Source organism: Nicotiana tomentosiformis, chromosome 5 (assembly GCF_000390325.3).
Source record: "Nicotiana tomentosiformis chromosome 5, ASM39032v3, whole genome shotgun sequence".
Classification (NCBI taxonomy): domain Eukaryota; kingdom Viridiplantae; phylum Streptophyta; class Magnoliopsida; order Solanales; family Solanaceae; genus Nicotiana; species Nicotiana tomentosiformis.
Window position 1 is genome coordinate 122,640,005 of NC_090816.1, and position 72,089 is coordinate 122,712,093.

General features: G+C 36.9%; 4 protein-coding genes and 1 pseudogene across 5 annotated transcripts; 2 read left to right on the top strand and 3 right to left on the bottom strand.

The window, feature by feature from the left end:
• The first annotated feature begins 6,707 nt into the window (after positions 1-6,707).
• On the top strand, positions 6,708-16,855 carry LOC104097319 (pyruvate kinase 1, cytosolic-like). Its single transcript, XM_009603878.4, has 16 exons — positions 6,708-6,916; positions 7,150-7,246; positions 8,315-8,412; positions 8,529-8,684; positions 9,240-9,317; positions 9,739-9,870; positions 10,166-10,246; positions 10,396-10,467; positions 10,575-10,664; positions 12,165-12,309; positions 12,469-12,557; positions 13,669-13,764; positions 13,885-13,952; positions 14,676-14,775; positions 15,399-15,458; positions 16,521-16,855. The coding sequence occupies exons 1-16, from the start codon at positions 6,848-6,850 to the stop codon at positions 16,671-16,673; spliced, it is 1,584 nt and encodes a 527-aa protein (XP_009602173.1). The 5' UTR covers positions 6,708-6,847; the 3' UTR covers positions 16,674-16,855.
• On the bottom strand, positions 16,843-18,582 carry LOC104097324 (uncharacterized; annotated as a pseudogene).
• Positions 18,583-20,553: 1,971 nt separating this feature from the next.
• LOC104097320 (mRNA cap guanine-N7 methyltransferase 2) lies at positions 20,554-30,715 on the bottom strand. 2 transcript variants are annotated; one of them, XM_009603879.4, is made up of 11 exons: positions 30,484-30,714; positions 29,977-30,055; positions 29,323-29,417; positions 28,642-28,713; positions 28,445-28,554; positions 23,278-23,400; positions 23,092-23,184; positions 22,701-22,769; positions 21,769-21,857; positions 21,573-21,670; positions 20,554-20,959 (listed from the first exon to the last, which is right to left on the bottom strand). In XM_009603879.4, the coding sequence occupies exons 1-11, from the start codon at positions 30,583-30,585 to the stop codon at positions 20,819-20,821; spliced, it is 1,071 nt and encodes a 356-aa protein (XP_009602174.1). In that variant the 5' UTR covers positions 30,586-30,714; the 3' UTR covers positions 20,554-20,818. The 2 variants fall into 2 exon arrangements, with proteins under 2 accessions (XP_009602174.1, XP_009602175.1); XM_009603880.4 differs by lacking the exon at positions 22,701-22,769 and having other exon boundaries at positions 30,484-30,715.
• A 1,045-nt stretch (positions 30,716-31,760) lies between these two features.
• LOC104097322 (uncharacterized) lies at positions 31,761-35,016 on the top strand. The gene is made up of 4 exons (XM_009603882.3): positions 31,761-32,110; positions 32,248-32,367; positions 33,195-33,425; positions 34,321-35,016. The coding sequence occupies exons 1-4, from the start codon at positions 31,931-31,933 to the stop codon at positions 34,684-34,686; spliced, it is 897 nt and encodes a 298-aa protein (XP_009602177.1). The 5' UTR covers positions 31,761-31,930; the 3' UTR covers positions 34,687-35,016.
• Positions 35,017-36,950: 1,934 nt separating this feature from the next.
• On the bottom strand, positions 36,951-59,552 carry LOC104097323 (dihydrolipoyllysine-residue acetyltransferase component 1 of pyruvate dehydrogenase complex, mitochondrial). Its single transcript, XM_009603883.4, has 23 exons — positions 59,294-59,552; positions 57,336-57,386; positions 49,699-49,747; positions 49,589-49,622; positions 47,809-47,858; positions 47,672-47,716; positions 47,455-47,528; positions 47,146-47,215; positions 44,647-44,835; positions 44,503-44,547; positions 44,313-44,386; positions 43,819-43,888; positions 43,210-43,611; positions 41,341-41,401; positions 41,191-41,235; positions 41,022-41,105; positions 38,845-38,921; positions 38,711-38,773; positions 38,348-38,418; positions 38,201-38,261; positions 37,904-37,964; positions 37,684-37,764; positions 36,951-37,333 (listed from the first exon to the last, which is right to left on the bottom strand). Exons 1-23 carry the CDS (start codon positions 59,407-59,409, stop codon positions 37,275-37,277), a joined length of 1,932 nt encoding a protein of 643 aa, XP_009602178.1. The 5' UTR covers positions 59,410-59,552; the 3' UTR covers positions 36,951-37,274.
• Positions 59,553-72,089: the final 12,537 nt, after the last annotated feature.

Below are 72,089 nucleotides of genomic sequence, written 5' to 3' on the forward strand. Positions count from 1 at the left end.
GCAGAGTGTAGTATGAGTACAACCGACCCAATATACTCAATAAGTATCGTAAATAAATATGGCAAGGTAAAATAAGCACAAATTATTAATGATACTAGCTATCAACTGTGTAGTTTCATCTTTTAAACTGGTACACAATAATATTGAAATCAAATCCTCAAGTTTAGTAAGAAGACATCCGTGTGTGTATGCGTACAATTTCTCAAATACTAAGCTCAGACAATGTCTTGGAATATAGAGGTGATATACAATTAAATCAGATAAATAATCAAGGAAATTTGCAAGTAAAGATGAAATGCAAAATCCAACAAAGCACTAGCCAGATTCCCTCACTTTTCCATATCCGTTCCAAACCGGTGATCAGTATTTCCAGTATCCGCATGTACACCATCAAGAGAGAAACATGAGAGGATGACCCTAGGAGGATGGATCTGTATCGACACGCTGCACGAACAACTCACGTGCTGTACGGACAACTCACATGTTAATAATAGAACTCGCACGGACAACTCACGTGCTGCACGGACAACTTACGTATTGCACGGAAAACTCACGTGCCAATAACATCAATATATGGATCCGCACAGACAACTCACGTGCTAATAACATAATCCGCCCGATGTGGTCACAGATCTCTAGTCCAAACATATTATACATGAGCAATTAGACAAGTATACATGTATGAAATGAGTGAATGTCAAATCTCATGCTCTTGGACTGATATAAATGACATGCGAAAGTGTAGGCATGTGCAAGTGTACTATCATAGCTTAAATCGGCAATTTTAGCAAAGAATAACATTTATCAGTTCATTTAGGGATTAAGCCCCTACGTAGCCTCAATCATGGCTCAAATAGTTCAAAACATTGTCACAAATGTGTGAAGCATCATAGCTTAAGGTTTAACCGTCAAATTCTAGGCTTATAAGAGCCCGAGTACAACCTGAACATGAATAAATAATCCTGATGCCCGCACATGGGCTCATCCCCACGCAGGTGCACACCCAATAGCACGTAGCTATCACAACAATTCAGGCAACTAGTGCCTCAACCAAGTTTAAATAAGATACTTACCTCAAACAAATCAAATAACTCTGCTAGCAAGCCCTTCACACGCGTATCGACCTCCGGAAGGCTCGAATCTAGCAAAAAAATAACGTAATATTATCAATAAAAGCTATAGGAATCGACTCCAAATGATAAAGCTAAGATCTTTAACCAAAGTCAAAAAGTCAACCCAAAAGTCAACCCCGGGCCCACGTCTCAGAATCCAACAAAAGTTACAAAATTTGAACACCCATTCAATAAAGAATCCAACCATACTAAAATTATTCAAATTCGACCTCAAATCATCTTTCAAATCCCCAAAATTCAGTCTATGAAGTTTCACAATTTTTCCCAAATTGTCTAAGTCAAATCACTAATTAAATGACAAAAATAACAATGCATTCATATATAATAGCCAAATCCGAGTTAGAATCACTTGCCCTGGTAATTTCCTTGAAAATCTCTCGAAACATCGCCACAAACCGAGCTCTCTAGGTCCAAAAGATGAAAATGAACTCAAGTCCTCGAACACACCTTAACTGCCTAGCCATTTCCACTTCCGCGACCAAGAGGTCTGCTTCTGCGGAACCGCTCCTGAGGAAAATGGAGCGCACATACACATCCCACTCAAGACCAGCCCCTCCGTTTATGCGAAAATACACCTGCATCTATATAAGGGGTGCCTTATTTGTTTTTAGACTTAGACTATCACAGAATATTATTAATAAAAATTGTGAGATTTTTCTTGCACTCTTGTGTGTGACTGCTCTTGGATTTGTTCTTCAACCTTCAAGACTCAACTTAAAGTGGTAAGATTAAACCCTTTTCCAAATCTTAAATCATTTCTAGGTATTCAAGAAAGGTGATAAGTTTAGGCTTATTGTTGTTCTTCTTATTCTAAAGGGTCGGGTTTCACAATGTATCTCTTGTTCTTAATTCTCTACCAAAGACGATTAGTTCTTTGTTAGATAGTTGTTGTTTTTAGGATTCAACTTCAAGAATAAACTTCTTGAATTCAAGAAACTCTTTCTTGAATTCAGTCTATCTTTAATTTTTTTCTTCTTTTTTGTTTCTTTATTTTCTTTTAGCTTTCGCACGTTTCTTGATTTTTTTTATTTTTCTTTAGTAATTCTTGAACCCCTATCGTGTTATTATAACTTTTATTGCTTTCATTATATTATTATGAGTTGATATTAGCTATTGGTGTTGGACACTGACCTTTTTCCGAGCTTGTCATTGCTTTCAACCTAAGGTAAGGTTTGTTACTTATTGCGCACATGGTGTCAGTTGTACTCATACTACACTTCTAAACCTTGCGTGCATATTTCAGAGCTTATGTTGTTGTATATGGCGGGTGGTGGCATTGAAGATGTACCTGCGTTCCAGTTATAGCTGCCTCTTGTTCTTGGTAGATTTAGATTTATAAATTTGCTTATATATATTTCGAACATATGATGTATTTAGTTCGTACTAGCTTTGTAAATCCTAAGTCTTAGAAGCTCATGACTTGCACTACCAATACTTGAGATTTTGTATAGAAATCTCAATTATTTCATTTATTGATTCCTGTTATCCTATTTGAGATGTGTTTTCTACCATTTGGCTTACCTAGCGGGTTCGGTTAGGTGCCATCATGACTAGCTGGATTTTGGGTTATGATACTAGCCTAAATAGCTAAATTGCAAATATATCCTTCTTAATCTTGACTCCTTTAAAGTACTCCTATGCTATGATGTTGACTTGGAAATCATCCTCGTTAAGCATGGTAATCCGGCATGTATCAGCTATTTTCTTATTCAATACATTTAAAAACCTAGCCATTGTAGCCTCTTCTTCCTCCATACAATTGGCTTGGATCATAACCATATCCATAGTCTTAAAGTATTCATCCACATGCATGGACCCTTGATTCAATGTTTGAAGACATTGTTGTAGCTCTCTTTGAAAGTGCGATGGCAAAAATCTCTTCCTCATCGCCCTCTTCATATCAACCCAAGTAGCAATTAGTGCTTGTCCTTCCTGCAACATGTCCCGAAATAAGCTTCTTCCACCAAATAGCAGCATAGTCAGAAAACTCAACAACATCAAGCTTAACCTTCTTACCCGCAGAATAGTTATGGCAATCAAAGATAGCTTCAACCTTTCTCTCCCAATCAAGGTACAAGTCTGGATCCCTTATTCCCTTGAAAGATGTAATCTTCATCTTTATACTACTTATATTATCATCTTCCACTCTACCTCTTTATCCCCTCTTATCTCTTCCCACCCTATCAAAAATAATATTATTAAAATCATCTATAGGGTTATCTTGATTTACAATGGGAGCAAGGGGTACATTTCTCCTAGCTTGGGGCCTGACATTATTTCCCCTCCTAAGTTCAGCTATTGTATCATTTTGCTCAGCAATGGTGTCCCTCATCTGTTGGAATTACAAATTCCACCTTTCGAATTGTTGATGCATAGTTTGCAAGGTGAAATAATTTCTTGCTTTGATTTCGGCTTCTTGGATAGCCCTTCGTTCATAATCACTACCTGTACGAAACATCTTAAATAAAATAATTAAACTATTGGCTTTTCCTTCAATTGTTCTCACACACACTTGCCTTTTTTCCTCTCAAAATAACCTTTGAACAAATTTTTTATAGATTTATAGTTAAACCTAAATCGTATGAAGTTCTTAGTAGTAAAATATAGATTTTAGAGAAGGAATGAAAAGAGAACCAAATCTTAGAACTAGTAGACTCGGTTTAAACAAGACACAAACAAAAAGGAAAGGACTATATATTTAGATAAAAAAAGAGTAAGAAAAATTGAATTTTTTTCTTATCTTTGAAACCTAGGATCCCCTCTTCATGTTTCCTTTGTTAATTTTTGGAAACAAATTAAATACGAAAGAAATTTCTTGGAGAGAAAACAGTTTTTTTAAAGTGATTTTCTTTTCTTATCTTTTTGCATTTTGTAACCTTTTTTTTCAAGTTACTATTCACGATGCTACATTACATTTTTTCTTCTTCTTAGTATTCAAGAAATCCCAAGAATTATCAAGAACGAAATCTTGATAGAACCAGTCTGATACCACTTGATAACAACAAGGTCGGGAATCCAAACTAGAGTAAGAATTTGAAAAGTAAATGCGAAAGCAATAATAATAAGTTATTGAACGACCAGAATTAAAGTGCAAAAAATAAAGGATATAGGAAAATTCAAGGAAATAATTTTAAAAACTTCCAAGAACGCAAGTTCAATAGCCTTGACAAGATCCAAGCAACAACGTTTTTTGATTTATTGAAGAAATCAAATGCCTTTAATTAAAAATGAATCAAAATAATAGATTCGGATCTTGACCGCTTCACGAGTAACTTGAGACAATAATTAATAACTAGTATTAATCGCCTTCTAAGAATACCCCAAAAGAATCACTGATATCACAATAAAGAGGTTATCTTACTACCTTGAACTATGAACTAGTAAAGATTGAAAGATAAATCTCAAAGCATAAGTAACAAAGGTTCAAAAGAACTCTCAAAGTATAATATTATTAATCAATAATGAAGTTCCACAATGAATGAAAAGAATCATATTTATAGGATTAAAAAATCATTAAAACTAGGTAGGGTGGTTGCCAAGGCATAAAACAAACCCGAAAAGATTATTCTAGAATCATAAAATAAAACCCTAACTTGGAGGCTAAGCTAAAGACTAGAAAACCTTATAAAAACTAATATAAATAAGAGGGCGGGAAGCCAACTCCCTTTGTGGCAGATTTGGGTCTTAAAACTACTAATTTGGGTTATTGGTTTGGACTCCAATCAGGCTCCTTTTGAAACACCCCCTTTTGGACCTCTTTTATGCTCATTTTGAACTCTTCTGGGTGCCCTTTTGGCGGACTTCAAGGGCTGATTTTGGGATCCAATATTCCTCATCTTGGACTTCAATTTGGGCCATAAAATAATTGTAAAACTTGGACAATTCATCTCATTTGAGCCTGAGCTCTTCCTCTATAATTAAAAGCTTCTTCATTTGACATTGAAGTCCATCAACCTTAGTCTGCAATTCTTTAGCTTAAGATCTTATAAGTGTCCTTCTTGAAACTTCCAAAACTCTATTCTTATCCTTGATGCTATCACTTCTGAGAGTTGTAGAGTACATGGTCGAGCAAATTAGCACAGAATTAGTCATATAGGCATGATTTATAAATTGAATATCTAGGCAAATCGTATAGGTAGTGTCCGATTCCCATTGTTTGAAATCCTAAGCTCGTGATTCCTAGGTAAAGTAGGTAAGATGAAGGTTCTACAGGCATGATGGCTAATAGCAAGTTACATGCAGGAAATAGAGCATGGTTGACAAGTAACAGGCAAGGACCTATAGACATGCTATCTACTCAGTTATGCAAGAATTAAACTATCCCATGCCCCTTTTAACTGCTACCCCATTATCGTTATTAAAAACCAAGAAAATAATTGTAGGCCTAATAGGAAAGCCGAAAATACACTAGCCACCGGACCAAGGACATAACAACAAGATACAGTGTGAATCCAAGGACATCTGTGCCTTCATAGTTTCTCAGAACACAATGATGCCCATAAATTGCATCATAACTCAATGATAGTGAAAAGAGGCCCAATTGAAGGTATTACTCAATTGGGCGTGATCAACACCCTTATTAAATTTTCTGGCCTTGTCACTGTCACATAAGCGACAAATTTTTAGTCGTTCTCAAATCTTAACCTCCTACAATGCTCGTATCCAACTTTCCTTATTCAAAACCATTCGGTTCACACAGCAACAAAACCATGTTTTTATTTATTTATGATGTTTTGCATAACTTTGTACTAAAAATGGAAAGCAGCTTCTTCACCTTTCAAGATCACGTTATTTGAATTACCACTTTTATTACAATTTATACATCACACAAAAGATTCTGTATTTGCTATCTTAAGGAAAAAAATAAAAGCATTTATGGAGTAACGTGAGCCCACAATCTGTCCTGAATAGTGACAGGTGCTAACTACAATAAAATTCCACCTACATCAGTGAACTCACTAGCCACATAGCTCAAAGGATGATAATTGGAGATATTTTGGTCGAAAAATTATACTATTTGAATAGGTAAAATAATATATATATATATATATATATATATATATATATATATATATATATATATATATATATCAAATATATCAGATCACTCAGAAATTAATTAAGTAAATTCTTATAATAAATTCAATTAAAAACCTAGTAAAAATAATAATTAATTTAATAGTATAATGAATATTGTTAAGAATCTTAAAAGTTAAATCTATTATAATTTAAATCTTTAATTCGTCTATGTAATTAACTAATAAAAAATAATACTATACTAGTTTGTTATTATATGTTTAAAATACACAAATAGTCTAAAAATATATATTACACTTCATTGTAAATAAAAAATAAACTAGGGTTTTGGCATATATTTGATTGATTTTTTTTTTTTTTTAAAGTTGTGTTGAAAAATAATTTTTAAAAGTTAGAAGTTGTATTTGAACATGTATTTTATTCAAAGAAAAGTTAGTTTTGTGAGTTTAAGAAATTTTGAATTTTTTTGATTTTTGTTTAAAGAAGAAGCTAAAATCTATGGCCGGGAGCTAAAAAAAAAAGCATCTAAAACGGCCTTTGAGAAATCGAAAAGTTATTTAAATATCCATTTCCCGGCCTCTCTTTCCAAAAGCATTTTTGCTATTATTACTATTTTCTGTACCTCCATTATTGTACTCTACTCTAAGCTCAGTTACAGTGACCGGCTACCGGAAAAAATGCATTCCACGAACTTGCTTCTAGAAGAACCTATTCGGATGGCTTCAATTCTCGAGCCATCGAAGGCTGTGAGTGAATTCTACTACTAGAATTTTGACTTGTTTGATTACTTGATTCTCTGTAACTTCATAATATTGGTTACTTTAGGTTTTATGAAGCTCTTTAGTGGTAGAATTTGTGTTTATCGGAGAATTTGTTTTTCATAATGTGCTGTGGATGATATGAGATTGAAGTGATTATTGTTGTTTGACTTGTAGTTTATGAGTTTCTTATTTTTTTTAAAATAAAATGTTTTTTGCAGACCTTTTTTCCGGCAATGACGAAAATTGTCGGCACGCTTGGTCCGAAATCACGTTCGGTGGAGATTATCTCTAGTTGCCTCAAAGCGGGAATGTCTGGTACTACTCCCTCTGTTGTGTTTATGTGACCATATTTTCTTTTTAATCTGTCAAAAAGAATGATCCGTTTTTAATTTTAAAAAATAGCTTAACTTAAACTCCTCATTTTACCTTAACTAAATAGGCTTTTATAGTCGCACAAATATTATAGTATATTTAAAACCACAAATTTCAAAAGTCTTTATTTTGTGCTCAGTCAAATATGTTCACATTAAATGAAACGAAGGGATCTCATTTTTTATCACTAGCTATGGGGGCAAAGTTGATGCGTATGTAGTGTTAAATTGGCAATTTGAGTAATTAAAATGATTATTTTAGACAAAAAAATTGAAATTAAAGAGAACTCCGAATATTGTCAATAAGAAAAAAGGAACTTCAAAAAACTAATAAAATAGCAACTCATAGACATCGAACCTGGGCAGTTACCCATAGACATTGGCATCTTTTTTGCGACGGTTCGGGCCTACTTGCGTGCATCTCAATTATTTCACCGAGTACCTGCTACTTTCTACCAACGACTTTGCACACCAAGGCTTAGACAGATGTGAAGAAATCACCTAGGCTTGGGCCAATAGGAAGAAATCACCTAGAATATTTTGTCTTCATTGGGATTTGAAACTGAGACTGCATGGTTCATCTCCCGCTTTATTGACCACTACGCTGCACCCTTCGTTGCTTAGGGATTGGCATTTTGTATACTGTATAAATAGTAACATTGTTGGTGACATTGTTATAGTGTTTTTATCTAATAAATAAAAGGATTTCTCTGTAATTTAAGTAAAACTATGGATAATATTCTCACAAGTTACCTGTTTTACATTTGTAAACGTACTTGCTCCTTGCATCCTACCAAGTATGGTTAGATATATTCAGGGAAGGGAAATATAACTAGTCATACAGGTCAGGCTTAACTGAGTGGTAGAATATATAGGAAATTGGTGTTTTCCAAAAGCTTGTTAGTAGCCTTTCATGTGCTCCTTCAGCTTGAAAGAAACTGAATGGCTGGCACTAAGCTGATCAAGAACATTGACACCAATGAGCAAATACTTTTCTTGTTGTGTATATTAGTGGCACGATTCGACTTTTCATGGGGTGATGCCGAATTTCACCAAGAGACACTGGAAAATCTAAAGGCAGCTATCAAAAGCTCAAAGAAGCTCTGTGCAGTAAGCTCGTTGCTCCTGCTACTCATACCAAGTTGAACTTCTCTGTTTTATAGAAATCCATAAATAGTATAACTTCTAAAATTGGTTATGGCCAACTATTCTCCTTATCTTTTCAGGTTATGCTAGACACTGGTGGTCCTGAACTACAAGTTGTCAATAAGAGCGAAAACCCAATTTCACTCCAGGCAGATTCCTTAGTTGTCCTGACACCCGATCAAGATAAAGAGGCTACCTCAAATCTACTGCCTATAAATTTTAGTGGCCTATCAAAGGTGAATTTCACAGAGGCGAAAGAGACTAAATATGTCCTTTTTTGGAAGTTTATTGGAACTGCACCTCCCAGGTTTCCTTTGGCATTACATGCATTACAGTACATTTGAGATTGGATTGATTCTTATAGGAAACAATAGCAGGAGGAGAATATTTTAGACTGGTTCTATTCACATCATGTTAATTCTAGCATTGGGACTTTTTACTTTTTATCCATGGAAATTTAGGTTAGGTGATCCCTTTTGTGAACATCAGCGGACTGGGTCTGTTAATTTGGATGGCGGTTAGCATTGTGGACCTAAACCAAGGTTGTAGTATTATGCATAGGGGTTAGTGATCAAGAGACATTGGATTAAGGAGGCCGCTTTTGCAGAATTGGAGAATCAACTGATGGCGTTTGAATCAAACATAAAATCCAACCTCAAAAGTTAGAGTGATAGCTGGAAAATACATCTGAGACCGTAAACGTAGAAGCATCTTGATTTTAGTTCACGTCTTTGCATTTGCTTTGCATGAACCATGGCATGTTCTGATACTAAATTTTCATATCTTTGCAGTCAGTGAAGAATGGAGATACTATTTTCATTGGTCAGTACTTGTTTACAGGAAGTGAGACTACTTCAGTATGGTTAGAGGTGAGGCGGCCTTGAAGAATAATTTTTTAAATGTTTGAACCCACGAGATGATATTTTCTATTTCATTTCAGAAAATTGAGAAAACTGTCACTGATCACTGTGCAATCCCTTCTACCCCTTTCCGCAACACACAACAACACCAAAATAATGTGTGTGTGTGTGGAAACAGCATGCCTTGTATCAATTCAACAAAATGAAAATATATTGTGTGTGTACATGTGAGTGCGCACGTCTGTGTGTGTGTGTGTGTGTGAGAGAGAGAGAGAGAGAGAGAGAGAGCATAGTGTTGGTGTTCTTAGAGTTGCATGGGCCTTCCCTTTAGACTTTCTGCGGATGCAGGAATTCTTGTGAAAGAGATGTGCAGCATGTGGCCAATGTTAAACTAGGTAATTTCTGATCTCAAGAGTTCCCCATGATGCAGGTTACAGAGGTGAAAGGAGAGGATGTCGTTTGCTTGATTAAAAATTCTGCAACCTTGGCCGGACCATTGTACACGTTACATGTCTCCCAGATCCGTATTGATTTGCCAACTCTCACTGACAAAGATAAGAAGGTTTGTTGTTACCTAATATCAAAGACTATCATTCTGCAATCAGCCTTTCACACTCTTTAAGTTTATGCCACATCAAATTGGTCTGAGAGACTCCAAGTATTTTGTGTAGGCAGTAATAAAAAGCAAATGGTTATGGTTATTTGGGAATGACAATTTGTTTTCTCGTTTAGGTTCACATTGTCCAGTTTAAAAAACAACTCCGCAGAACTTATTGGACGAATTTCTTTTAGAACTATGATATTCTCTAGTCTATCTAACAGTAAATTTTTCGCTGGATGTCCTGCAATAATTTTAGGTTATAAGCACCTGGGCGTTTCGAAACAAAATAGATATCCTTTCACTATCATACACACGACATGCTGAAGATGTTCGACATGTAAGGCCATTTATAAAGTTCTACTTTTCGCTTTATTACTTTCAGCATTTCCCTTGCCTATGTAAGATCTGAACTTATCTGATGCCATTGCTTCAGAAGTGAACAAATATATCTATAACAATCTAGTGGTTCTTCATGTTCTTGTTCAGGCTCGTGAATTTCTATCTAAGTTGGGTGATCTAAATCAAACGCAGATTTTTGCTAAGATAGAAAATGTGGAGGTCAGTTACCCGTTGAATACTTTGGGTTTTATTCAACGAAAAAACTGCATGGTAGTATTGATTTAATATTGTAGTTCGTGTAAACTTTCCCTTGAATTTGCTTGTAGGGAATGGCCAACTTTGACGAGATTCTTGGAGAAGCTGATGGCATCATTCTATCTCGTGGAAATTTAGGGATAGATCTACCACCTGAGAAGGTCCACTTAACTCTCCTCAGTCTTTTCAATGACATACGATATTATTAACGAAAATAAACAGGCCCCTCATTAAAGTGGCATATCATTAATGGACATTCAAACGATCTACCAATTCAAACATCATTAATGGACATTCAAACGATCTACCAATTCAAACATCATTAATGGACATTCAAACGATCTACCAATTCAAACACCAACGGTACAGAGAATTTTTTGGGTGGATGTGAGTGAATTGTCCATTAGGGATGAAAAGTAATATTATGGATTATGAGAAAAATAAATGGGATCCCTTTTGACGGTACATACATGAATCACTATTCTCTAAGGTAGAATACTAAAAAATATTGTGCCTTCAGATAGTTTAATGAGTTGATCTGTGCTTAGATGTCACACTGTTTTATCTGCACCAATCTCTTTCCTAGAGAGGGCGATTATCCATGACTCCTTTTTTTTTTTTTTTTTTATCGATACAAGAAAAATGTTATAATCTACCATAAAAATGTTTTGCACTCAAACTTCAAATCAAAGGTTGAAAATCCCCCCAAAGAAAAAAAAGCCAAACGTTGTTCAACAAGCTGGGTAAATGACCAAAGGCCCCCATGTATGCCATAATATCCGAACACATTCTGAAATGTTGAGGCAACATATAATGAGAGGTTATATAACTTTTAATTGTGTTTTCTGTGTGAAAAACGGAGCAAAACGACACCTGAATAGTATCTTAATAACATGTAATGATCGATACTTTGGTGTCAGTACCTTCCATTCCTGTCCCTTAATTCCCAGATACCTTTCATCTTTCCACTTGCAGAATTCTCGAGGAGGTCACTCTTGCTTCTTGATAGTTGTTATAGTTGATATTTTCAGTGACATTCACTATATATGGAGTGGGGGAGAGGTTCAACTTGTAGTTACATCAGAGAATGACATCTAACAAAGCCAAGCCAAAACATCATTGTCAATTTGTGCTTTCTTCTCCTTTATTACAATAAGGAACAGTTGTTGCACCTAATAACAAGCTGGAATTCAAATTCTCAGCTGATGGAGCTGGACTTTAATTCATGGAAATTAGCTCATTATCACAAATTTTCTGTAACCAAATACTAGCTTGAATGAATGATATGGAGTTCTTATCGGGAATAGAATTTGGAAAAGTTAATATCAAGAAGAGTAAAGGTGAGTCTCATAAAACATTTTATGTATATAAAGGTCGAGCACTGATTTGCTACTATTTTTTAAGATACAGTAGAGATTGGGCAATGCACATAAGAAGCAAAGGCAATGGCACATAAAAAGAAAGTCCTTTGCAGAACAATACGTGGGCTCACGATATGTTTGAATAATTACGTGCAATTGAATAGTGCCTGATGGGTCTAGTGTTGCATTTTTTTTTGTTTCATTAGATTGTCTGATCCTGCCCTTTCCACTGAGTGTGACACTTTTGCAGTTATCATAGTATGGAGTCCTTTCTTCTAACCAGATTCTATTAATTACCAGGTGTTCCTATTTCAAAAAGCAGCTGTGCACAAGTGCAATATGGCTGGGAAGCCTGCTGTGGTCACTCGTGTTGTGGACAGTATGACTGATAACTTGCGACCCACTCGTGCTGAGGCAACAGATGTTGCCAACGCGGTATTGGATGGTAGCTTCTGTCTTTGACAAGTCTATTATCACATTAATTTGATATGCTAGATTCCTATGTGAACAACATTGGATATATACTAAATACTTGTGATAGGTATAAACATGCCTTTTTGACCTCGTATGTGAGATGCTTCTTACATAATGTTTTTCATCCCAGGTAGTGATGCAATTCTTCTAGGTGCAGAGACCCTGAGAGGCCTATACCCTGTTGAGACTATCTCCATTGTTGGTAAAATTTGTGCAGAGGTAAGTTTTACCTCGTTGGTGTTCTACTCATGGCTTATGCTACCATTGTGAATATTTTAATTGTCAATGGACATCGACCTTCGGAGTACAATTTCTACTGAAATCTTCTGACTTGATCTCACATTTTTGGTAAGACTTAACAAGTAATATTTATGGAGTACAAAGTACATCTAATATCAGAAATAGCAGTTAATAGACTACTGTATCTTTTCGGCTGTATTGATGCCTTAAAAAGTAAAAGCTATGTTGACTTGATCTTGGTCTTACCTCACAGCAAACACGATTATGTTGAATTCAATGTTTATTCTTTATTCATGGTGGAATGGTTAAAGTTATATTCCTTCTGAGGGTTGGATTAATATTCTAAAGCATATCCCCGTAAAGTGATATTGAGTGCGCCAAAATCACTTTGATCACGTACAGCGAAAGTTCCAGATGTTTGATAGGATTTCAGTTCATTAGCGGGAAAGACTTTAACATCAAAGTTACATGGATAGGTTCACATGCACATCTATTTTTCCAGCATAAACATGGGCCATATAACCAGTAAGTAATCTTAAATAGCCCTTACTCAGTGGCCAGTGCAAGTGTTCGGATCAGTTGCTGTCATGATGTGAATTAGGCGTGCAGCTATGGAAGAAATTATGAATTAGGAAATGTATTTAACAGGACATATATTCACCATCTAATTGTCTTTTAAGGACCTCTTCAGTGGTGAATTTCACTTTCCAAAGAAGAGAAATACTGAAAGAAGCTCAATTTCCAAACTCGGAACCATGGTTCGAGTGTATTTCTACCACATTTTGTAGGGGAGGGGATAAATGAACTAACTATAGGTTGTGAGTCTGGTTAATGGTTTGCTGGTTAAGCCAGTACGTTTTTCTAGTCGAGTTTGTATTTAGCCAAAATGGCACAGGAGAGGAACAAATCCACATAACCAATCGGTGTTAGGGCTGACATTGCGGCATAATCTTATCTTTTCATTTCATGTTTGCCTTAAAATGCACTCTGTGCCCTCCAAAGGCGGTGTCTTGTTGATTCCAATGTAGTCAGATGATAATTCTGAGATTTTCTTGTAAATTTTGCTGCTCATGTTAGTTCCTTTTTCCAGGCAGAAAAGGTTTATAATCAAGATGTCTATTTTAAGAGGGCTGTTAAGTATGTCGGAGAACCAATGTCTCACTTGGAATCTATTGCTTCCTCTGCGGTATGTTGTTTCTGCTGCTCATGTTAAGTTTTTTCGTTAGGGTGGAGGTAAAGAGTGCCATAGATTTTAAGACACTGGTATTGACATGAATACTGTCTGCACTGCTTTTGTTTGATTCAGGTACGTGCTGCCATCAAGGTCAAGGCGTCTGTTATTATCTGCTTCACTTCTTCAGGGAGAGCTGCGAGGTCTCTCCTCTCCTCTCTCTCTCTCTCTCTCTCCGATCATCATATTTGCTATGCTTTGATGCAAATTGTGTTTTTCCTGTCAAAGACATCTCTACCAGGCCTTCTCACCAGAGAATGCCATCGCAGTTTTTTTTGAAAAGGTAACGGATTTTATATAAATTTTCAAAGGAGTAAACCTTAGCACAAAGACTGTGCTAAGAGGAACAAAATACAGGAAACCCGAAAAGCAAAAACCTAGTACTGTACGTAAATGATCTACATCTTCTACTAGGGCTTCTTTACACCAATATTGAAAAAAAAGTATACAATTTCATCTTGATCTTATGTTCAGAGATAGCTACATCTTCAAAACACCTTGAATTTCTTTCCCTCCATACTGTCCACCAGATGCATGCTGGGATAATTCTCCACCATCTTTTCTGTCTCACAAAGTTGTCTGGATCAACATGCTAACAACTCGGCAGTTTTCCTAGGCATTGTCCATCTGAGTCCTTTCATACTCATAAGAGTTGCCACAGAGTACTGGTAACTCTGCAATAGATAAACAGATGACTATTTGTTTCCATCTCACTCCCACACAAAAGACATTTAGAACACAATTGTACTCCTCTCTTCATCAGACTGTCATGTGTTAGAGCAGCCTCTTTAACCACAAGCCAGCAAAAGCATGCCACTTTGTATGGTGCAAGAAATTTAATTTATAACCTTTTACTGATGATGCAGATTGATAGCTAAGTATAGGCCACCGATGCCAGTATTGTCTGTTGTCATCCCTCGTCTCAAGACGAACCAGCTTCGGTGGACATTCAGTGGTGCATTTCAGGTAATCAATGTTTCGTAAAGGACTTTCTTTTTTAGGTATTTTTCAACTTATATGTATGCTAATAGTTTCTCATCATGTTACCCAACCAAATTGAAGTTAATTAAGGTGCATCTTATACCTATGTATATAACAAGTCAAGCTCCCGCTATATGGATTTGTAACTAACAAAATATTGTGCATCTGCTTTCACTCATCGATGATATGTTATTCTTCTCCTAGATGGTTCAATGATAACATCCATATTAGGATGGATCTGATTCATTCCACCTCCTATGAATGTGTCATATGCTAAGGTGGTGTTTGCTTGAAAAAATTGAAACTCAGTGTTTGCAAAACCTTTTTGTTCTTTTGCAAAAACTCAGTTTCAAACAGATACCTACTAATTCTGATGTGAAGCAAGTATCAGAATCCTGCTAGACCGCAAACTTTTCTCTTCTATTTCTTAATCACACAGACTGACACTTAGTGTAAGAAAAGGTTTCTAGCAATGCCAATACTTCTTCTGTTGCTTTATTTTTCTTTTTTCATTCTTTAGTTCATATTATTATTGATGATGTTATCAGTGGCAAATAGAAAATGAAACTGATTTTGTTTGGCTATTTCATTGATGACTTAAATGACAGGCTAGGCAGTCTCTTATTGTCAGAGGGCTTTTCCCCATCCTTGCAGATCCAAGACATCCAGTATGATTTTTTTCTTTTGTTCCTCCCTAAAGAAGTGATTTGTTTCTACATCTACTGCAGGTCTGTATTCTGATTAAAAGATGACGTTAACCAACATGAAATTGTGAAGTGTGTGATTAACAATGTCACTTGGCCTCATCATGTTTTAGTTTTTCTGTATTATTATGTGAGCTTGTGAGCAAAATATTAAAGGTAAGAGAATACAACGACAACTACACATCATTCAAGCTAGTTGGGATCTGCTATGAATCCTTACTATATATTTCGCTCCATGTTGATCCGTTTCATTCCAATATAGAATAATTTAGGTTCTTTAACACTTGAAATTCTCTACATTTTTTATTGATATACAAATCTTTAACAAGATTAAAAAGACTCGTAACAAACATTACACCTAATGTATATGCAACAACATTGGTAAGACTTAATCTCAGCTAGGTAGTATATATTGCCCACATGGATCTTTCTCTTCCATTGTGTTTTGTATTTTGCTAAGTCTGCATGGATTTCATTTGAGAACTGTGGAATACGTGAGACAGTTGTAGTTATCAGAGATGATGTACAGTGTGTAATTGGAATTATCATTTCACGCTCTAACAAACACTTGACTGACGGAACAATGACTTGAATATTGATTGAAAAAGGCTAGAAAAAAGTGGTGCCATCCGAACGGTTCGTAGGGAAAAGCATAGTATGAATAGATCAGTCACCGGATATAAGGGTGAAGCTACCAGAGCGGTCAATTAAAAGGCTAAAAATAGTAAAAGAATAAAAGAAAGGAAAAAAGGTGAATGAAAGTTTACTCATGCTGAGAAGAAGTATAACAGGAGGAAAGATAATGTATAAAGAAGTTGATAAGCATACAAGATAAAAAGTGTAATATATAGTCAACTTATAATTAATCAAGAAAGGGAAAAGTTCACAAGAGTGAAAGAACTTTGAGAAGTGCATAATCTTCCTTCTGACCTTCTTAACTTCATAGTTATTGTAACCCCCTTTCTTCTTGTTGGAATATTCGGTATGCTGTGGCCAGAATATTGACTTTGTCCTTTCCTTCTTCAGGCCGAGTCCACAAATGCAACCGATGAGTCAGTATTGAAGGTTGCACTGGACCATGGGAAAACAGCAGGTGTTATAAAGCCGCATGACCGAGTTGTTGTTTTCCAGAAAGTTGGTGACTCATCTGTGGTGAAGATTATTGAGCTTGAGAATTAGGTTTGTACATCTTTGTATGTTTCAATTGGCTGACATTCTTAGCTTAACAGAATGCATGAAAATTGTCTACTCGAGCTATAAAACCAGGTTCAGCTGTGGCTATAATAATTGCTCCTGTAACAGAACTAATCAACTGTAAGTAATGTTAACCAATTTGCAATGTAAGAATATTATTGGTTTAAGGCGATTTACTCTTTAAAAAAGCTCATTTTTTTCTAATCTGTATGTTGTGTCAGCAGTAAGGGGTTTAAACACTTTCTGAAAATCTGTATTATCACCCCAGTCCATTCTCCTAATTAAACCAGTCTACTCTGACAAATTTTTCCCTTTCACCTTCTGTAATTCTGGATTTCTACTAAATGTAATTACTTTTCCTTTCCAAGGTTCTTCACTAAGTTCAGAAATAAGTAGCCCCAAAGCCACACAAACCTCCATTGGGGTTCCATTCATGCTTCCTGAGACATCACAAATTGCCATACAATTTGTTAATTTGCCCTTCTTTGCCAAGTCATCAACCATTCTTTTCCATTGAAGCTCTGCAACTTCCAGCCCCGTGGAATCTTTCAACGAGGAAATTATCTCATGTGGAAGCAGAGCACCAGCAGCTATTGTTGTTTTCCCACTCTTCACATCTTCAAGATACTGCTGAAATCGTTCTTGATAGAACAAATTCTTGTACAATTTCATGGCCACAGAGGGTACGCGTTTATAAGGAAGCTCTTCCCACTTATTCGCGCAAATATAAACCTCTGGAATCTCCAACGCCTTGTGGAGTGGCACGAGTACTTCTTTCCTCAATCTATCCCTCACTCGATAAGCATTAATGCGCGTCTTCCAGATCTTGGTATTCAATGTAGTCATCGCGAGGGAATAATTTTCTTCCAACACTTTCACACGAGCAATGACTTATCATATGATGAATCAAGAGATGGACACCACTTAGCCGCAAGGCTATGCTCATAAAGCTTCTCCTCATTATACAACTCCATGTCTTCCCTCAAAGCATCAGCAAAGACACCACAGACTTTATCATACAAGAATTCAAAATCAGAATCTTGTGTGTATCTGTCCAATAATTTCTTTGCCTTAGCCATAGTCTTTTTAAGTCGGATTTTTTGGGTCTTTCCCTTAGGAACCCTATCTTTTTTCTCCTTTAAACCCTCCAAAAAACCATTTCTTTTCTTTTCCATCCACTCTGCTTTTTCATTCTTTCTAACTTAATGACCCTCAAGAATTCTATACAAAATCTCCAACACATCCTTAAAATACCCGAAATCGGCAATGGCTTTAATATTGCATGCTAGGGTTTTAGGATGGTAATTGTGAAGCCATAAAGAAGCAGTATAAAATCCTTCTTTGTCTGATTTTCCAGTGCCTCTAACACCCCTTAACTTGCAAATAAGCTTAAGGGTTGTCAAAGCATCACGTTTCCAAGATAGTTCCAATCTTTCCAATAATTCTTGAGGTGGGGTGTTAGGGACAATGTGGAAGAAGAAATCTAAACATGGGTTTCCAGTAGATAGAAAAGTTGCTGAACAATTCTCTGTGAAACCTATTGGAGGAAATAATATTGTTTTTGGCTGTGGTGAGGATTCACATGCGCTTGTTTGGCATTCGCGTGCGCATTCCCATGCACACGAGCATTTCCAACCTGTTTGGCAGAGGCGGAGCCAGGATTTGAAGCTTATGGGTTCGGAATTCTAGTTTTTTTAAGTTACCGGGTTTTATAATAATAATTTATACATATTTCATGAATTTTTCAAGACAAATACAGAGTCTGCACAAAAGTTACTGGGTTTGGCCGAACCCGTAAGTAGAAGGCTAGCTCCGCCCCTGCTGTTTGGTATGCGCAGGCGCAATCCCAATTTGTTTGGTACTGAGGCGTCGTTTTTGTTATTGGAGGAGCCATTATTGATACTAAGGTTGAGGTGATTGATACTAAGGTTGAAGGAGGAATTATTAAGGTGATTATGATGAAGTGATATTTAAGGCCATGCACGATGAAGTGAACTATTTTCGTTTGAAATTTGTTTTGGAGTATTATGTATATAGTGATGGTTTACTTGGTGGCTACACAATATATAACCGACTTAGGGTTTTGTTTTTGGATAATAAGAGTTAAATTAGGGGGAAGTTAAGATATGAAAGTTTAGTTTAGGAAATTTAGTGGGTGTTTGGACACAAGAATTGTAAAATTTCATTAAAAAGTGAATTTTTTTTCTAAGTGAAAATGGTATTTGAAAATTAGAGTTGTGTTTGGACATGAATATAATTTTGGGTTGTTTTTGAATTTTTGCGAGTGATCTAAGTGAAAATTTTGAAAAATAGCTTTTTGGAGTTTTTCAAAATTTCGAAAAATTTCAAAATTCATCTTCGAGTGAAAATTCAAAATTTTATGGCCCTTTCGGAGAAAAAGGTGAAAAATTTCAAAAAAAAGTGAAAAACTTGTTATGTCCAAACGGGCTTTTAGTTTCTTACCCTTTGTGTGTGTGTGTTTATTTACTTGTTTTGCACGGTGAATAAGTATGATTGAGGAGAAGGGTCGGTTGGCTAAATTCAAATTAATGTTATGGAGTTTTAAAAAGATACTACTACAATACTTTTACCCCACAAAAAAAAAAAAGGCTTGAAGGAAATCGTACATTACAAATAGGAAGAGTGCTCTAATTTTTTACAGTATTTTCTTTTAAAAGGAAGAGCTATTTAAAATAGAACAAGATTTGATTTGACAAAAAATGATGAAATAGGCAGTACAACATCTTATTCTAGACTAGATGAACCTTATAAATAACCTTAAAGTTCTGGTTATATTTACTTTATGAATTGTTATTTTGCATGTTATATGTCATATGCTAAACCCCTGTTTAAGAAAAATGCCACATGCTTAATCTTGTAATTAAATAAATTCCTTGAGAAACTTTTAAATGATTAAGAAATAATGACTGTAAAGATGGAAACATGCATAGTGTAATAGGAAAACAAAATTATCTCTATTATCCAATATAGTATCACATATCATAGCGCTGTTTCCGTGTAAACTTTTATACGATACTAAGGTATAGATATAGACATCATTTTTGTTTCCGAAAATGATATAGACAAACTAGTTCTACAATAAGTTGAGAGGTGTCAGAACTCTCTAAAAACTAAATTTGCTCTTTTTGTATGTGACACATTTTCTTTCTTACGTGTTCCAAAAAAGACCGACGCACTTCTAAAATTGGAACTAGCTAACTATAATTACCTTTATTGGGAATTTGTATAATCACACAAATATTATTGTATATCTAAAGCCATTAATTTTAAAATCTTATACTCACACAAATGTTATTGCATATTTTAGACCATAAATTTTTACAAACATTCATTTTTTCTTGAATTCCGTACGGACTCAATACATAAATTCGAACAGAAATTTAAGTCCAGCTCTGGGAAAGCGCTCGCGACCTAATGGATAAGGCACCTGACTTCTAATTTTGTCAATATTTTTCTCTTTTTACGTCAATCGCAGTGCTATTTGTTAAACTTGTTATAGTTATCTTTTACACATTTGTCACAAAATAAATGAGAAGAGACTCCATTCATGAGAATCAATGTTTTTGAGAAATGAAAAACTCAATTAACTTGTAAACCGAATAAAGGGGTGAAAAATCTGCATTCCGACATACAGAATTTAAACAAAATTGTGTGTGTGTGTGTCTGTTTACTCATCCAGAATTAAGTCCCAATTCAAAATTTCAAATGCTCAAATTATCAACAAATTTGAGAAATATTTCATCAGTCAAAAACTGCAACCTCGAAATCACTTGTAATCTGTGAATACATGATTGCATAACATCTATGTATTTAAGGCCTGTAGCATATTTGTCCACATAGGAAGTAGGGAGCGGTTCAATTTTTGTCAAGCCAGTGAAGATGAATCTTCAATTGTTAATTACATCGAAACTATCTAGTTCCCGAAAGGGGTCTATATACATCAGGCCAATCACTAACCAAAATGTCTTATCCATGGTACAACAAAATGATATAATGATACACATCTTGCCGATCAACAAACCAAAATATCTATCCCTGGTCGAACGAGATGAAATGACTGAAACCGACACGGTCCTTCCAACTGCTATCCAATGTCTACACCAATCACATCAAATAGCTTCAGGGAATCGTAATTCGGGCGGACCAGGACCTAAAATCCCTTTTTGTTCAGTTATCTTGCCCAACCCTATAGATGGATCAGTCAGTCCACTCTTCTCCTCTTCATTCCACCCAATGACTTGCCAATCCATCTGAAACATGAGGAGATTTTAGTTAACCACTAGATCACTAGGAATACCATTGCAACAATGGCAATATTAAACAGCAAAAGACAGAGATGTTCTCTGCCAATAAACCACTAGGAATAACATTGCAACAATGGCAATATTTAACCGAGATGCTGCTAATCTAAAGAGTCAAACAATAACTCAATGGGATCGTTCACTTCCAAAAACAATTATGCCTTTTAAACACAGTTTGAAGACCTTATGAAGTTGAACAAAGGCTTTAAAGGTGGACAGAAATTTTAGTCCTATCCTAAGGTAGACTCTAAAAAAACTTACAAATCCTTGGAATCAATGCAGACTTAGCAAAAGATAGGATACAATGGAAGACATAGATCCATATAGCTGATATCTACTAATTGGGAATAGGCTTTAGACTTGTTAGAGAACTAATATTATTATTGTTATTACTAGTATCTATATATTTATAGTTAAAACTTGTTTTTCACTTTTATTTTATTTGATATGATGATTACATGAGTTGAGCTTAAATGGAGGAATGAGTATTCATATAGCTCACCCCAACTTGTTTGGGACCGGGAATTAGCTGTTGTTTATCCTGAAGTTAAAGGTAACTTACCTCATCAGGATTGTGGCTTCCGACAGGCAAAAAGGGAGTCGTAAGTGGAGGTGCAATATCTGGATCAGGCTTTTGAAATATGAATGTGGTGAACAGACCTGCATAAGAAAATACCACAAGGATGGTATATGAGTGAAAAATGTAGGAATATGACTAGTTTTTAGTAAATGGTCAATGCAGTGAATAGACTGATTACCTAAAACATCATATGATCTGGGAAGAAGTCTTCCCCTGGGATCAATAAAGCTATGGCCTGCATCTTGTAGTATCCCAAGAACTTGTGCTCTATGAACGGGAGTAAAATGAAGGAAGAATCAGCCGCTCTGATAGAAGTAATTTATCAGATCGTATTTACAAGAGAAGAACTTTATGGATGGAGCCTAAAGACGCTTGAAAACAATGGTCTATATAAACAGACACTTCTCATAATCGAAGAAAACGGGATTGAAAAGGCTAAATAGAAGCATCTTTATCACATTATCAGTTATTCCCTTTGAAACAAATAAAAACTTTGTCATGCTAAAACAAATTCAAGCACCAAGGGTGATGCCAAACACTGTAAAGGAAATGCTATATAGAAAATACAACAATAGGACTAGTTTTCCTGACAAGCCTAGGAGAGACTCGCGACTAATCTGTCAACCTTCAATCCTAATACTCGTCCTCCACGACAAAACGATGGAAAAAGGTTGAAGTGATGGGTAACCATTTTCTTTCGCACTTACTAGGAAATACTATGGTATACTTGGTGAGACAAGTACAAAACATTTCATAACACGAAGAGAGTTGCTCTGATGTACACAAGTTGGCCAGACAGTATTAAATCCACCTGAGTGCTCTGTGAGTACTCGAGGCATGTATAAACTACTTTTTGACATAAAGAGTGTTGCTATGAAGTACATACTTTCCCTACCCAATAAACTATAAGATTTAAAAGTTTAGCTTTAAAAGACATAGAATACAGAAGTGCTCGTTAACTGTTAACTTCATCATTTTACTATAAATTAACGGATTATGTGCTTCGTCAATTACGTGCTAAATATTTCGGTAAATTTCATAATAGATTAAGATGGTAAACAAGTAAATGAAAGAGGCATGATGGTGAAGTTGTAGGTTACAATCTATTACCTGTTATCATCATAAAAATCTGTCAAGTTCTGAATCTCTGTGTTCTCAAGACCGGCCTCTCTGGCCAACCTGAGGAATATGTTAATTACAGGATTTATCACTATTGGAAGGATAAGAAAATAAGAAAAACTAACATATTTCTTCCCATCTTGGAAGCACAAGATAAAATTGTTGACATCTGAAGCTCAAAAAAATGAACCAAACAAACCAAAGAAACAGACATATAGCCTATAATGTTTGTAGAACTTTGGAATAGAATAACCAGATTCATATCAAGAGAAGAAAAAGAGAGAAAACACGTTTGGTTATTCCCATGACCGAAAAAGAATGATTTCAAATGGATGAACATTTGATCAAAGAAATTTGATAGAGGATGTTGAAAGGCATGAACCTGAGCAGGCTTGGGAAATGAACCAAGCAATGGGTTTCAGCAGAGATGTCACTTGCAAACTTCAATTGGTACTTCTTACCAAAGAAGGAAAACCTGAAATCCAATTCACAAGGGGACATAATCAATTGCCTCAAAAGCGGTACACAGTAAGATTAAACATCACTGAATGCTAAGCGGCTTACATACTTCTCTTCCTCAACCTCAAAGGTAATCATGTAATTTTCTGATCGAATGCAATTAGGTACAATGTTTGGTTTCATCGCCCCGCTCCTATTATGGTATGCTTCAACATTCTTCTGGTATTTTGCCCTACAACAACTAGATGGTCAAATGAAGTGCAAACAACCAAACAAGAGTAAACAAAAAATAGCACGAGGGAACCAGCATCAATAAGTCCCAACAAGGCCTTGAACCCAAGAAAGGTCCCTAGCCTACTAGACTATCTCACATAAGTATCTTAATGTTATATAATTATATTACTGAAAATAAATGGATATCAATGTCTTATAAAAGGGGCAAAAAAGGCACCCTGATCAAGAAATCAGCATATACATGGGCCATAAACATTCTTTAAAAAATAAAAGACAAGAAAATGGACAAAAGAAAGAACAAGAAATAAACAACTATAGATTCTTGTGTACGCCTATAACTTATATGAAATGCTTTATCCAGTAGATCCTGTGAGAAAGCACGGGAGAAAATATGTTATTGATATTGGATGATAAATAAAATACAAGAGGTCCCTATTTATAGTTATACACTACAAGGAGATATTACTCCTCTTCCAATGTGGGACAAGACTACATTATACATATCTGTAAACTAACACTCCCCCTCAAGCCGGTGCATACACATCATATGTACCGAGCTTGTTACACATGTAGCTAATACGAGAACCAGTAAAAGACTTAGTGAAAATATCTGCTAGTTGATCATTCGACTTAACAAACTTTGTAGCAATATCTCCTGAAAGTGACAAAGTGACAGTCGATCTCAATGTGTTTAGTCCTCTAACGAAACACCGGATTTGACGCAATATGAAGAGCAGCTTGATTATCACACACTAGTTCCATCTTGTTGATTTCTCCGAACTTTAACTCCTTGAGCAACTGCTTGACCCAAACTAACTCACACGTCGCCATAGCCATGGCCCGATATTCGGCTTCGACGCTAGATCGAGCAACTATATTCTGTTTCTTGCTCTTCCACGAGACGAAGTTACCTCCTACTAGAACACAATATCCAGACGTAGAACGTCTATCAAAAGGTGATCCTGCCCAATCAACATCTGTGTACCCAACAATCTGCTTGTGGCCTCGATCTTCGAATAGTAATCCTTTGCCTGGAGCTGACTTTATATACCGAAAAATGCGAACAACTGCATCCCAGTGACTATCACAGGGAGAATCCATAAACTGACTTACAACACTCACCGGAAAAGAAATGTCAGGTCTAGTCACTGTGAAGTAATTCAATTTGCCAACCAACCTCTTATATCTCGTAGGGTCTCTAAGAGGCTCCCGTTGTCCAGGCAGAAGCTTAGCATTCGGATCCATAAGAGAGTCAATAGGTCTGCAACCCATCATTCCAGTATCCTCAAGAATGTCTAAGGCATACTTCCGCTGTGAAATAACAATACATGAGCTAGACTGAGCGACCTCAATACCTAGAAAATACTTCAATCTGCCCAGATCTTTAGTCTGGAAGTGCTGAAAGAGATGTTGCTTCAGATTAGTAATACCATCCTGATCATTGTTAGTAATAACAATATCATCAACATAAACCACTAGATAAATATACAGATTAGGAGCAGAATGCCGATAAAACACAGAGTGATCAGCCTCACTACGAGTCATGCCGAACTCCTGAATAATTGTGCTGAGCTTACCAAACCAAGCTCGAGGGGACTGTTTCAAACCATATAGTGACCTGCGCAATATGCACACACAACCATTAAACTCCCCCTGAGCAACAAAACCAGGTGGTTGCTCTATATAAACTTCTTCCTCAAGATCACCGTGGAGAAAAACATTCTTAATGTCTAACTGATAAAGAGGCCAATGACGTACAACAACCATGGACAAAAAGAGACGAACAAATGCTACTTTAGCCACGGGAAAGAAAGGATCACTATAATCAAGCCTAAAAATCTGAGTATATCCTTTTGCAACAAGACGAACCTTAAGCCGATCAACCTGGCCATCCGGGCCGACTTTGACTGCATAAACCCAACGACAACCAACAGTAGACTTACCTGCAGGAAGAGGAACAAGCTCCAAGTGCCACTCGCATATAAAGCAGACATCTCGTCAATCATAGCATGTCGCCATCCTGGATGAGATAGTGTCTCACCTGTAGACGTAGGGATAGAAACAGTGGACAAAGAAGATATAAAAGCATAATGAGGTGACGACAGGCGATGATAACTTAAACCGACATAGTGGGGATTAGGATTAAGTGTGGATTGTACACCTTTGCGAAGTGCAATTGGTTGACTAAGAGGAGACAAGTTCGCAGTAGGTGCAGAATCTGATGCGGGGCGTGAATCACCTGGGCCTGATGCTGAATGTGGATGACGATGATAAGTCAAGAGTGGTGGAGCTGCAGAAGGTTGAACTGGATTATGTGGAGGAACTGGAGCTATAGGTGGTGGAGCTACAACTGGAGTTGTAGGTGGTGGAGTTGGAGTGACTGAATCTCCAAAAAGATGAAACTGGTAGTACCTCAGAAATATCTAAGTGATGACCTGAACCTGTGAAATATGATAGGGTTTCAAAGAAGGTAACATCAGCGGACATAAGGTACCGCCGGAGGTCAGGAGAGTAGCATCGATACCCCTTTTGTGTTCTCGAAAAGCCCAAAAATACGCACTTAAGAGCACAAGGAGCTAACTTATCTGTTCCTGGAGTAAGGTTATGGACAAAACAAGTGCTTCCAAAGATACAGGGTGGAAAAGAGAACAAAGGTAAGTGGGGAAACATGACAGAGAATGGAACTTGGTTTGGGATAGCTGAAGATGGCATACGATCAATAAGATAGCAAGATGTAAGAACTACATCACCCCAAAAAGGCAACGGAGCATGAGATTGTATGAGTAGGGTACGAGCAGTTTCAATAAGATGTCTATTTTTTCTTTCAGCTACCCCATTTTGTTGAGATGTCTACGGACACGATGTTTGATGAATAATCCCATGAGATTTCATAAACTGCTGAAATGGGGAAGACAAATACTCTCAGGCATTATCACTACGAAACGTGCGAATAGAAACCCCAAATTGATTTTGAATTTCAGCGTGAAAGGTCTGAAAAATAGAAAACAACTCAGATCGATTTTTTATCAAAAATATCCAAGTGCACCTGGAATAATCATCAATGAAACTGACAAAGTAGCGGAAACCCAAGGTGGAACTGACCCAACTAGGACCCCAAACATTTGAATGGACTAAAGTAAATGGTGACTCTACTCGATTATCAAGACACCGAGGGAAATGGGAGCGAGTATGCTTACCGAGCTGACATGACTCACACTCTAGAGCTGACAAGTGAGATAAACCAGATACCATTTTCTGAAGTTTTGACAAAATGGGATGTCCCAACCGTTTATGTAATAAATATGGTGAATCAGTAACAGGACAAGTTGTAGAAGGAAGACAAGATGTGAGTCCATGTGATTTAGCAAGGATAAGGTAATAAAGTCCGTTTGATTCACGCCCGGTACCAATGATCCGCCCTGTACTGCGTTCCTGTATAAAAATATGGTCATCAAGAAATAAAACAGCGCATTTAAGTGATTTGGCTAAGCGACTAACGACTATGAGATTAAAAGGACTATTGGGAATATAAATGACTGAATCTAAAGGTAAGGAAGGAAGTGGGCTTGCTTGACCTATTGCAGTTGCCATGGTTTGAGACCCATTGGCCATTGTGACTTTTGGAAGAGATTGAGAATACGAAATAGTAGTGAAAAGAGATTTGTTACCATAAATATGATACGATGCACCTGAATCAATGACCCAAAACTCAGAGGATGAAGATTGGGAGAAACAAGTCACACTATTACCTGTTTGAACAACAGAAGCTATCTCAGAAGATGTCTACCTACATGCTTTGTACTGAAGGAACTCAATATAATATGCTAAAGAAACCATCCGACTATTCAAAGTATTGGTTCCCATGTCGCTACAATTTGTAGTAGTAGGGTTAATTTGAAATAGTGAAAATAAGTAACTCATGTGAGAAAACTGAAGAAATAGCTTGAAAAACACTGTTTACAGCAGGAAAACAAAACATTGTTCTGCACTGGAAACACTATTCACGATGGAAACATTGTAGCTCGTCGGAATCTACTGTAGCTGACGGAAAAACTCAAAGTGGTCGGAATGAAACAAAACCACTGAGGGTAGGATCGGAATTACCAGGCGATCCTACTGTTCAGATCTCGCCGAAAAAATTTCTTTTCCAGGCGCGTGAGGGCGCGTGGACGTGTTTTTTTCCGGTGGGGTTGACTGGGGTTTGATCGCCGGAGCCTGAGGAGTCTTGTGGTGGTGTTAGTTTTTGCACAACACCAACAGAAAGTGATTTGCTTACGGACAACCTTCTAAGTCGCCGGAAAATTGGACGGCGAAGAGGTCTTTCTTCCCGGAAGTTGCTGGAATGATGCACAACGACGGGTTTCTCACTAATGCTCTGATACCATGTGAGAAAGCACGGGAAAAAATATGTTATTCATATTGGATGATAAATACAATACAAAAGGTCCCTATTTATAGCTATACACTACAAGGAGATATTACTGCTCTTCCAATGTGGGACAAAACTGCACTATACATATCCGTAAACGAACACCAAATAATGTGAATCTACAGAATCAAGGAGTCATTACAGAAGAAAGAGGAATTTATAATCCAACATACTGAATGAAGTCGACATATTGATTATACCCCATAAACAAGGATCTAACTTTTTTCCTTTCTCAATTTGTTGAATAATGTGAATTATCACAATAAGAATCATGACCTACTATAATGTGCGGACAATTAGAAATTCTGTTATTCTCCATTCATCTCTTCAAGAAATATGAGAGTACAGCAATGCTAATTTTACATCTGAAACGGTTAAATTTGGAAGTCCTATGGGTTCCTACTATAGTATGCTTCAACATTCTTCTGGTATTGTCCTCTACAGCAACCACAAGGTCACATGGAGTGCAAAGAACCAAATAAGACTAGGCGGAAACTTGAGACAAAATAACATAAGCTAGTTTAAAGCATTAAGAAGACTCCCCACTTCAGCAAGATGAAAAGAAAAAAGATTACAACAACGTAAGTCAACCATGCAGTTTTTAGTTTCATACCATATAGTAGATGAGTCAGGAGTAATACCAAGAAAGTAACCCCCAGGTTTAAGCAAAGATGATACATTATGCAATAGCCTCCTTGCTTTCTCTTCACTATTAAAGCACAACTGCAAGTAAATATCAGATTAAATTTAATGCTACTGACAGGTGCTAGAAGTGTACATAAACAAGACACTAGTACAAGAGCAGCTAACCTGTAAATTGTGCATGCAGAAAACAATATCGGCCTGCTTTTCCTTGTCCTTCCAATAGGAGTCTATATCTTCCTGCACAGAAAATGTACTGTCATGCAATTAAATGTCAAATAGACCAGTCATGCACTTTAACATACAGAAACATACAATAAAATTCATAGGCCGAGAACTCAGTAACCATCTCGAACAAATGAAGGGGAAATGACACCCCACAATAAAAGCAATATTAATTGGATAAAACCATAAACTCAACAACAATCTGCTTTGTGTTGCTGAATAGCAACCAATCACACAACTACACAAGTAGGGAAAAGAAAAAAAAAATTAAGGCACAAAAACAAAATGTCCAGCGAAACAGAAGGAAGGGCAAGAGACTAAAAAGGTACTTGCACACGGACTACTTGAAATACAAACTATATAAGTAAAGCACGAGGGAATGAAGATTCAATCTTTTCAGATAAAATTCAATTCACCCTTGGAGCTAGATATCACTTCAACAGTCTTGGCCATTCAAACAGACAACAGAAATTGATCAAGAAAGTAAAATACAAAACAGTAACCCACCTTCCAAACAGAATCTCATAAGGAAAACCAACACAATCCTTGATTCATAAATTAAATAAGCATAGACCAAGTAAATTATGCCCAAAAAAGAAAAAAAGAAACAATTGTTGGACTCACAATACAAGGGTCAAGCTCAATGAACTCAGATGTGTAAGCCTTCCGCTGACTCTCCCATGCTTCCTTCACTTCTTTCACTCCCGACATTGCCACATCTATTCAACACAAAGCTCATTTTTTTATATATGAACAGTGTGTGTTAATGTATTACTCTTTCTGTTTCAGTTTTCAATGAAGGCGTTTGACTGGGGACTTTTGACACATAAGCTAAATATATACCAACGTAGGCTCAGAATCTTGTTCTTAAACATCTTATGCTACTAGTGTAGTAGCCTTTTACTAAGGATAAAGTGGAAATGTTAAAATTAAAGTCTCTAAATATTTAAGTATGTCAATCTTTTAGGAACAAAGAAAAAGGAAGAGTGTCTAATAAAATATTTTATGTATGCGTATATATGTGATGTGCAAACAAAGTCCAACATTGGTAGCTGAAAAGAAAGTGAAGCTACATATAAGGTGTCGGGATACTCTTAATGGTGTGAGGCCTTTTGCCAAAAGCGTCGGGCTTGATGGAAGGCAAATAGTTTCACACCATGTTAATAGTATCTTTAGGCTGGTTTGTGTGTTTGTTTGTTTGTGTGTATATATACTATGCAAGTGTGTGTATTATGTATCTTAGAAAAGAATTCAAGAGAAGAGTAATACTGATCATACCAATGCCGATGTAGTGACCAATTTGAGCTTCATCCCACTTCTCCACATCAGCTACTTTCCCACAATACATATCACATACCTACATATCATATTATATGTTTGAAAAAAGAACACTTAGTGGGCGTTTGGACATTAGAATTGTAAAATTCCAAAGTAGGTAGAAAAAAATTTTCAAGTGAAAATGGTATTTGAAATTTAGAGTTTGTTTGGACATGAATATAATTTTGGGTTAATTTTTGAAGTTTTGTGAGTGATTTGAGTAAAAATTTTGAAAAATAGCTTTTCGTAGTTTTTAAAATTTTCGAAAATTTACAAAATAATTGGAAATTTTATGAACAAAAGCTGATTAAAAAAAATGTGAAATTTTTTTGGAAAAAAAGGAAAAATTTCTTATGTCCAAACGGGCTCTTAATCAGAAATTTCAAAATTTATATACATACATGTGTAACAATTCAAGAATTGAGCAGAAGCATAAATTATAATAGTGTGAGAGAGTAGATTACATACAGTGGCATAAGGGGAGACGAAGATTTTGATAAGCGCTGTTTTAACGAAATCGAGGAGTCGATGATGAGTTAACTCGCCGGGTCTGTGACTCGCCATCGCCATCTCCAAAACCTCTGCACAAAACCCTACTCACTACTCTCTGATTCAGTAGCTAGCTCGGAAATAGGCAGTGAAATTGTAAACTCTACTACTGCTTATGTTTCACGAATGACACTATTAACATGAAAGAATCAAATAAAATGTCTTATGTCGAGATTTTAAAAAAAGGTTGTGTTATTAATTAGATTTTTTTGAATTACCTTTTTTTTTTTGTATATTTCTAACTATAAAAATAGTGACATCAAACAGTTTTGTTTCAATTATATAATTTTTGTTTAAAATTTTCAAAAATCAAAGTTCATATGTATATTACAAATTAAATATACTGATTGTCACTCGTGCTCTGGATTTATTCTCTTAGTATTTTATATTAAAAAAATAATGAAAATAATAAAAATATCTAAATTTACTCTTCAATTATCGAGTGTTATTTAATTTTATCCTTCATTAAAAATTAAAAATTAAAATATAATTACTATTACCGTCGTATTATATTTATTCTTCTATAATAAAAGGCCTCCACTTAGTCATTTAGCCACTTTAATTTTTTCTTTCAAAGTGATTGAGGTTTGTTGATCTTTTCTAATTCTTTCTTCAAGCTTCTTTTTTGATGTAGCCATAATGTATACAAAATTGTAGATGTTAACATGAATATCCAGTCATACAAATATTCAATAAAATAAAAATAATTACATGTCTGAGAAAGTATAAATAGCTCACATAAGGATAGAAAGAGATAAGATATCTAAGATAGTTTCATCATGTCATGTGTAGACGTTCAAATATCCATTTTCAATAAATTTAAAATCATGTTGAATGAAAGTTATAAAAGAGACGAAATATGCCTAAAATTGTATACAAAAAAAGGTTATCTTGGAAAATATATAATTTTAAACAATATATAAAGTGTAATGGAAGAAAAGATTGTATATGCAATAGCAATGGCCGAGAATATGTCTTTAGTATGTTATAGTATACAACAATAACAACAACAACTCAGTATAATTTCCCTCCAAAAATTCTCCACCTTGTTCTTGGGGTGACTCAAACTCACAACCTCTTGATTGGAAGTGGAGAGTGATTACTATCAGAACAAAACATTATAATGTCTACTTTAAATCATATTCTTTCTATTTTTTTATTGTTATTTTGTATTATAATATTAACCTGAAATAAAACTAAATATAGAGACCTGGTCAATGGTATTCAATGATTTTTGTACTTTTTCTTGCTTTTCCATTTCCAACCGGTTCCTAACTTCCAATCAAAAGGTCAGAAAATTCTTCTATTTGCAACATTTTTTCCCTTCATATTACAATCACAAACCAAACAAGAAGAATAACGAGTAATGAGCACAGAAGAGACTCTCGTTGAAGCTGCACTACGAGTTCTGAACACAGCTGACCCAGTCGAGAAGGCTCATATCGGCGATGAAGTAGCCAATAGATGGCTAAAAGGCCTCATTTCTCAGCCTTATAATCATTCTGTTGAACTCCCTGTTCCTGATCGCCCAGCCCGTCTCACAAATGTAATGGTTTTTGTGTTGCTCGAATTATTGTTTCCTATGTCTACCACCTGTTCGATGAAATGTCTAATAGATCCAAATGCTTGTTTTGCTATATTTGTACGTGAAATTTACTGGGAAATGCTTATAATGCTGAATAGGTGAAGTTGGTGTCGCCAAGTCTCATGCCAAAACTTGGGAAAGCGGGAAGCTTGCAGAGTAGACAGGCCATTGTACACAGTCTTGTTCACACTGAAAGCTGGGCTATTGACTTGTCTTGGGTAATAAAAAGCACCCTCATTTCTTGATTTCCTCTATTTTTCGCTTATGTTATGTATTCCCAAGTATATTTGAGTTTTTTTGGGAAAACAAGTATTTAGTCTTTATTAGCTTGTGAAGACATTCGTAGGGTCTTTGCTGATAAGATAAATTAGTAATAGAGCAAATTAATGAATGCTGAGATTTCTAGATATTGTTGGGTAACGCCAACATCCTGCCTATGGCAAGGCCCAAATGATTGGACGGGAATGGCTCGGTCGTACTCTTGATTGTACATGGATTGCTTGAAGGCCTTGGTTAAGAAATGAGTTGCGCTCTTGCTATCAGATGTAGCTTTTGGTATGATGGTAAAATGCTTGATTGTAACGGATATAGTACTTGGTTCAGAAAATGGTAGACTAGATATAATTTCTCAAGTGGAATGGGTTGTTTTGCACTAGAAACGGGAACAAGAGTGGGGTTATTCTTGTAAAGGTAGGCAAAGATAGGCGGGTCCAACTGGTGAGCTGTTTACCACTGCACTCACAAGTTTCTTTGTGACAATCAGATTGAAACTTAGTGTGTGTGTGTGTGTGTGTGTGTTTCTATAAATATATGTATGTAGCTTAAGTTGAAGGAAATGGGCCTGCTTCACCGTACGATTGCTCATGGATAGTGAAACATCAAACAAGGTTGTTAGCGCTGTTGTGACCTAGCATGGTGGATGGTACACCTCTGTTTGATGATTCATTGTTGGATATATGCATTTTTAAATACCAGTTACTTCTCAAAATCAATTATTGTATTAGCTTTCCCGGTATGATTATATATGCCATTGGTCGTCCTACAGGATATAATTGCTCGATTCGGCAAGCAAGAGTCAATGCCAAGAGAATTTTTCACTGATTTTGTGAAAGTTGCACAAGATGAAGGGCGGCATTTTACTCTACTTGCTGCACGGCTTAAGGAACTCAGATCTTTCTATGGAGCTTTACCCGCTCATGATGGCTTGTGGGATTCAGCCATTGCTACTTCCAAAGATCTATTGGCTCGTTTGGCTATTGAACACTGCGTTCATGAGGTTTTATCTCCATCTCTTACACATGATAAAAGGAATCAGGATATTCATGAATGAATTAACAAAAAGACATTTTCTTTGTGAAGTCTCGATGATTGAGTTCATTGGAAGTCACTGGGTTCTGAACCAAGTTTTTATGTCTTACTTTTGTCAATAATTTTGATAAAAAAAATTCATAAGCCCTCTGATAAGAGTTCATTCCAGAAAATTCCTTGCTTTATGCAGTTCATCCATTTAAATGTGAAACATTCATAATGTAAGAGCTCACTGTAACTTTGTAGTTATATTATATATGATAGTTACATATGAAACAACCAAAATTTGAATAAAAGGAAGAATCAAGTTTCCTTCGTTCATGATCTTTTTTAACTATTTATTGTCACTTCAATTTTACGATGCATAACATATAAATTATTACGTGATAATAATTGAGTGGTCAGCAAGCTATGTCAATCTGGCACTAATAGATCAGATTCATGATCATTACAAGCTGAAATATTAACAGACTGCTGCAATTTTGCATTGCGATATCACTATTAACCTCAGTTATTCGTTTCTTCAGTATATAACGTTCATTGCTGACACTAGTGATCCTTAACTAGTTTCCAGGTTAACATGAAAACAAGGGTATAATAAAGTGATTTCATGCGGTTAGACATATTTTAGGCATCTGTGATGGATATGCCCAAGTCTTAGACAAAATTGAAGTATTAGCATAACTTAAAAGTCAAGGAAAATTAATAGTGTGGACTTCCAATATATCTTATATATCAACAAGTTTCTCAACAGTGGTATTGATCAAAGGCTTGTTTTATGCAGTTCATCATCATTCTATTTTGTAGCATCGTTTTCACTTTTCCATACCAGATCGCTGACTTCGCATTTTTTGAGAATGTAGGCAAGAGGACTTGATGTGATACCAACCACAATATCCCGTTTCCGCAATGGCGGTGATAATCAGACAGCTGAATTATTGGAGAATGTGGTTTATCCCGAAGAAATAACTCACTGTGCTGCTGGAGTAAAATGGTTCAAGTATCTTTGCTTGAGATCAAGAAATCCAAATCCAGGAGACCTCTCGTCACAAGAAAACAGTGACACCGTGGATGTAGACAATGAAGTCATTCAAAGGTTCCACTCCACTGTGAGGACACATTTCAGAGGGCCATTGAAGCCTCCTTTTAATGAGCAAGCACGAAAAGCTGCTGGATTCGGTCCACAATGGTATGAACCTCTTGCCGTTAAAGATTGCACAATGGAATAAAGGTATTTCTTCTCTGGTCTCTATAATATATGATGCTTAAGGCTACAGGAGGGAAATTGGACTCTGGTTAGGGAAGTTTGTCTTTGCTTCCAATTCTCATGATATTAAGCGCACCTGTTACAGTGGATTATTATAACTTCAGTGTTAGGAGGACTCTTCTAACTGGACCCTCAACTGCAAGGCGCAATATCATAGCAACAATTCTTTGGATCCTTCTCATTATCAGGTGTTGTATCTAATTTAAAATTTTATATCGAACTGACAGTTAAAATTGGAAGCTTTGGAAGGTCATTATGACCGAACTTGACAACCAATATTCTTTTCTTTGAACTGCTGTTTGGTGATAGCAAAAGATTTTGTTTGCTGTTGTACGTTGCTCGTCTTGCGACACATGATTTCTCAGCTCTAATATAATAATCGTATCAGTGGCATTGGACTAAAATAATTCCCAACAATTTCTCTCAGACAGCCATCTCGGGGGCTGTTTAGAGGGGCGAAGTAGTAAATTTTCAGTCGCTGCCATCAGTTAGGCAGTGACAAATGGCACGCAAAATCACCTTAACTTGTGACAATACACGAGAGGCGTGGACAGTTTGGTTGAGTTATGACCTAGTTCTGGTTCGATTTTTAACCTTTCTTATCCTCGTAGTTCGCTTGTTAGCTCCCATATTCTTACGCATGTTTAGGATGTTCGATTTGATTGCACCGCTGTGGTTTTATGGTTCCATTTTAAATGTATATCAAGTACTCCGGGGTGAAATTCAAAAATAGCTAGATTTACTAGTGATAATTAAAAAAAATCACCGTTTCAAAAGTAATCGAAATTTAGCTACTTTTCATGTAAAGATAAATTTGAACAAAAAATACTGTTCAAAATCCGGAAAATGTTGGAGTTTGAATTTTTTACATGTGAACTTCCAACATAATATACTAGAGTTTCAGTATATTATGATTGAGTTCCAACTCAATCATAATATACTGGAGTTCCAATATAATATACTGGTCCAACATAATATGCTGGAATTTCATACACAGGTGCTCCAATCTCCAGTATATTATGCTGAAACTTTTTGTGTGCTGGAGTTCTAGCATAATATGCTGGAAGTGCATATACAGGTGCACTAATCTCTAGTATAGTATGTTGGAATTTTTCGTGTTGCAGCTAAATAGTGACTATTTTTAATGACTTTGCAAACGTTGACTATTTTATAATTATCATTTCGAAAACTGGCTAACCCGTACTATTTTTACAATACTCCATGATTAAGTATAGAGTTCTCTCTAAAATTGGAAAACAACTATATTTAGTATACAGTTCAAATTACTCTTCTTTTTTCCCCTTTTCTCGGGAAACCAAGCTTCTTTTTAGCCAAAAGTAAATTTTTTTTTATGTGGCCAAAAGTGCCTTTTTTTCATAAGTTACGGTGTTTGGCTCAGCTTTTATAAGGGAAAAAAGTAGGTGAAATTTAAAAATAGTCAAATTTACAAGCGGTAATTGAAAAATAGCCATAATTTCAAAAGTAATCGAAATCTAGTCACTTTTCACGTAAAGATAAATCTGAATGAAAACACTATTCAAAATTCGAAAATATTCTAGCATAATATACTGGAATTCCAGCATAATATACCGGAACAACATAATATGCTGGAAGTTCATACGTAGGTGCTCCAATCTTCAGTATATTATGCTAGAACTTTTCATGTATTAGAAGTTCATATACAGATGCACCAATCTCCAGTATATCATGCTTGAAAGTTTCGTGTTGCAGTTAAATAGTGATTATTTTTCAATTACCAGTCCGAAAACTGGCTAGCCCGTGCTATTTTCCCGAAAAAAAAATACTTTTAAATAGAAGCAGAAACAATTTTTGAGAAACAGAAAAAAAAAAAAAATCTCCGCAAAAACACTTCTTTGAAAAGCACTTTTGAGAAAAATATACTTAAAAACACTTTTTAAAAGTTTGGTCAAATACTAATTGCTACTCAAAAGTGCTTTTCAAATTAAATAGCCAAACACAATGTCTCACCAAAAATATTTTTTTGAAAAACACTTTTCTAAATAAACTGGTTTTAGAGGCTTAGGCCAAACAGACTATTAAAACTTAAACCTTCTGGAAAAAGATCGGCTGAGGCTCAAATATAATCAATCTAATTTGTCAATTAGCTTCTGTTCTAAAAGCGCCAATGTCAAAGCTAGTACACCATATACTCGTAGAAACAAAAGAAAAAAAAGGAACAACTTGAAAACTCTACCAAGCCAGAAGGGGGGAAAAGAATCAGCAGCTCTTTATTTGGTAAAGAATACTGAGGCACTTTATTGTACAACTTTACAGGAAAAGCAGATAGGAGTATGACGTTGTCATAAACTTTGTCGAGTATATCACCGAAGAAATGGTGGTGGCACTCGTATTGAAACTAGTCCAATTTTATGGACCTCAATCATTCTCATCTTCAAGAACAAAAATGGCACCATTAAATACAAGAAAGCTTAGGATCTGAAAAAGGCAAATCTGAAAGATCTATGCCGTCTGCACAGGTTGTCCTGTAGGATATTTTGTTCCCAGACTTGAAAGTAAACTTCAATTGTATTACACTAGAAGCCTCTTGATGTCACTGAAGTTAGAAGACAATGCCGAAATGAAAGCACCTGCAAGATTGATTTCATATTTGCTTTCAACCATAAGCACCCAACAGCAAAGCAGAAAGAAACAAACAAAAAAGAAGATAAATTCCACTTGGATGGCAACTGACTTCACTCCTTACTTATCAAAAGACACAAAAAGAAAAAGAAACACAATAACTATATCTATTAAATGGACAACTACGAAACTTTGGACAGTCAAGACTGATGGTACAATAACTTACGACTTGAAACTATTTGGCGATGATTTGCAAGATTAAGTGCAAAACAAGCAACAAGTAGCATGAAAAGTAATGTCAACCTCTATCAACTATCAGTTACAAGGTTTAAGAGATCAATCAAATGTTTGCACTTACCTCCAACCTTTCCATCAAACACGCGATGATCGGCAGATAAAGTCAAACTCATTTTGTTAACTACAGCTGGCTTCTCAATTCCTGGAAAGAAGGAACCAAAGATCAACTAACAACAACTGCTACTAGTATGTTTCAATTCCAAACTAGTTGGGTTGGCAATATTCAACAAATTGCAGTAGAGAAACAATTGTGCCAGAAGAATTTTCAGTCAGAACTTTACCGTCAACGCCAACCACTGCTTCAACAACTTTATTGCCCCTACCAACAGCAAGTATACCAGCCTGAGGAAAGACATTACAATGTTATGGATTCTAAGCTAATGACAAAGGCAGAAATAACCTGTTCTGACGGACTTATTAGGCTTAAGTTATAAAATCCAATGCATCAACTTTAGGAGTTCAACAGTTCAGGGGAGAACAATATAGGAAATCTAATCTATTGAGTCAAAGGAAAGCAGATAACATTTATCTTTCGTGCAGGGGTGCTCCCGCATGTGAAGGCAGAAAAGTATAAGAACCTGAGGGGGGTTGATAATTGCACAAAACCGATCCACTGGAAACATGCCCAAATTTGAGATGCTGCATAAAGAACAGAGAAGATATAACCCCTGACCAAAGGAATTCTCTCTATACTATACAAATAGTACCCAAAGTCGATTATTCACCTGAAAGTGCCACCTTGGTATTCATTAGGTTTAAGCTTTCCAGCCCGTGCCTTTTCAGCAAGCTCCTTGATCTTTCATGCACAAGCGTATGATAATTAGAAGGTAAGATACCAGAATAAGCTGAGATATTAGACTTCTAAATAAAAATGGGTGAAAAACAGTTTATACATACAGAAGAAATTACATTATTTCTAGTGCTAACTTCTGAGAGCAAAAATGCAGTTTCTTTCAAAGCATCATAATTCTATAGTTTAGACATACCGCAGAACTTCAATATCCCCCACTTAGAAGTAAATACTGTGACTAGCCTTATTTCCACAGCTATTCAAAAAATAAACAGTTCAACACTATATCCATTTTTACCTCCGCAGAAATTGAGGATATGGATTTCTGATCAGCATTCCTGACAATTGGGGTCATCAAGCCCTGTAACTCGAGAGAATGGGATGAGAACAAGATTTGTATGAGGTCCAAAGAAATTGTAGTATGTTGCATACCTTTTCAGTGGCAACCGCAACTGATATGTCAACAGAATCACAAAACACCACCTCTCCTTTTCCAACATCCCAGTAAGCTGTCATGGATTTACAGATTAACCTTTTCAGGGAACTAACATTTCAGGGGAGAAAGCCTCCCTAGTGAGCTAGTCATCAGGAAGTAATTGTTCTAGCTACCTATTGGAGACCATAGAATGAAAATACCCAGTGACATGAAATAATAGAATTTACTAGGTACAAGGGAACTCATTTAGTGTGCTGATAATTTAAAGTTTATTAGTAAAATTCAACGAAGAACAAGCATACATTGGGAATTAATCAATCTGGGATAGCGGGAGACCATATTTGAAGAAAATAGCCATCAATTAAATATAATGACCTCTCCAACCTTTTCAGCTTTTCGTGCTTGTAAGGGGGTCAAAGGGTATTGTGAGAAGAAAAGTTCAGCAAAACTATAATACTCTCAATTGCTGGTATAGATGGTATCATGATGTACGGAGACAAATGGGAGAAGATGTCAAGTTACCATTTTACAGTATCCTAGACAAACACCAACAGATGGACATCGACATCAAAAGTTATTATGTATGCTGGGGAGAAGACCCAAAACTACAAAAGTTTTAATGGAAGTAGTGGTCTCGTTTTTTTTTTTTTTTGATAACCATGGTGTCCAGGCAGCTTGCGCACACCTCGACTAATTCCATTGGGTATCTGCTATCTCCCACCAGCACAAGTACTGGGTAACTCTATCCAGCAAGGCTTGGACAGACATGAAGAAATCACCTAGTGCTTTTACCTCCGCTGGGATTTGAACCTGAGACCTCATGGTTCTCAACCCACCTTATTGACCACAAACAGTTTAACTCTGAAGGAACAGGTAGACTGTAAATATATTCAACCCTTTACGCAATAAGTTGCAAAATATACCAAAGCGAAGAGGATATCGCTGCAGAATTCTTGAGCCAGTATGACTAGCAGTTTGACTTTCCACAATATAAAGTCAAAGGATAGATAACTTTTTGAGTTATGGGAAGAGGAACAAAGAGAGAAGAAGTGTACATAGAGGGCTGTTAGTTTGTAACAATAGCATCTGTTAATATCAATATAACATACTGTAATTTGTAACAAGACACGTCTCCTACTTTGTGAGGAAAAAAGTTTGGAACAATGAGAAAGAGTTTCTATTTTACAAAGTGAGTATTCTTTCCTGCAAAGAAAAGTTGAACAGTCAAGAGGCTTCACTCTGGACAGCAGAGGTAGTACATGATTTTGTTGAGGAAGGTAATAGTTTGTCATGATTAGGATGAAGCCTAATGGGTTAAGCTTCTCATCTAAGTGCTTCTCTGTAAAGATGTTATAGGAGATCGACCTTTGAAAATAAGAGAGCTAGCATGCTTCATTTATATTAATAGAAATACATACATTTATAGCTTCACTTCAAAAGGTCAATATTCATTTCTGGACTCATCGAATAAGAAAAAATTGGATACTCCTTGAGCATTTGTGACAAAAGGGAAAAAGGACAAGTAAATTATTGTTAATGCAACATTATCAATCTTCATTACTGTACTGAAATATAACTCTTAATTTTCTGAAGTACCTAAAACAGAACATGATAAATATAAGTTTGTAAAGGACTTTTAGGATATCTAAGTGCATGTTACATTCTTGTCTCTTTTGCTTCGGTTTATCTAGTATCGTGTTGTTGGTACTGCTTGTTGCTATTGCTTATTTCTCATCTTTAGGGTCTATCGAAAACAGTCTCTCTACCCTCACAAAGGTAGGGATAAGGTCTGCGTACACTCTACCCTCCTCAGACCCCACTTGTGGGATTTTCACTGGGTTTATTGTTGTTGTTTGTTGTTGAAGTGCATGTTACAACAGACACCAACTGCATTTACCAGAAAACCTATCTTTTCTCCCACCTACACCTCCTTTCAGGGATCACATGGTCTTTTCCTGACATGGAGAAACTAAATGGAACTGATGGGGAAATATCAAAATTGAGAAAAAAGATATGGTCATTCCTCTAACAAAGCTAGAAAGCTTGGCTTCCACTTACTAAATGAATTCGCAATTAGGCTTCATATATAATTATGCTTCACATCATCCTACATTTTAGTTGTTAATATGAAATAAGTTAAGAACTTAAATTAGCAATGAAATATTAATCTCACCGTTTGCTTCTGGTACATTTCTCAATGCTGTTGCAACCACTTTGATGACAATGTCATTCACCGAGACTTTAACATCATACTTTTCTACACAAGTTAAAGATGCGCCAAACAAATTATGAAGGAATATCAGCAAAAGCAACAAGGCAAATTAAACACTTTAATTCTATACCTTTAAGCTCCTTTCTGAAGGAGAGAAGGGAGTCCAATATAACATCTGCTAGAAACGACAATTAATTTGATAAAAGTTCCACATGTTAGACATTAGTAGATTACTAAGAGTACTATTTTAAAGCACTACGAACTTGACAATTGACAGAACCTGTGGACAAATATAAATGAGGGGTAGATTGCTTAGATTCCAATAACCTTGCTGCTATCACCTGCAAAAGATAAGGATTGAGCGATGACAAATTAAGTACGAGATGTCATCAATGCAAGTCACCTTTATTCATGAAAAGAGATTGGGAACTCCACTTGAAGAATACATTGATGGAACCTCTGCTTAGTGAAAATAAGAACTATGTAGAAGCAAAAGCCCAAGTAGAAAGTGGAGCCCAAGAATAGAGCAAAACCACAATGAGTATACTACATAACTAGCAATTCAGCAGAAAAGAGGGAAAAAAGAAAAGCTAATACCCTATCTGGCGTCCTTGTTTAAGCAGCTAATTTATTAGCATATTTTTTATTTTAAGTTGTAATATGTTGAATCTTCTATTTCTTCATATTTCAACTTCTCCTTGGATGATTTGCAAACTGAACCTTCTAAGTTCAGATCTCACAGATCAATTTGTTATTCATTATTGAATACTCATTCAAGAAAGGACAACTCAGTAGGTCTAGAGATGCAGTGATATTTAAGAACACTGAAATTCGTTATTACTGCCATCTTAAATTTTTTAGGCCACTAAAAGTTTTTTTAAAAAAGGTTTATCACATTTATTTGGTTAACAGTACACAACTGCTTTCTCCAAATAAAACAAAACTTTTCCCAAAATTACTTCCATAATAACCTACAAACTTCCAAATGTTATCACTTCGACTTCCAATTTCTTGTACAAGTTTTTATCTTTTAATATCTCCCCTCCATATTTGTATGTTCAACATTTATTTTCGAAGTGTGAGATTTGTTAAGTGTCCCACATTGGTGGAGGAAAATGGGTTGTCGTCCTCTGATAATGTCTTGGATATCCTCACCTATTGAGCTAGCTTTTGGGGTTGAGTTTGGCAAAATATCCATTTCTTAGTATGGCATCAGAGCTAGACCCATTTCTATTCTTGCTTTAATGTTGGACCCCTGTATTATATTGTTTATGGGCCAGATGTCCAGCCCTAGCCATGAGCAGGGAGGAATTTGTTAAGTTGAAGAGGTGTTTTAGAATCATAAGTGTTAAAGCAACAAGTTAAGAGTTGGAATGTTGGAAGAGTTAAGTTTTTTAGTTAGATATTGTCTTTCCCTCCTTTTACATTGTCAGATTGCATCTCGCTTGTGGTGGGAAATACAGTGTTGGTTTGGCCTACAATGGGTGATACCAGACACGATTAAAGAGGTATCATTTAGCTGGACTTTCAGAAGATGGAGAAGAAGACGCAAGGCTTCGGATATCACTTCACTTGCACTTACACGGACCATTTAGAGAGAGAGAAAACTAGGAGAGCTTTTGCTGGAGTAGAGAAGGACGTCGTACATCTGATGATTAGCCTCTTTTCTTGGTGCACCCGTGAGATTCCTTAAACAATAGAAGATCGGGTGCCATTCATAGAGAGCCATATTTTCTTGTGAGGCTTCTCTACTTTTTGGTATATTTCTTGTATACGGGTATGTATGCCCTTCATTAATAAAATTTTATTACTTTATTAAATTACAAAAAGATAGCCTTATGATGGGCAAATATAATGTGTATTGTGTTTAAACCTTTAAGTTGGTGTATCTTGTATTCATCAAATTATCAGTCATTAATTTATCCCTTTTCATCTCTTATTTTCTGACCCACATTTAAAATCGAAGAGGCTATTTTATAGATAGATGAAACTGAGTCTTGTCCACGAGTTAAGATCTTCCTTACATTTCTTTTCAATGTGTTAGCAAATATGATATAACATAACTCATGCAACACAATTCAAGCTCTATCATCTAATAAGTCCTATAAGATAAAAGGATTAGATAACTGCTAATCGTAGTTCGTAGTACCTTGCGAATTTGACTATTGGGTAAATCTTCATAAGCATCTTTTTGTTGTCCATCAGATTTCAACCCAAGTGACTCTGTTGGAGTAGCTTGTTGGTCGACCATAGGGGGAGATGGAGTTTCCTTCTTAATTGACGAAATTTTGGTTGATCCCTTTCCAGACTTCAATGCAGCGAGAACATCTCCCTTTAACAGGGTACCACGAGGACCAGATGCTGGAATTGATGATGCATCTAAACCATGTTCCATGATTAACATTTTTGCAGCTGGACTGATTCTGTTGAAACCTGTCGTCTGAGTTCTAAGTTCAGCTGTGGCATCCTGGCGGACCGTCTTTTCTTCCTTGACGACATTGTTGCCGCTGATTGATGTCCTCACTACTTCAATATCATTTTCATCCTCAACCTTGCAAAACAGAAGAATTAATTCCATATGATGCCAAGGATTATAATGCACAGAAAGTAAATTTACGCTGTCAAATTAACAAAGAGAACTAAGACAAGTCCCTATCCAAATCTCTACCGACTGATCTGCATCTTCTAATTGTTAAGACAACAAAAAGTCCTGTAACTTTTCTCAGTTGGTGAAAAGAGAGGAGCATTAGCAACTTACTGTGATTGCAATAGGCTGCCCAACAGCCACATCTTTTGAACCTTCAGGTGCCACTATTTTAGCTAAGAATCTGCAATTGTAACAAATAAAAATAATTTTTTGAGGGCATCAAAATGAACATATGCAATTGCAAAACCAATATTAAATCCGAGGAAAAAAACTTCACAATCTGCAAGAGCAAACAGGATACAGATGGAATGTAATGTCCCCTACTTTGAAGATTCGGAAATACGAGAACCATAATGAACAACCTCACGTATTCCTCCCAAAAATTAATAGTATATAACTAGGATGGCCTTGTCTATTATGTAATGTTAATATGAACAGTGCATGAAGGACTCTTCCTTCACTATTTTAAGGCTGCTTTTTCGGATAACTAAAATTTCTTGGAAATAGTTATCTCAAAGAGTACAGTGAAAGATAACAGAAATCTTTAAAGGCATGTTATTCTCATGCAATTAAATGTCTTATCTAAAATGTGATAGGAATTCTACCCTTCTTCAAGACTTTCAAACTCGAGGGTTGCTTTGTCAGTTTCTATCTCACAGAGAACATCACCAACTGCTATCTGTATCAAAAAAAATATATATATATTCGCATATGCAATTTAATCATCACTGCCCCATGTCTGGGTAATTGTATTTAAGTGATAAATTCATTAGCCTCATATCATGCAGCACCAACCTTGTCACCTTCCTTTTTCCTCCATTTAGCAATGTTACCTTGGCTCTATAAGTAAAAGTTCAAAGAAAGATTTTATCAGCACTGAAAGGAAAAACAAACAAGTATAGCGTGGGAATTCAAGAGTCCATTATGAATTGTCCATACCATGGTTGGGGACAAAGCTGGCATATCAAGGACCAAATGAGGAGGAAGTTCAGATGTGCTGATATTCATAGGACTGGCTTCTGGCCTGTCTCCCGTTGCTGCATCTGTCTGAGAAGATACCTGATTTTTAACCTCTGATGCACCACCAACAGTAGCAGGGACTTTTTGTATGTCATCTGCTTCTTCCACCTACTCAATTAGCAGAATATATTTACAATAACCAGATATAAATGGCAGTTCACACAAGTCGTTTAGAAGCATGTAGGAAATGAGACAACCAATCTAGTTAGGCAGAAGAACATTGCTAGAATAAAGCAATAAAGGCGACAGTCATCCTCAATTTTCACAGGGAATGGATTTTAGGTCACACTAAGGTAGAGACCGATTGTAATTCAACCGTCAGAATAACAAAATAAACTGCCAATTGAGGAACGTCAAAAAGACAAGAACTTGCTAATAGACTCCTAAAACATTTAATACGACATCTTCATGTCTAAGAGCCCGTTTGGACATAAGAAAAATTTCACTTTTTTCCGAAATCAGCGTTTGGCCATAAATTTTTAAATTTTCACTTGAAGATGAATTTTGGAATTTTTCGAAAATTTAAAAAACTCCAAAAAGCTGTTTTTCAAAATTTTCACTCAGATCACTTTTACTTGAAAATTTTCAAAAACAACCCAAAATCTAAGTTGCTCGGACACGTGTGTGGGTGTCCGACACGGGTACGGATCTAGAGGTCGGATCCTTCGAGATGTAAATTCTAAGACTCGGGGATACGGATCCTAGTACGGATACAGGTGCGGAGATCCGGCTAAAAATAATACAAAAAAATAAAAATATCTCTAAATTACGAGAAATTTTGTGGAATACTTACGTATAGCTTGTAAAGTGTGGATTTCTTTTTTATTCTCAAGTTGTAGATAAGTAAATGATTGATTTCTTAGATAAGGCATGGTATTTTCTTCAAATTTACCCTAGTTTTGGTTCTGATTTCGGGAATCAAATTGTATCTCGTCTCGAATTTTTCCGTCCGTCGCGGTCAAAGTACTCAAAATTGTTTGACCAGATCCGGTACGGATCCCATACCCACACCCATACTAGTGTCGTGTCGACACGGGTGCGGCACCTAAACTGTCGTGTCGGAGCAACTTAGCCCAAAATTATATTCATGTCCAAACACAACTCTAGTTTTCAAATACCATTTTCACTTGAAAAACAATTTCACTTTTTTCCGGAATTTTACAATTCTTATGTCCAAACGCCCACTAAGTAGTTATAAGATGGTTATTGCTTTTATAGCTACACTTTCTGCAAAAGGAAATTAAAACATAAAAAGGGATGTGATTTGAATAGATAAAGGACTAGGCAGACAATAAAAAATCCTTCCAAATGCGGACTGCCTCTTTCTGTTAAAAGGTTGTATTGCTTCCACCTGAGTTTACCACCTAGAGTACTCAGTGAAGACTCTCCCCTATTGATCTTCTTTTGAGATTACAATACTTACCGACATTCTGATCTTTGCTAATTTTTTTTCTCTCAACCATTTAGCGGAAATCCTTCTCAAGTTCACCCAGTAAGGTTCACTTGACAAACAAAGAAGCTCTAAGTTGGTCAACTCTTTCAGAATTTAGAAACATCGAAAGAAAAAACGCTAAAATGCTCCTTAATACAGTTGGTATGCTACTACGAAAATGGAGTTAAATTTTAGTCAAGAATAACTTAGAAACAATTCTGGCTTTTTAATTTCTTTTTGATAAGGAACTTTGAAACAGTTCTGTTCTCCAAAAAAAGATAGAGACGACCAAGAACCAAATTTATTGCTCGTCTCTCTAGGTAGAAAGCTATCAATTTATTTCATACATTACTTTCTCCTCCAAGTTCGACAGTTGAATATGAGATCCTTATACCATTCACTTTCTAGTACAGGGGAAAGAGGTCTCCTACTCCATCAAAATTCTCCGTCACTTATCTTTCTCATACTTATCTTTTGAAAAAAAAAAAAAACTTTTTTATAAATCAAGAACTTTTAATGGAATTTCTAACCAATGGTTTCAATTTTATAGAGTATGATACTAAGCTTTAAAATATATATCCAGCTATAGGTACGAATAGGAAAATTTTATTTAAATTAAAAGTACAAGTGAAAGAAAAAGATATTGAGTTTGAACCAAGACAATAAAGTTGTTCTAGGAAAGAGGCCCATGCTTCTTTTCTTCTGAAAGGGGAAGAAATGAACAAACTTTTCAGAGAGAATACACACTTCCCAAATGAGATTTTTAAGTTCCCTTGCGGTTCAAATAAAATGGACAATGGAAATTCTTGACTTAACAGACTTCTTTTTTCATTTTGCACCAAAGAACTTCAGAGGAAAAGAGAAAAGAAAACTGCAGCATTGTCACTTCAATTATATTTCCGTGGTGCTTGACTGACAGGAGATAATCACAGAAGAGAAAATGAAGAGGAAAAGTGGCAGGAGAAATATCTGAGAACTCTCATTACCGTAATTGCTATAGCCTGTCCGACTGGTACATCTTTTGTTCCTTCAGGGACCAATATCTTTGCTAGAAAACTGCAAATAATATCCCAAAACAACAAAAGCAAAAACATTAAAGAAGTGCACTGTTAATCTGATGATTAGAGTGAGTAATTATGGCATTTAGGAACAGCAAAAGAATCAGTGAAGATCATTAATCACATACAAAATATCTAAAGAAAATGATGAAATCAGAAAAGAGCACTAATTACCTTACAAAAAAGAGCATCAGATAAGTTATAAATAAATACATCACAACTGGAATATAGGCTTACCCTTCTTCAAGACTTTCAAACTCAAGTGTTGCTTTATCAGTCTCTATCTCACATAGTATGTCCCCCACTTCAATCTGTTAGGAAATCAGAATTCAACTGAGTGTAATAACAAAGAACTTTCAATTATTGAACCTTAAACTTTAGATGGCATTATCTCTGTTTCAACGTGAACTTGAGCTATGACTTTAACTTCAGGTAACCATGAAAAACAACTGACCTTGTCCCCCTCTTTCTTTCTCCACTTTGCTATATTACCTTGAGTCTGCGATGAGACGAACAGGCAGGTTACGGATTTCCACAATAATAAGGAAATAGCAAGCAGAACACTTCATCATTTAGAAATAACGCCGTTACCATTGTAGGGGACAAAGCTGGCATTGCCACCTCTGTATGCAAAGGAGCCTCTGCAATAATAGGAAATAAGATTATAACATTTAACAAAGCCCTCATTTCTGCCTCATAATCTCATATTTTCAGTAAATTCTCACATGGTTCAAATATAAGTTGTATAAAAGTGAAATGTTTTTCATTTTTTAACGTGTCCAAAGGGCACTAAATATCGTTCCACTTTCTTTCTCAAATAGAAAACAGATTCACTTATGGGGGAAAGTAACATTGCAGCTTCATCAGACAAGACGGTCTCTCCAAGAGACTCCACACCTAAAGCCTACATCTTCGAGAGGATATTGTGCCTAACACCTTATAAACTAAGGGGTTGTTTGGTAGGAGGTATTAGAAAAAATAATACAAGCATTAGCTCTATGCATTACTAATACCTTGTTTGGTACATTTTTTCAACTTGTGTATAACTAATACTTGCATTAGTTATACATCATACTTGGTATTAGCCTATGTATAAGTAATTCATAGAAAACCATGGCATTAGTAATACCGAGGCTATTAATGCATGCATTAGTATGGTTAAAGACAAAATTATCCTTAAAACCCCTTAAAGCTAGAGAATATGGAGGGCATTTTTGTAAACAACTATTTTTCTAAAAAATTATGCAATACATTATAATTTTTAATACACCACACCAAACAGTTTATAAGAAATAATATCTGCATAACTAATGCTTGCATTACTAAACCATGCATTACTAATCCCTGCATTACTAATACACCATATTCCGCACTATTCTTATACACCCTACCAAACGACCCCTAAGAAGACTACCTATCCCATATATAAGTTAAAGACTTTAACTGCTCTTCAAAATTCATGCATTACGTTACAAGCTAATGCACCACACAATAACCAGATTTGCTATCTTTGGGCTCTTAACCATATGATAAGGAATGAGTTAATATCGTGTGGGCCAATGGCCCCATAGCATATATTAAACCGATAAGAGGATGGTAAAATCATATATTCGGAGAACACAAGATACACACATAGTAACCAAACACTTGCTGGAAAGGAAACACCTTAGATTTAAGTTGCACCACCTAGGACCAAAATTGCTTTGTTAGGCTTCTCTATCTGTCCCAGGTGAGAAGGTCAAGTGTTTAGCAACATAAGACATACATTTATATATCTAGAAGGGGACAGACGTCTTTCCAAATGATTAAGTGTGATGGAGCAGCCACTATATTCTAAGTACAAGATTCGAAGGTACTTAGAAGTAAACACAGCTAAACCTACAGCCTCCAAACCACCAGATTTACACATCAGGTCAGAGAAAATGAACTACTAATCCATCTCTTTATCATTCAATTTATCCAAAAACATGGAAGTTACAAGAAGCAAATTCATATTTATGTAATAAAATGATGATATGGGGGCGTTATTTTTCATAGAAAAATAGTATAAATGAGATACAAGAGATAAACACATCACTAAAGCAACGATCTCCTACAAACAAATGTTACTAAAAGCACCGACTTTAAAGGACCTATCTCCGAGTTTTCTTCAATTTCTCTTAGATGTCAGAAGTTAAAGAATTTCTAATTCTAAAGCTGTACTCTACTTCTCTTTTTATATGCTCTTTTCCAATGCACACCTTATTGATTTCATCCGGTGTTGGCACTTGTGAGTCAAGATACGACAGCGGAAGCTACTAAACGCAATCTATGCATGTTGGAAAGATAATGACATAAAGTAGGAGCAACATCATTTGTAAAATATACTTACCAGCTGACGATAGATACCGAACACCACTTTGTAACTGCAACATTTTCAACATTAAATTAGAGAAACATAAAATAATGAAATTTAATTGGCAGACAAGTATTGCAACTAACCTTAGATGGTATGTCATGGATTCCACTGAGCAGACGGAAATGTAAAGGCCTGGCGGAACTTCATAGTTAGCGAACAGCATAAAGTTTGAGAAGAAGCTATTACAAAGCAGATTAATCTACCTCCAGCTGATTAATAATTAATATTGATGCAACTTAATCCGTCAAGGAACCATATCATCTCCATGCAAAGAATCTTGTCTATCCTTATTAGTCCATTAAGTTGGTTTTTCTGCTAAACCAGCATGACAAGTCCCAATATTGTAATATGCAAGACAGAGGATTAACTAAGAAACTATGCTACTATTGGCACCGTAAACTAAAAACTACAGCAGAAAGTCAAATTTAGCTGGTCATTATATAATTTAAATCTCAATCTCTCGAGAATTTTATTAACTTTGCATATGATATGAGAAACCTTATTAGCGCCCATAGTAAGAATAGAAGAATTCATTGAGAAGTCTTTAGAACTTTATTACTTTCATGGCTGCCAATTTATGCAGATGTGCATCATCTAATTCACAACATATGTCCCAGTCACACAACAATACTCAACAATACTGTTAGTTTACAGATATGTACATAATGTAGTCTTGTCCCACATTGGAATAAGAGTAATATGTCCTTGTAGAGTATAGCTATAAATAAGGACCTCTTGTATTGTATTTTTTATCTAATATCAATAATATATTTTCTCCCGTGCTTTCTCACATGGTATCAGAGCAATCGTGAGATTTATCGCTGTGCATAAATTTCAGCGACTCCGGGAAGAGAAATCAGTCACCGGAAGTCTTTTTCCGGCGACTTTTTTTTCAAGGTTGTTTGCGTCTTCTTTGTCTCCGTCAGTGTTGTGCAAAATCCAACACTACCACAAAAGTCATCATTGTCCGGTGACCAAACCCCAGTGAAAATCTCCGGCAGCAGCCTCCTCACGCGCCACCAGAAGCTCACGCGCGTGAGATCACGCGCCAGCACGTACGACCACTACCGGCCATTTCTTCAAAAAATTCCTTCAGAACAGTTGGGTCGCCTGGTAATTCCGATCCTACCCTTACTGTTTTCGTTTCATTCCAACCACTTTGAGTTTTTTCCGACGGCTACAGTAAGATTCCGACGACTACAATATTCCCTTATTCTGTTTCAGTGTTTCCTTACTCTGTTTCAGTGGATTACAGTTGATTCTTTTTCTTATTTGGTAATAATTTGCAACGATGTCTTTGGGTTTTGATGTTTTTGGGTCTAGAAACATGAGTTCTGGAAACTCTAGTGTTATGATTACCTCTGAACCTTTAATGGGAAGTTCAAACTATTTAGCTTGGGCTTCATCTGTCGAGTTGTGGTGTAAAGGTCAAGGTGTTCAAGATTATCTAATCAAACAGTCTAGCGAACGAGATGAAAAGGCGATAATAACACTTTGGGCAAAGATCGATACTCAGTTATGTAGCATCTTGTGGCGATCTATTGATTCCAAGTTGATGCCCTTGTTTCGTCCATTCCAGACATGTTATTTGGTTTGGGCAAAGGCTCGTACCTTATACACTAATGACATATCTCACTTCTATGATGTGATATCGCGGATGACAAACTTAAAGAAGCAGGAATTAGATATGTCTACTTACTTGGGTCAAGTACAGGCAATCATGGAGGAATTTGAGAAGTTGATGCCAGTTTTTACTAGTGTTGAAAAACAACAAGAGCAGCGACAGAAGATGTTTCTAGTTCTTACCCTCGCTGGACTTCCTAATGATCTTGATTCAGTACGCGACCAGATTTTGGCTAGTCCGACTGTCCCCACAGTTGATGAATTATTCTCTCGATTAGTTCGCCTTGCTGCAGCACCATGTCACCCAGTGATCTCATCACAGATACTTCATTCCTCTGTTCTCGCATCCCAGACAGTGGATGTTCGGGCGTCTCAAACTATGGAGAATAGACGAGGAGGAGGTCGTTTTGGAAGATCTAGACCCAAGTGTTCTTATTGTCACAAACTTGAACACAGTCGTGAAATGTGTTATTCCTTACATGGTCGTCAACCCAAAAATGCTTACATTGCTCAAACCGAGACTACAGGTAACCAGGGATTTTCTTTATTTAAAGAAGAATATAATGAGCTCCTTCAGTATCGAGCAAGTAAGCAAACATCTCCACAAGTAGCCTCGGTTGCTCAGACTGATACTTCTGTTGCTGGTAATTCTTTTGCTTGTGTTTTCCAGTCTAGTACTCTTGGACCTGGGTCATGGACTCAGACGCTTCTGATCACATCTCTGGTAATATATCACTTTTGTCGAATATTGTATATTCACAGTCTCTTCCCACTGTTACTTTAGCCAATGGATGTCAAACTAAGGCAAAAGGAGTTAGACAAGCTAATCCCTTATCTTCGATCATCCTATATTCCGTTCTTTATGTCCCTGGCTATCTTTTTAGTCTTGCATCTGTTAGTCGTTTGACTCGTGCCCTCCATTGTGGTATATATTTTATTGACGATTCTTTTATTATGCAGGACCGCAGTACGGGACAGACAATTGGTACAGGACGTGAATTAGAAGGCCTTTACTACCTTAACTCACTCAGTCCTTCCACAATATGTCTAGTTACAGATCCTCCAGACCTAATCCACAGACGTTTAGGACATCCGAGTTTATCCAAACTTCAGAAGATGGTGCCTAGTTTATCTAGTTTGTCTACATTAGATTGTGAGTCGTGTCATCTTGTGAAACATACCCGAGCCTCATTTTCGCGTAGTGTTGAGAGTCATGCAGAGTCTCTTTTCTCCTTAGTTCATTATGATATATGGGGTCCTAGTAGAGTCAGTTCAACCTTGGGATTTCGTTAGTTTGTTAGTTTTATTGATGATTATTCAAGATGTACTTGCCTTTTCTTAATGAAAGATCGTTCTGAGTTATTTTCTATATTCCAGAGTTTTTGTGCTGAAATCAAAAACCAATTTGGTGTTTCTATTCGCATTTTTCGCAGTGATAATGCCTTAGAATATTTATCTTCTCAGTTTCAGCAGTTTATGACTTTTCAAGGAATTATTTATCAGACATCTTGTCCTTATACCCCTCAGAAAAATGGGGTTGCAGAGAGAAAGAATAGGCACCTTATTGAGACTGCTCGCACACTTCTAATTGAATCTCGTGTTCCGTTGCGTTTTTGGGGCGATGCAATTCTCACCAAGGGCGGATTTAGGGGGCGGAAGGATGTTCATCCGAACACCCTTCGTCGGAAAATTACACTATTTATATAGGGGTAATTTTTTTATTTACGTATAGATATAATATGTTGAACCCCATTGACACAAGCCAAAAGCTTGGTTTAGTGGTCAAGGGTGTTCAGATTTTGTAGAAGGTAGCAGGTTCAATTCTCGTCAGCTACAATCTAATCTTTTTACCTCAGACTTTTTTTTAAAATTTTAAACGAAACGAAACGACGTCGTTTCGTTTCGTCTCTTTTAATATGTTTTTCCCCCAAAAACGTGACTGACTTTGGGTTAAAATCCCTAAATCTATCTCTCTCTGTTGCCTCACTGGCTCACTCCACTCCCTCTCTCTCTTCAATCCCTCTACCTTGCTGATGTTGCTTGCTATTCTTGTGTCATGGCATTGGCATCCCAGGTAAATTCCTTGTTCTTTCTAACATTTTCAGAATTTTATTAGTGTTTTATTGGTTATTCTTAATTTAGGTTAATGACTCTTGTTTGTTGTTTTTTGATTCTTGAATCTGCAGACTTTAATAATGTAAATTATTGAGTTTTCTACTGCATTTGCTTTGATAAACTTATGGAAAATAATTGCTGATTTTTTTTTAAATTGAGATACTTTTGACTCGATCTTTGGTGATAATTGCTGATATTTTATTCCCTTCTGCTGCATATGTTACAATGATTAATAAAAATCTATCAAAGCTAACAATTTGACTCGATCTTTGGTGATAATTGCTGATAAACTTTAGAATTGAAGTCTTTGATGAATTATATGAACATTAGATTGAGCACTGTTTATCTTAACACTATGTTTGTGTTGAGAACTTCTCTTTCTATTAATGAAATATGTTATCATCAATTTTTTTTTATTTGGGTTGGCTAACTTCATTGTGTATTTGATTTTTAAAATTTTTGAACCCCCTTCGCAAATATCCTGTCTCCGCCACTGATTCTCATAGCTTGATATTTGATTAATCGGATGCCTTCATCTCCCATCAAGGATCGAATTCCGCATTCAGTATTGTTTCCCCAGTCACCCTTATACTTTCTTCCACCTCGTGTTTTTGGGAGCACATGTTTTGTTCATAACTTAGCCCCTGGGAAAGATAAGTTAGCTCCTCGTGCTCTTAAGTGTGTCTTCCTTAGTTATTCTCGTGTTCAGAAGGGATATCGTTGTTATTCCCCTGATCTTCGTAGGTACCTTATGTCAGATGACGTCATATTTTTTGAGTCTAAACATTTCTTTACCTCTGCTGACCACCATGATATATCTGAGGTCTTATCTATACCGACCTTTGAGGAGTTTACTATAGCTCATCCTCCACCTTCGACCACAGAAGTTTCACTCATACCAACCGTTGAGGAGTCTAGTGTTGTTCCTCCTAGAAACTCAGCCACGAGAACATCACTCTTGACTTATCATGTCGTCTGCGCCCTACATCAGGCCCAACTAGTTCTCGTCATGCACCTGACCTTGCTCCTACTGCGGACTTGTCACTTCCTAGTACACCGATTGCACTTCGGAAAGGTATACGGACCACACTTAAATCCTAATCCCCATTATGTCGGTTTAAATTATCATCGTCTGTTATCTCCCCATTATGCTTTTATATCTTCTTTGTCCTCGGTTTTCATCTCTAAGTCTACAGGTGAAGCGTTGTCTCATTCAGGATGGCGACAGGCTATGAGTGACGAGATGCAAGTAAATCTACAGTTGGTTGTCGTTGGGTTTATGCAGTCAAAGTTGGCCCGATGGCCAGGTTGATCGACTTAAGGCCCTTCTTGTTGCCAAAGGATATACTCAGATATTTGGGCTCGATTACAGTGATACCTTCTCTCCCGTGGCTAAAGTCACATAGTCCACCTTTTTCTATCCATGGTTGTTGTTCCTCATTGGCCTCTCTATCAGCTGGACATTAAGAATGCATTTCTTCACGGTGATCTTGAGGATGAGGTTTATATGGAGCAACCACCTGGTTTTGTTGCTTAGGGAGAGTCTCGTGACCTTGTATGTCACTTGCGTCGGTCACTTTATGGTCTAAAGCAGTTTTCTCGAGCCTAGTTTGGTAAGTTAAGCACAGTTATCCAGGAGTTTGGCGTGACTCGTAGTGAAGCTGATCACTCTGTATTTTATCGGCACTTTGCTTCAAGTCTCTGTATTTATCTAGTAGTCTATGTTGATGATATTGTTATTACTGGCAATGATAAGGATGGTATTACCAATCTGAAGCAGCATCTCTTCCAGCACTTCCAAACTAAGGATCTAGGCAGATTAAAGTACTTTCTAGGTATTGAGGTTGCTCAGTCTAGCTCAGGTATTGTTATTTCTCAAAGAAAATATGTTTTAGACATTCTTGAGGAGACAGGGATGATAAGTTGCAGACCGAAGGATCCGAATTCTAAACTTCTGCCAGGACAGGGGAAGCCGCTTAGCGATCCTGCAAGCTATAGGTGGCTGGTTGGTAAATTAAATTATCTCATAGTGACTAGACCCGACATTTCTTATCATGTGAGTGTTGTAAGTCAGTTTATGAATTCTCCCTGTGATAGTCATTGGGATGCAGTTGTCCGCATTATTCGGTATATAAAATCAGCTCCAGGCAAAGGGTTACTGTTTGAGGATCGAGGTCATGAGCAGATCATTGGATACTCAGATGCTGATTGGGCAGGATCACCTTATGATAGACGTTCTACGTCTGGATATTGTGTTTTAGTAGGAGGAAATTTGGTGTCTTGGAAGAGCAAGAAACAGAATGTAATTGCTCGATCTAGTGCAGAAGCAGAATATCGAGCAATGGCTATGGCAACATGTGAGCTAATCTGGACCAAACAATTGCGCAAAGAGTTGAAATTTGGTGAAATCGGTCGGATGGAACTTGTGTGCGATAATCAAGCTACCCTTCATATTGCATCAAATCTGGTGTTCCATAAGAGAACTAAACACATTGAGATTGATTGTCAATTCGTCAGAGAAAAGATACTTTCAGGAGAGATTGCTACAAAGTTTGTGAGGTCGAATGATCAGTTTGCAGATATTTTCACCAAGTCTCTCACTGGTCCTCGTATTGGTTATATATGTAACAAGCTCGGTACATATGATTTGTACGCACCGGCTTGAGGGGGAGTGTTAGTTTACAGATATGTACATAATATAGTCTTGTCCCACATTGGAATAGGAGTAATATGTCATTGTAGAGTATAGTTATAAATAAGGACCTCTTGTATTGTATTCTTTATCTAATATCAATAATATATTTTCTCCCGTACTTTCTCACAAATACATTGGAGGGAGAGAGAGAGACTTGATTGTCTACAATCAAGGATGTGCATACACAAGACTTATGGCCATCATTGGGAAGCGGGTATCTTTCTAGACATAATTGGCAACAAAATTAGTAGACAAGTTTCCTTGATAAATCAGTTTCTTCATCAAACATTTGAAGGAGTTAATGTAGTCAGGTCTTAGGATCCATAACTCCTTTGGTGAAGCTTTTGTTATTCCTTTTTCCATCTCCTTGTAACTTTGCATCATTGCAATGTCCTTTCATTTTAATTTCAAAGAAAATAAGTCCCTAAACAACCTTCTTTCTTTCAAGAAGATTTCAAAAACATAACAAGAAGTTTATGGAGAAAGTTTCTCTTTGAGATCGAGGAGTATCATCCTCATTTGGCGTAAATCTGTAAAAAGAGTTGGTGCATCTCCAGCATCTTGAACTTGTAAAAAGAAGAAAGAAAAGCTCGGTGATCTAAGCTCCCTTATGATGGGGTACAAGGAAGGGTCGGACAACATCGGATCTGATGTACACAACACTATCTTGTATTTCTGTAAGAGACTATTTGCGCGACTTGAACCCATGACCTGTGACAACTTTTTAACCGTTGCACCAAAAAAAAAACCTTCAGATTGTCAGACGTATCTTAACAAGGGTACTGGTATGCTTACGTTGGCCCTACAAGTTATTTTCACGTTTTCTAGCATAAACATGTAAATGTGGGACTCATGCCTCCATAGGCATGATAGGAAGGGTAAAACGCAATGAGTCATCATGATAGGCCCTTCTAGGGCAATGTATCCATCATTGCTCAACACCCCAACTAGACTACATGAAATCTGGAAAATTGGGTTGACTTTGGTTGGATTAGGATTGAGACTCAACAGGCCCCCAAAAGAATGCTTAACTAGCTTAATGCTTGGCTTTTGACTTGGCATTAGATCTAAGACAGTCACTTAGATCACGATACCATTTGAAAATGGAAAAACAGTGACTAGCTAATAGAAGAAGTTCTACATATTCATTCATCTTAAATGATAGTTCTCTAGCAAAGATATGACAGTTAAAACTTGTCCCATTATATGGAGAAATTTGAAGTGGGATGGCATATTCCAATTCATTAAGCAATAAAATGGTCGGACAAAAATTCTTAACATCCAAACCTTAGTGACGTAGCCTCCACATCAGGAATTTGATTCAGCTCCCCAGAAACACTGCAAATAATGAACATCACAATGCACACTTTATCCAGGTGAAGTGCTTAAAAAGAAAGCTTCTCAATAAGTTTGAACACCCATCACAATCATTGGTTTGAATTAAATGAAAAGTGAGGCTCTTGTACAAATTTCTTAGGCAAAAATGATTGATATTCAGACAGAAACAGGTACACAGCCTTGTACATTACGAAGAGTACTAGAATGTTGGTGCATCATACCATTTTTTCTTTAGAATAAAGAACATAGCTAAACTACATTGAAGGGACCCAATGTTGCCTTGGATTTACCTCAACAAAAAGAAAACCTAAAGTTCAAAGCACTTGACCTATCAAATCAATATGGACAAAAGGGGCCTTGATATATGTATATCAAAAAGTTATTGAGGAAAGGAAACAGAAAAATCAACAGATGGAAAAGCTTTTCTTCTTTTTAACTAAACTTAATTGTCTTGTGTGCCAAATCCTTTTCAAGTTTAGAGCACTCATGAAGCCTTTCCATTGTTGTTTCTATTTTAGATTTCTTTTCTTGTTACTCCTTTTACTACTTTATCTTTGATATCTTGTCTTCTATGCAAAGTACAAGCATTCAGTTACTCGTAATTCTGCACCCAAACAGACACCCATATTCATTTTATTTCTGCCAAACTACAACCAATACTGCAAGCCACTTTTCCCACGACACATAGTTATATAATCGGTCAAACTAATCGGCATGCGTCTTGAATTGCATTAGATGCCCTTAATCTGACTGGATATTAAATGAAATGACTCTTGCACACGCCCTAAAAACAAAATAATCCTCTTCTTTCACGACTGAAATTTTCCACCATAATGAATCCCAATCCTCGCCCTCCAAATGAAGATAGAACCAGTGTTGTCAAAGCCGAAAAGCGTTAAAAAGTGCACCGAGTCTATCAGGCTTTAAGCGCAAAGTGAGCTTTCGTTAGAAAAGGGGCAACAAAAGAAAAAGTAAAAATGCATATGAAATGCAAGAAAAAAGTAATAACCTCATTCATAATGATTTCCTTAACAGTTAATATATCTTTTTTGCAGATATATTTATTGTTTAGTACCGTTCTATTCAAGATAGAATTTTATGGGCAATGAGGCGCATGCTTTAGTGCTTTGCCTACGTTGTAGTGCAGCCTAAGTGACACGAAGCACACCCTGACCTTCTCTGAACTTCAGGGCTTAAGCGCACCTCAAATGAGTCTTTGACAACACTAGATAGAACCTTTGGAGCATGTTAGATGAAGGAAAATCCGCTTTCTCCTCAGATTCTTCTTAAAGATTTGCCCATTGACAAGACGGACATCTTCAAATTACTTAACAGTAACAAAAAAAAAGGAGTAACTTAGACCGTAAATCTATTAAATTTGAGGTCTCAAACAGTTCAGTAAGGTTCATCAAAATGGGACAAATATTATCATTTGAGCAATGCATTAGGTATGTATGCCCACAAAGACCAGTAGGCGATTGAACCCACCATGTATGCGCTTGCCGCTGCACGAGCTATTTCTAGCCCAAAGCATGCCTGAACTACCAAAAAAAATGCATTTTTGTCCTCAACTCATCCCCTATTGCTTCTTCGTTTTTTTTTAAATTTCAACAGGTGTCCATTTCCTTGATCAACCAAAATCCGAGAGCAACAAAATAAAAGAGCCAATGAATAATATAAAGAAAGAAAAAAAAAGCAATAGACTAATAGCCTGTTTGGCCAAGCTGTAAGTACTTGCGAGACTTGTCAATCTCAAATACGTACTGCCAGAATTCGAACACACACAGATTAACTTTTCTCCGAATGTACCAATCTCTATAATCCACGCCAACATTCAGCAATTTGTAATTCTTATTATACGAGCTAGAATTCAAAAAATGGACAAAAATGTAAGGAGAAAAGCGTACTGATGGAGAGATCGGAAAGTGGAAGAGTTGGATGGGCCGGCGGCGAGAAGACGGCGAGCACGGAGAAGAGAAGGAGCTCGGAGAATCACCGGATGACGAAGTCTGGAAAGCGCCATCGATCGTTCGCAGATCCACGCTTCCTTTCGTCAACTTCTCTATATACGGCTTAATGTGTCCCGCTATGAAATTGTTGTTTCAATAGAGCGAGCGACTTGTTTTTTTCTAATTTTTTGGCTTCTCGGCTCGCTAAAGGACTTGCTTGCCAAAAACTATAGTTAATGAAACCATATTCTAACCTTAATTTATAATTTAATATGACTTTTTTCTTTTTTATGACTCAATATGTACAGGGTAACTTTAGGCAATATCTACTGTCTCTAATATGTACTGGATAACTTTAGGCAACCGACTTGAAAATATAATGAAACATTAAGTATGAGTAAATCTAAAAAGTAAGGGCAGTTGCATCCCTCGTACAGGTTGATGAACTTTTGGACAAGTCGATATGAGCGAACTTCAGACAGTGGATACTGTATTCCTTTTTTCTTGGAGATCGGGAAGTAAAGAATGATGGTCCGACAAACTCTTCTTCGCGGTTGATGTCTACCCTTTTAAGGTCTTATTTAACCTTCACGAACCACTTCACTACCCAGTGTAAAATAAGAAGCCGTCCTCAGTGGTACTTTTTTATATTAATTTGGTGCATACATGATTCTTTTTTTTTTGGGATCCTTTTTCTGTTTTTTGTTATCTTATTTTTTTCTTTTAAGTTTTGAAATGGAAAAGTAATGGTCCGACGATGAGAATGGTGGGCTGGGAAAAAGTAGAAGTTTGGTGGGCATCGATTCTTTGGTCTCATTTTGATACCTTTGGGATTCATAATTTGGTCCACTTTTCTTGCAGTTTGACACAAAATAAACATAAAGTGAGGAAAAGTGATTGGAGTTTAAACAATTGTAATTAATTTTACTTGTGTTTAATGTTTCATGCCCCATTCCTATCATGAATTAATATTTGATGGTTTTGTCTTCATGTTTTGCATATTTAATACTAATCATTTCTTAGGCACCAACTCCTATTGTGCCATTACGATGACAATAACTCTTATCTTAAAGGGAGGAGCGATATACTTTTGCATGTTGTAATTAAAGATAGGTATTTTTCCATATCCTAGATCAAAGTCCGTCTTCAACAATGTCAAACCAAGTTCAAGTATTTTTATTTTCATATTCAACCACAATTAAGTAATGCGAAACATTTTGTGATTGTCACAAACTGCTTGCACTTCCTTCAATCTCAATGAATACTTTCTTATAAAGTATCAAAAATCTGATTTTTTTTAAAATGAAAAACTACTTAATTCTACCTAAGTATCTGTAGGCATATAAATTTTATCGGATTTAAACCCAATAAAATATTTAGATTATATATTAAATATATTTGTCCAAATAAATATTATGGGCTAATTTAATTAGATTAATTATAGTAAAAATTGTGTAGGGTAGCGACTATTTAAAGTGATATTTACTTTTTATCCAGTATTTTTAATGCTGAGTAAAAGTAGCCACTAGTGTATTAAAATTAATATGAAAAGACGATTTCCTCTATCTCTTTTCCTTCCCAAAAGAGTAGTTCATATTCATGCGGCTCAAAATAGCCTTGCAACTGAAGGTTACGTTCTGAAAAGCAAAAAAATAAATCATGGGGCAAAATAAACTAATTAAGAGACCCAAGTTCAATAAGCATTACCTTAACCAAAAGCGAAATTCCGAAGGTTCATATCAGATTAAAATTTGTTTTGTGATTAAGAACACCTTCACCCAAATTCCAATATCTACATAGGTTAGATCCAACAATCATTCATCATCACTTGTATCAGAATCGTGCAGCCACACTTGGTCATGAAGTTAGAGTTGAAAGTTCAAAAATTAAGGACAGGTAGTCCTTAAGTTAGAGTTACAAGCACAAAAATTAAGGACAGGTAGTCCTGAACTTAGAGTTCCAAGTTAAAAAAATAAGGACATGTAGTCCTGAACTTAGAGTTACAAGTTCAAAAGTTAAGGACAGATAGTCCTAAACTTAGAGTTACAAGCTCAAAAATTAAGGATAGGGAGTCCTTAACTTAGACTTACAAGCTCATAAATTAAGGACAGCTAGTCCTGAACTTACAGCAACAAGCTCATAAGTTAAGGTCACTTTGTCATGAATTTAGAGTTGGAAGTTCAAAAATCAAGAACACTTGGTCCTTAACTTAAAGTTACAAGCACAGAAATTAAGGACAGGTAGTCCTTAAATTCGAGTTCCAAGTTCAAAAATTAAGGACATGTAGTCCTGAACTTAGAGTTACAAGTTCAAAAGTTAAGGACACTTGGTCCTGAACTTTTATGAGCAGAAGAATATTTTCGTCCAGGCGGGTAAAATTTTTTAAAATAGTGGCTAAAGACATTTTAAACAGTGGCTTAAAAATAAATACATGTCTTATTAGTGGCTAACTGTGCACTTTCCCCTTAATTATATAAGGTCCTAATGCATTGGGCTAACCTATTTAATTGGGACACAAATGATGAGCCCACTTCATCAAGCCCAAGATGTCATCTTCCTAGAGGCCCAACTTGGTGTCACGTATCAAATGACGTGGCACGCCAAGTCAAATGGGAGAGCCAATAGGATCATGCCACATGTCAAAATGCCAAGGCATGCCAAGTCAAATTAGAAATCCAATGAAATCGTGCCACGTGTGCAAGTGACATGTTCTGGCCAACTAAATGCGGCCTTGTCACACTTCAATTTGATTGGTCAGAAAGAGTTTAATTTTATCATAACTCTTCCCTCCTACAACTATAAATAGGGGTCTTCATAACTAAGAAAAGACACTAGAAGTTATAACAAGAAGCAAGAGAGAGCTCATGAATCAACCGCCGCAAATTTCTCTACAAGTTTCAAGCTTCAAGAAATCAAGTTCAAGTTCAAGAAATCAAGTTCAAGCTCAAGAATGAAGAACAAATCAAGATTCAAGGCGTACGAGTTCAAATCAAAGTCCGTGCTAGTTGAATCCAAGATCAATATTTATGGCAACAAATATAGATTCAAGATCAAGCTCAAAGGCCCTTGAATTTATTTACTATTGGAAAGAAGAATCAGAGGATTCATAGAGATCATATTGTACACTCATATTACTTGACATCAAATACTACGATTTTTGTAATATTTTCGGTTTTGATTTTATTTTCTTGACACAAATTTATTGTCAACAAATCCTGTCATGCTTAGTTTGACAATATCTAACTCTCATCTCAACTTTTCAATCATCAAAGTTTAAGAACATCGAAATGGCTTCAAAAAAAATCAACTCCAGATCAACTTCCACCAAGGCTACTAATTCCAGGTTTTATGCTGATGTGAAAACATCCTCGATGTTACCTTTGGAAGCTTTGGGCCAGTTACGAAGAGCAAAGCAAGCTCTTTAGGATAACAAGCACTCCAAGTGTCGTCCGCATCAATCCCTATTTTCGGATCTTCATCCTCAAAAGGAGCAAGATCGTCCATAAATGCCCTCGAAGGAGGAAGAGATGTTGCTGAAAAGATCAAGAAAACTCTTGCTCTGCTTGACCTCTCCAGATTCAAGAACTCTGTTGTGAAGGAAGATGATGATGCTTCAAGTGATGGATCCTCCCCACTTACACCGCATAGTGTAAGCCATTCGATAATCAATCTGTGTGACAATACATGTTACTCCCCATCATCTATAACAATCATGGAAGCCATGGTGACAAACACTTCATCTGTGGAAGAGCAGTTGGCAAACTTGACAGAAGCAATCGCTGGCTTGACCAAGTGCTTGCAAAATAAATTGACAAGCTAACTGTCACGACCCAAACTCCCTCCGTATAATGTCGTGACGGCACCTAGTCTCTACGACCGGGTAAGCCTAATAAATTGCGGATATAACAAAACGAAAACAAAACTTATCAAATAACTGCAATAGATACTGAATAATCAATAACAATGTCGCTCGGCATGTACAATAACCAAAACGCTAGACGTATACAGCTTTTCCCAAAATCCAAAACATCATAAGTCACAAGCTACAGAAGGAAACTAGTATCTCTATACACCAGAGTCTAATAAAAGAAGTACGAAAAGTAAATGACATAGGAGAGAATAGAGGGGGACTCCGAGATCTGCGGACGCGACAGATGTACCTTAAAGTCTCTGTACAACAGCAATCACTCTCAGCTAGTAGCGGGGCTGATAAGAAGCACCTGGATCTGCACACAAAAACAGGTGCAGAAGAGTAGCATGAGTACACCACAACGGTACCCAGTAAGTGCCAGGCCTAACCTCGGTAGAGTAGTGACGAGGTCAGGTCAGGCTCACTGGTATATAATAAATAAATCAGGAAAATATAACAATATAATAAGAGACTGGAATTTAACAAAAAGAAAACAAAGTGATATAACAATGCAACACACAGGGATAAACAACAGGGGATCTCCCGAGATACCGTCTCGTAGTCCCAAAATAAATATGTAGGGAGAACTCTCGAGGTACCACCTCATAGTCTCAAAAGTAAATATACAGGGAGAACTCCCGAGGTACCGCCTCATAGTCTCAAAAGTAAATGTGCAAGGAGAACTCCCGAGGTACCGCCTCGTAGTCTCAAAAGTAAATATACAAGGAGAACTCCCGAAGAACCGCCTCGTAGTCTCAAAAGTAAATATACAGGGAGAACTCCCAAGGAACCGCCTCGTAGTCTCAAAAGTAAACAACAGCTCAAACGATAAATACCATAGTTAACAACAAGAATTCTACAGTTAAGACTGATAAAGAACAAGGAAAAACAGGAAATCAACTAGGCATGCTTCATAGAGTTCAAATAAGCAGTTAAAGCATATAGACATGCGATATTAGACTAAACAGGATAACTACGCATGTTGGAATATCTCAATTAAGAATGAAAACATACTAATACTCATTTAAACGGTATAACTCAAATTAAAGGAAAAACATGTTGCTACTCAGTAAAATAAATTGGGGTTTTCAACAAATAGCATGTGTACGTACTCGTCACCTCACGTACACGGCACTCATATATCACGACAGTACCAAATCCTAAGGGAATTTCCCCACACAAGGTTAGGCAAACCACTTACCTCGAACCAAGCTCAATCAATCGGTAACAATGCCTTTTCCATGAATATCCAACTCCGAATGGCCCAAATCTAGCCAAAAATAATTACATATCATAAATACAACTATAATAGACTAATCTAATTAATGAAATCAAGACTTTAACAAAAATTTCGAAATCTGTCCTAAAAAGTCGACCCGGGCCCACGTCTCGAAATTAGGCAAAAATCACAAAAATTTGAGAGCCCATTCACTCACGACTCCGACCATACCAAATTTATCAAAATCCGACCTCGAATGACCACTCAAAACCCAAAATCAAACTCTTCAAATCCCTAACCTCAAACTCCCAAATTCCACCTTAAATACACACTAACTAGGTGGAAAAATAAATAGGGAAGCAAGATTATTGATCAAAAATAAGAACAAGGGAATTAACTCAAGAAATCCCTCGAAATGCTTTCAAGAAATCGCCAAACCCGAGCTCAAAATGTCAAAAATGAGCAAAAATCGCGAACCCTTGCATTTAAGTGTTCTGTCTAGAAATTTCGAATATGCGGACCTCTAATCGCACATGTGATGCCGCACCTGCGGCAAAACCATCTCAGGTGCGGATTCCACTCATGGCCAGGGTTTCCGCGTCTGCGGACCAGGGATCGCACATGCGATCTCGCTTCTGCGGAGACCCTTCCGCTCGTGCGATCCCAAACCTCCCAGGCCTCTCCGCTTCTGCGTTCATGCTTCCGCAGAATCGACTCCACTCCTGCTGCCTTCATGTCGCACCTGCGACCCAGGACAAACTCCTCCATCCTGCATATACTATCCTCCTCTCGCACGTGCGACTCTGCAACTGCTGTCACCCTACCGCAGGTGCGAAAACACCAGAAACCATCAACTTCAGCAATTACCCTAAATCCAAATTCAATCAGTTAAGCATCTGAAACTCACCCCAGGTCCCCTGGGACCTCAACCAAACATACCAACAAGTCCTAAAACACCATACAAATTAGCCGAGCCCTCAAAACATGTCAAGCAACAACAAAAATACGAATCACCCTCCAATCCAAACTTAATGAACTTGAAACTTCAAATTTCTACAACTGATGCCGAACTTATCAAACCACGTCCGATTGACCTTAAATTTTGCACACAAGTCATATTCAGAATTACGGACCTACTCCAACTTTCAGAATCAGAATCCGATCCCGATATCAAAAAGTCCACTACCGGTCAAAATCTCCAAAAATTTGACTTTCGCCATTTCAAGCCTAAATCAGCTACAGACCTCAAATTTACAGTACAGACACGCTCCTAAGTCCAAAATCACCCAACAGAGCTAACGAAACCGACAGAACTCCATTCCGGAGCCTCCTTCACTATGTTCCGACTACGGTCAAAATTCTAAGGCTTAAGCTTCTGTTTAGGGACTAAGTGTTCCAAAACACTCCGAAACCAAAAACAAAACCTCCCGACAAATCACATAAGCAGAAAAAGATATGGGAATCAGTTAATAAGGGATCGGTCCTATTACTCTCAAAATGATCGGCCGGGTCTTTACACTAACAGACAGGGTGGGAATCTTGATGAATGAAGAATCCACCCATGCACCTGGCAAACTCCCAGAAGTTAGAGAGATTGATCCTCCCCACGACAAGTTGCATCCACTAAGAAAATTCCAGTCTCTTTGGAAGGGATGATTCTAATCAATCAACTAAAGTAGTTCGTTGAAGAGACTATAAAAAACAAATATAAAGTTGCTTCCAAGTCATCCTTTACTTACGCAAAGCCTTACACTTCATGGATCGATATGTTAAAGATGCATGTTGTCTATCAACCTCCAAAATTTTAACAGTTTGATGGCAAAGGCAATCCAAAGCAACATGTGGCACACTTCGTTGAGACATGCAACAATGGTGGGACTTATGGATATTACCTCGCCAAGCAGTTTGTCCGCTCATTAAAAGGAAATGCTTTTGACTGGTACACAGACCTCGAGGCTGGATCTATTGATAGTTGGGATCAACTAGAGCAAGAGTTCCTCAATCGCTTTTATAGCACGAGACGTACGATGAGTATGATAGAGCTTACAAATACTTGCTAATGAAAGGGTGAACCAGTTATCGACTTTATCAATCATTCAAGGAATGCAAGTCTCAACTACAAAGAGAGGCTTAGTGAAGCTTCTGGCATAGAGATGTGCATCCAAGGCATGCATTGGGGACTCCGCTACATCTTGCAAGGTATCAAGCCTAACACATTTGAAGAACTTGCGACTCGTGCCCGTGACATGGAGTTAAGCATGGCCTCCACTGGAGATAAAAGGCTACCTATCTATGAGCCTCGCAAAGCGAACAACAAGTAAGAAGTTAGAAAATAGAGCAGGTTTGCACCCAAGTCTGAAAACAAAGAAGCTATGAATATCAACACATCACCTGTGAAGTTCACAACAAAGGTGAGCAAGAAGCAGGGGTACGAAATCCACTTTTTTTCAAGATAAACCAAGTGGGAAGTTGACTCTAAAAGAAATGCAAGAGAAGGAGTACACATTTATGGTTCTGATGTGCCAGCAATTTCTGAAGAACTCCTCGAGTTAAATCTCATTGAGATTCTGGAGATGAAGAGTCCAAATGAAGCAGGTAAAACAAATGACCCAAATTACTGTAAATACCATCAAATTATGATCCACCCTCTAGAAAAGTGCTTTGTTTTCAAGGACAAAGTTATAGACTTGGCTTGTGAAAAGAAGATCGTGCTTGAAGATGAGAAAGCAAGCGCAAACCAAGTCTCTATCACCTTTGTCTCATTCAGTATGGATGGATTATGTAGTTTTAAAGAAAGTAAAAATGAAGAATTACTGGAGAACAACAAAGTTGAAGTCGATCAACCTGATGATGATGAAGGTTAGACGTTGGTGACTCGCCGTAGGCGCCACATAAGGAGCCCACAAAAATAATCAATAGAATAACCAGCAAGGAAAATAATGGTAAAAAACCCAAGGAAATAGAATCCAATTAGGCATTTGAAGAAAGCAAAAGTGGAGGTGCACCACCGTCAAAAGTCACGACATCCAGTGACCTTGGAAGATTTCTTTCCATATTGGTTCCACATGAAGATTTCCCGTGATGGTATTGAGGCCTCTTGTTGCAATGCTAATAAAGGGAAAGAAAAGAGTGATGACCTACCGTTGTCACCATCTTCAGAAAATCTCATCGAGTCTATTCCACAAGAAGTTAACGTGTGCGAGGAAAAAGTTACGTTCACAAGTGACGATCTTCTACTACGTGACACTCTTCATAACCGCCCGTTATACTTGGTTGGCTATATGCGCGATGAAAAGGTAAATCGAATTTTGGTTCATGAAGGATCCTCAATGAATATCTTGTTGATTTATAATGTGAAAGAATGAGGCTTTCCCATGAACGAACTGTCAGAAAGTCGTGTGATGATTCAAGGATTCAACCAAGGGGGGAAAAGAGCCATAAGCGCAATCGGGTTTGGGATCACCAATGAAGATATACAATCAAGTGCATAGCTGCATGTGATCGATGCAAAGACTTCATACAACGTCTTGCTTGGAAGGCCTTGGATACATGAGAATAAAGTAGTTTCATCTACCTACCATCAATGTTTGAAGTACTACTAGAGTGAATTCGAGAAGAAGATAGTTGTTGATGACGAGCCATTCACCGAGGTTGAGTCACACTTCGCCGATGTAAAGTTCTACTTAAAGAACCGCATTATGAATGAGTCAAAAGTTGATGATGTCATGAATGGCAAGAATCACGAGTCCACGACTAAGAGAGGTGAGGTAGTTGCCAACAAAACCAAATATGTTGTTGAGGAGTTGCACCCTAGCTCAAATAAATCTCATAAAGCGAACATTATGTCTCACGGCAAGAAAGAAACTCTTGCGCTTCGTTATGTCCCTAAAAGAAGAATGACGAGAGAGAATCATCCAAACTCCAAACCAATATGCTAAGAGAGTTAACTCTTCCGATCAAATGAATTAAGGTAGTAAAGTTTCCCTCAACGCTACTTGCAGGGTTTGTGGCCCAAAATCTTTCGCAGAATGTGGCACTCCCTATGAAGCTTACAGATGAAGGCTTTGATCCTAATGCTTAAAGGCTATTTGCAAAAGCTGAATACAATCCCAATGAGCCATCAAAATTAGGGAATCTCCCATCATAAGTTGCTACGAGGAAATCACGTGAAGGTTTGGGATACAAACAACCGCCAGTAGTGCGCATCTCCATAAGAAGGGCTAGCATCAATTATATCACTATAGAAGATGAATCTGCTGCGTCTAACAAGCCTTCTGTCTTTGATCGACTTGGAAAATCAAATGTGAGGACTTTCGTGTTTGGGAGATTGGGTCCATTAAATAAGGGGAATAAGTTCCAGAGGAATTATCAAAGCATAAGAACACTTGTTTCGCCTAGAATCCAGAAGATCTCTAAGGATGTCCAAAGGTTGGTTCCTTCTAGAATGAGGCGACAAACAAAACTTGTGGTTTCATGTAAAAAAAGTATTGAAGGTAAATCCATATATTGTGGTCTATACTAAGGAACATGATGAAGAAAGTGTGGGTTCTTTATATCATGTTACCGCACAAGGCGAGAATGGTATTTCATCTCTAATGGAGGATGATGGGAGATTGGAGGATGTTTCACTGTGTTATCACATATCCTTCAACGATGGGGACCCTCAAGAAGATGAAGATGTGAAAGATGCTCCATCTGAACTTGAAGAAAGGGTGAAGACAACAATTGATGCCTTAAAAGAAGTTAATGTTGGCACCGATGAAGAACCAAGACCCACATACCTAAGTGTTTTACTAGAAGTTGATGAAAAAATCACTGATATTGAGTTACTCAAGGAGTTTAGGGATGTCTTTGCTTAGAGTTACAAAGAGATGCCCAGCTTGGACCCGAAAGTAGCAGTCCATCACCTTGTAATCAAGAATGGTGCTTGTCCTGTTAAACAAGCTTAAAGGTGCTTTAGGACGAACTTGGTTCCTTTGATTGAAACCGAAGTTAACAAACTCATCGAAGCTGGCATTATTCGTGAAGTTAAATACCCAATATGGGTTTCAAGTATTGTCCCTGTAAGAAAGAAAAATGGCCAAATTTGAGTGTGCATTGACTTTAGGGATCTCAACAATGCATGTTTGAAAAATGAATTCCCGCTTCCTATTCCAGAGCTGATGATCAATACTAGTACTGGGTACGAGGCAATGTCATTTATGGATGGTTCATCGGGATATAACCAAATTCACATGGCGCTAAAAGATGAAGAGCTTACTGCATTCCGTACCCCAAGGGTATTTATTGCTACAAGGTAATGCCTTTTAACTTGAAGAACACTGGTGCTACTTACCAAAGGGCTATGCAAAATATTTTTGATGATCTTATCCACAAGAATGTCGAATGTTATGTTGACGACTTGGTGGTAAAATCAAGAGAGAAGAGCGACCACTTGAAAGACTTGAGAATGGTGTTTGAGTTGCTCCGAATGTACCAACTTAGGATGAATCCATTGAATTGTGCCTTTGGAGTTATTTATGGAAAGTTCCTTGGTTTCATTGTCCGACATCGATTGATCGAAATTAATCAAGCCAAAATGGATGCCATTTTGAAAATGCTTGAGCCTCAGGATATTCATGAATCGAAAAGTCTGCAAGGAAAGCTAGCATACCTTAGAAGATTCATAACAAACCTATCTGGAAGGTGTCAACCATTCAGTCGCCTCATGAAGAAAGGCGTTCCTTTTAAGTGGGACCAAGTTTGTAGCAATGCCTTTGAAAGTATCAAAACTTACTTGCAGATCTCCCTATACCTGATGATTGGGAGCTAACTGACGAACTACTTGATGAGGACGCAATGGTCATTGAAGTTCAACCTCCATGGAAGATGTACTTTGATGGTGCTGCACATTGCAGATGGGCTGGTGCTGGTGTAGTATTTGTCACTTCTCAAGGTGAAGTTCTACCCCACTCTTTTACGTTGACGCAACTCTGGTCTAACAATGTTGCTGAGTATCAGGCACTAATACTTGGGCTTGAAATAACTGTCAAAATGAAGCAGTTGCAATTATAAGTCTTTGGTGACTTTCAGTTGGTGATCAACCAGCTTTTAGGTAGTTACGAGGTCAAGAAACCTGAACTACGCCCATATCATGATTATGCGAAAACATTAATAGGGGGTCAGTGACATGAATATTCAGCATGTGCCAAGGAAAGAAAACAAGAAGGTTGATGCTTTAGCTGCCCTAGCTTTATCGTTAACTCTGCCTGATCAAGCACAAGTTACTGTCTGCCAAAAATGGGTAGTACCGCCGCCGAATGAGGCTGAAGGTGAAAAAAATAAACTTAAGCATCTTGTCGCTGTTTCTGAAGATGAGAAAGAAGAATGGCAATAACCCATTATCGACTACTTAAGCTATGGGATACTTCCAAAAAATCCTAGGAAAAGGACTGAAATCCGTCGTTGTGCACCTCACTTCCTTTACTACAAAGATACTCTATACACAAGGTCATTCGAGGGAGTACTCTTGCGATGCTTAGGGGAAGAAGAAGTACTCCAAGCTTTGCAAGAGGCACATTCTAGGATATGTGGGTCACACCAGTCTGGACCAAAGCTCCACTTCCATATGAAAAGGATAGGATATTATTGGCCAACGATGGTAAAAGATTGCTTGGACTACGCTCGAAGATGCAAGGCTTGTCAATTCCATGCGAATTGTATTCATCAACCTCTTGAAGTGTTGCACCCGACTGTTGCATCCTAGCCGTTTGACGCTTGGGGATTGGATGTTGTTGGACCATTGCCAAAGTCCTCTGGTGGGCACCTATACATCTTGGCTGCAACTGATTACTTCACAAAATGGGCTGAAGTTGTTGCTCTTAAGGAAGTAAAGAAGGAAAATGTTGCAAGTTTCATTCGAGTAAACTTTATCTATCGCTTTGCCATTCCTCATTACATAATAACGTATAAAGGCAAGTCGTTCAACAATAAGTTGATAAATAAGATTTGTGAACTCTTTGGCTTCAAGCAACGTAACTCTTCTATGTACAATGCAGCACCAATGGTCTAGCCGAGGCATTCAACAAGTCTCTATGAAACTTGTTAAAGAAAATCGTCTCCAAATCCAAACATGATTGGCATGACCGTATGAAAGAACCTCCGTGGGCATATAGGACAACTCACTGCAAGCCAACACAAGCGACCCCATATGCACTCGTTTATGGAGTCGAAGCCATCTTGCCACTTGAGCGTTAAACACCTTCATTACGATTAGCTATTCAAGAAAGGATCACTGATGAAGAAAATGCTCGACTTCGATTAGTAGAGTTGGAGGCTCTTGATGAGAAAAGGTTGGAAGCTCAATAAAGTCTTGAATGTTATCAAGCTCGATTGTCTCGCGCCTTCAGTAAAAGAGTTCTTCCGAGATCCTTTCAAGTAGGAGATCAAGTCTTTGCCATAAGAAGACCCATTATTACTTCCCATACACCTGTAGGGAAGTTCACTTCAAAATGGGATGGGCCATATGTCGTGCAAGAAGCTTATTCAAGTGGGGCTTACAAGCTAGATGATGCAGATGGCATGAGAATCGTCCCTATCAATGGCAAGTTTTTGAAGAAGTATTATTATCCTTGAAGTTACAACGC

Bases quoted from the DNA above. Each gene is read 5' to 3' on its own strand.
- LOC104097319 (XM_009603878.4), top strand. From the start codon at position 6,848: ATGCATTCCACGAACTTGCTTCTAGAAGAACCTATTCGGATGGCTTCA. The intron at 8,685-9,239 runs GTGAATTTCACA...ATATCTTTGCAG, and splicing joins ATTTTAGTGGCCTATCAAAG to TCAGTGAAGAATGGAGATAC. The intron at 14,776-15,398 runs GTAATCAATGTT...CTTAAATGACAG, and splicing joins CATTCAGTGGTGCATTTCAG to GCTAGGCAGTCTCTTATTGT.
- LOC104097323 (XM_009603883.4), bottom strand. From the start codon at position 59,409: ATGGCGCTTTCCAGACTTCGTCATCCGGTGATTCTCCGAGCTCCTTCT. The intron at 49,623-49,698 runs GTTAGTTGCAAT...AAAATGTTGCAG, and splicing joins TCCATGACATACCATCTAAG to TTACAAAGTGGTGTTCGGTA. The intron at 37,765-37,903 runs GTAAAGTTCTGA...CCTTCTTTCCAG, and splicing joins AGCAGTGGTTGGCGTTGACG to GAATTGAGAAGCCAGCTGTA.
- LOC104097322 (XM_009603882.3), top strand. From the start codon at position 31,931: ATGAGCACAGAAGAGACTCTCGTTGAAGCTGCACTACGAGTTCTGAAC. The intron at 32,368-33,194 runs GTAATAAAAAGC...GTCGTCCTACAG, and splicing joins GGGCTATTGACTTGTCTTGG to GATATAATTGCTCGATTCGG. The intron at 33,426-34,320 runs GTTTTATCTCCA...TTGAGAATGTAG, and splicing joins TTGAACACTGCGTTCATGAG to GCAAGAGGACTTGATGTGAT.
- LOC104097320 (XM_009603879.4), bottom strand. From the start codon at position 30,585: ATGGCGATGGCGAGTCACAGACCCGGCGAGTTAACTCATCATCGACTC. The intron at 28,714-29,322 runs GTGAGTCCAACA...TTTTCTGTGCAG, and splicing joins TTGAGCTTGACCCTTGTATT to GAAGATATAGACTCCTATTG. The intron at 21,858-22,700 runs GTAATAGATTGT...TCCCGTTCATAG, and splicing joins GATTTTTATGATGATAACAG to AGCACAAGTTCTTGGGATAC.